Source organism: Hevea brasiliensis, chromosome 9 (assembly GCF_030052815.1).
Source record: "Hevea brasiliensis isolate MT/VB/25A 57/8 chromosome 9, ASM3005281v1, whole genome shotgun sequence".
In the NCBI taxonomy this organism is placed as follows: Eukaryota; Viridiplantae; Streptophyta; class Magnoliopsida; order Malpighiales; family Euphorbiaceae; genus Hevea; species Hevea brasiliensis.
Window position 1 is genome coordinate 91,551,525 of NC_079501.1, and position 72,089 is coordinate 91,623,613.

The 72,089-nt window shown below is 35.0% G+C and overlaps 1 protein-coding gene across 1 annotated transcript; it reads left to right on the forward strand.

The window, feature by feature from the left end:
• The first annotated feature begins 14,047 nt into the window (after positions 1 to 14,047).
• LOC110661318 (zinc finger protein CONSTANS-LIKE 1) lies at positions 14,048 to 16,309 on the forward strand. The gene is made up of 2 exons (XM_021819906.2): positions 14,048 to 14,978; positions 15,878 to 16,309. The coding sequence occupies exons 1-2, from the start codon at positions 14,235 to 14,237 to the stop codon at positions 16,214 to 16,216; spliced, it is 1,083 nt and encodes a 360-aa protein (XP_021675598.2). The 5' UTR covers positions 14,048 to 14,234; the 3' UTR covers positions 16,217 to 16,309.
• Positions 16,310 to 72,089: the final 55,780 nt, after the last annotated feature.

The window sequence follows — 72,089 nt, forward strand, 5'->3', positions numbered from 1 at the left end:
GATCTCCTATGTGATCGCCTTACCAGTACCTTTCGACAAGCAATATTTGCTCTATTTCATTTGCTAGTCTGAAATTCGATTTTACTTCGACTCCCCACCTTACCCGGTCACCTTCTTGAGCTAGTCTAGTGGCTCGTTTTTACAATTTTCTCTGATTTATTATCCAAACTTTTATTTTTAAGAAACTTTCATGTTAGGATATAGCTACCAACATTTCACTAAACTACCTATACGTTACTCGGAACCAAGATACCCTCGTTTGAAGGTAATAGAGGCTAAGAAAAAAAAGGTATATGACATGTACGGATGAAAAAAGGAAACTCCGGAAGATAACCACCTTCATGGGGTTTTTAACATAACATAAATTTAACGAAAATTACGAGTATGAAAACAAAGAAAATACATAAAATAAAAACGAACACTTGATAAAGCAGTGGTATAGACACTTACCTGCAGGGGGTCAATTCTATAGAACTAACTATGGAGTCACAAAATATAGTAGAGCTGTGCGCTGCTAGCCTGGGGACTAATGTTCGCCTTGGAATGAAGAGTACCAAGTTAAAATGCAGTCAAACAGAGATGACAACAACCGAGTTTGAATGAGGTTGAGCTTGGAAAATGAAAGTGGAAATGAAGGCAGAACTGAAACTAAGAGAGGGTATCACAAAGTAATGAACGAACTGAAAATGGAGAGTTTCAGTATTCAATACTTCTTCAAAGAAAATACTTTAGAAAACTGGTTTCTGAAGTTTTTCCTATTTTTGAGAGTTTGAAAATAGCAGAGTAGCAAAACTGAATTAAGTTTCAGAGCCTTTCCACTATAGTCACCACCCTTTTCTTCATTTTTTTTTTCAACAGTTTTCATGCAGGTATTTATAGGGACCGGGTGCTCCCAATGAAGGGTCAGGATTTTCTTTGAGGGAGACGGAAGGTTAGGATTTTAAAGGACATGATCTGATGCTTGGGAATTAAAGAGAATCAGAATGAACGGCTGAGATCATTTTCAGAATATTTGTCTTTTCTCTTTTCTAATCTGACGGCTCAAAATTTTCTTGTCAAGGGCGATCCGAGGGCTGAAAATAAAAAATGCTAGTCTTGTCATCTTCTTCTTTGATCCAAGGGCTCCGAGCTTATCCTTACAAGTAAGATCAACGGTGGAGATTGAGATGTACAGGACTGTCATGATATACTCTGGCACCTGTCAGTAATGTGGGCGATTCTGCAAATGAGGCGTGCGGTGGAGATTTGATCTCGTCTGCAATGCCATAACTACCTCGGCTCTGATTATGACGACAGTTATTGGAAGTTGTCTTATTCTCTTTGCTTTCCGATCTCCCCTCCCTTCCGATCTTTCTAATATGATCCTGTTCCAATCTCTCATGCCGAGCCTACCTCTCCCGATCTTTCTTGCTCCAGAGTCTTCTCCTTTGTCTGGGCTTATTCAGTCAAAGCATTTATTCTTTCAGTTTCCGAGGAGTCCGCTTTATTTTCTGCTAACAATAAATGCTCAGACCTTTCCTATATATATACCTTCAACGAGACATTCTTCTGCATTTCATTTTCTCCTCCCGCTTTTTACTTTCCTGTTTTAGCTGCTCCGGCAACAATCTCGGCCATGATAGCTGCTTTTGATCTTTTTCCGGTCGTTCGCCGACTGAAAATTTTCTACCCCGGTGATCAGAAAATCACTATAGCCATATTTGATGACAATGAGAGAACCGGACTATTTTACCGATTCAGATCGAGAATATCGATCGTGTCAATCTCGAGTCGGTCGACCGATATAATCGGCGAACTGATTTCGGGCGAGAAGACTGCTAATTTCCCTCCTATTATTGGTGACTGCCCTTCGAAGTTCATTTGGCTTCTCACCACATTGGGTGTCCCAACAGCAGCTCGGTTCGAAGGGATAACATTGACGATGACCTCTCTTATCCTCATGAGAGTCATAGTCCCCCCATCTGAGCTGTACATCTATCCGATGTCGATGGCCGATCTCCTGATCAAACACGTCTTTTGATTCAGCCATGAGACTAGGCTTTGACATAGGCCTTTACTAGATAGGATGTACTGCCGATCTCCAGAGATCGCCCAAATGATGTAATCTGACCTTTAATGTAATCCGATCTCTTGAGATCGCCCAAATGATGTAATCCGACCTTTTGTGTAATCCGATCTCTTGAGATCGCCCAAATGATATAATCCGACCTTTTGAAAATGAGATCTTATTTTGATAATTATCATTTTATTATTATTGCATTAATTACTTTCCGATCTCTAATGTGCATATCCGATCCGATTCCTAACTGAACATCCTTTAACCGATCTATAATTCTGAACATCTATTTTAATTCCCCGATCTTTAACTAGCCGATCTCCCCCTATTTATTTAATGAGTTTCTGGAATGTTCTTGCGACGTGTCAGAAAAGCTGGCGAATTTCACTGCCCGATGTGTCGCTTGGGATATCGTGAGCATTGAATGCTTAGACGGGTATAAATAGGGGAAGGGACAGCCAGTTGCTCCCTTATGTCATTTTCAGCACCTCGCGAGCGATTCCAAAATTCTCTCGTTTCTTCAAGTTGATCCAACACCGATCACACTTCGGTAAGGGTTTTGATCTTTTCTTTAGTTAAATTTCTCTCTTTTCCTTGAAAATGACCAATGCCGAGGGTTAGAGAGCGACGAGCCCCCCCTTCCATTCATGTTTTATGGTCGTCTGATGACGTTGAGGTGGTCGGACCAAGAGGGCGATCTGGACCTCCAACATCCTCCGTTCCATCCCGTGGTTAAGTGGGACCCTCGAGGCAAATGCATTCTTCAGGGAGAGAAAGCCTTCCTGTGGACGAGCTGCCGTCAATCCTTCAAGAAACCGATCTGCAGTCATTTAGCCAAGAATATAACCTTTGGCCTAATTCATACGAACTTATCAGATGCCATGGCGATCTCCGAGCTGATCACTTCTTCGAAGAAAATGATATGATCATGGTATACGAAGAACAATTAAAAGCAGGGCTGCGGTTCCCTTTTGATGACTTCTTCAAGGAAGTTCTGAAATTCCACCAAGTTTGCATTGCTCAAGTTCACCCGAACTCATGGCGGATCCTGGTAGCCTTCAGAGGTCTCTATCGAGCTAAGGGACTCAGTCCTACAGCGAAGGTATTCACCGAGCTACATAGGCTGACTCGTCGAAAGGACGATGAATACTAGTTCTTTCAGGCGAAGCCGCATTGCGGGCTTTTTACCGACCTACCTCCTCCCTGAAGAATTGGAAGAACCGCTTTTTTATTCTGAGGAGCAAGGTTCCGAGCGGTTTTGAGGGTTTCCCGCGTAGCTGGCTGCATTAGGGCCCATTACTTCTAAAGCGCATCACCCTGAATAGGGAAGAGGGCATAATGGTGATGGAATTGAAAGATCAGGTGGCTACTCAGAAATTCTCCTGTTTAGACGCAGTGACGGCCAAACTGCATCATTGGACAATGCAGCTGATTACCGGCGAAGAACGCGAGCTCCAGCTCTCTGACCTTGGCCTCGGTACTTTCTATATCTCTGACCTTTGGGCCTTAGCAAACTCACTGACTTATTCTTTGTGCAGGCATGGTGGGCAGCGAGGCTTCTAAAGAGAGCCGAAAGCGGAAGAGAGAGGTCTTCAGAAAGGTGCGGGAGATGAAACGCACTGAGGCTTCTCAGACGCCCAGGCATGACTCAGTAGAGATGCAGGGAGGCTCATCCCGGCCCTCGAAACTGCCGATCTCTGAAGTAGAAGTGGTTCGATTTCCTCCTCGTCAAGAAGAATGGCCACCACCCCCTCCAGTTGCTTCGAGTGCGGAAGGGGGTCCTTCCCAACCTACCTCGAGGACCCTCTCCCGCGGCGCTCAAGTACTGATCCATTCCCTGGAGAAGAACCGAACTGTTCGGGAGAATCCTGGTTTGGCTAAGGTTTTGGGGGCCTCCATCTGCCTTCGGGAGGATCGAGATAGGCTAACCTCAAACAGTCTTGATGATATCCTGACCCAGACTATGAGCCTGAGTGTGGAGAGCTTGGTGAACCAACACATTGTCCGGGAGAAGGCTCACCGCTTGAAGCAGGAGATCGAGAAGGTGGGTCAGGAAGCCGCTTCCCTCCGATCCCAACTTTCATCCGCCCAAAACTACATAGCTAAAATTGAGGGGCGGATGAAATTCTACGAAGATAAACTGGCTGAGCAAGCTCATGTTCTTGAAGAGGTTCGGGCGCTCCGAGCCGCTGATGTCACTCGCCTCACTGAGGAACTCAAAGCAAAAGAAGAAGAGGCAGTGACAAGGGAGGCCGGCGCTTATGTGAACGCCCATGGGGATCTCTTGGCCGAGCTCAGGAAGCATTATCTTGAGGAGGACTTTTCCTAGATGGTAGACCTGGCTCCCCAAGACGAAGAGGATAGCGAGGAGGAGGTTGAAGGTGAGAGAGGGGGTGAACAAAATGTAGAACAGGCTAGGGTTGATCCTCCAGCCGAATGACCTGTATATATTTTCAATTTGAAATGAAATGAAGTTTCTTTTTTTGTTCAATGACTGGATGAGATCGGAAAGTATCTAAGTTGCATAAGCGCCTGATTGTCTGAACATATTAGAATAACTTAAAAGCAATTATTAATCTGTATGAGAGATCGGCAAAACATTGTAAACATGAGATCAGCCTAAACCGAGAACGACACTGAACGGAACTTTAGATTATTAAAATTGGAAACCTGATCTGAACACTTAAGATCGGAAGCACCATTAAGCCGGATTAAAACCTTAACTTTATTAAACAACTATCTATAATATTTATAAAAAGGGGGATCGGATGGCATGAAGATCTAATGTTGGTTCAATTTCGTTTGACAAGAGGTCGGATGTGTGATTGACTGGCCAGGAAACTTGGTAATTGATTTGAGAGATCGGTAAGGAAGGAGATCTGGTACTGGTTTTGATTTCTTGCAAGGAGTGATCGAAAATGTGATTAGTTGGCAAAGAGACTTGACTTTGGTTTGATCCCAAGGAAGAGAGATCGGAAATGAATTGAATGACAAGGAGGCTCGGTGCTGGGGGTCGATTTCAAGGTCTATTGATTTCGGGGATCGGCCAAAATATGGTGTCGACAAGCAATTTCAAGAAGCTTTGGGATCTCGAGTAGATTTTTGTACTGCTTTTCACTATCAGATAGATGAACAGTAAAAAAAAACCATATAAACATTGGAGGATATGCTTCATGCATGTGTTTTGGATTTTGGTGGTAGTTCGGACCATCATTTGCCTTTGGTGGAGTTTGCCTATAATAACAGTTATCAGGCGAGTATTGAGATGGTTCCATATGAGGCATTATATGGTAAAAAGTGTCAATCACCGATTTGTTAGGATGAAGTTAGAGAGAGAAGGCTTACAAGACCAAAGTTGATACAGCTAACTTCAGAGAAGGTTCGCTTGATTTGTGATAGACTTTTAGCTGCTCAGAGTAGATAGAAAAGTTACATTGACCCTAAGCATAAAGATGTAGAGTTTATGACTAGTGATCATATATTTCTGAGAGTTTCTCCCATTAATGGAACCATGAGGTTTGGGAAGAAAGGAAAACTTAGTCTCCATTTTATTGGTCTGTTTGAGATTCTGGAGAAAATTGGAGTAGTTGCTTATTGCTTAGCTCTTCCACCTAAGTTTGCACTTGTGCATCCGGTATTTCATATTTCTATGCTTAGGAAGTATGTACCAAACCCATCGCATGTCTTGCAACCTCAGACAATACAGTTTAAAAAAGATTTGTCTTATGTGGAGCAACCGGTGGAAATTTTAGATCGTCAAGTTAGAAAACTTCGGTTTAAGGAAGTGGCTTTGGTCAAGGTTCTGTGGTGTAATCATTCAAGTAGTTAAGCCACCTGGGAGACAAAATCTGAAATGCAAGCTAAATATCCTCATTTATTTAATTCTTCATATTAGAATTCTGTCTATTTAAAATTTGGAGATCAAATTTTTTTAAGAAGGGAAGTATATATATATATATATATAATTATTAATTTAAATTATAAAAAAATTAGAATTAAAATTTTAAATATTTTATATATGGCCCACAATCAACAATCTCTTATTAATCCTATAATATCTCTCTCATCTCTTAGTTTTTATACCATCAAAACATAAAAAAAAATTAATTTAGTATAAAACCCTTTTTCATTCTCTCTCTCTATCTTTCAATAACCTTAAAATTATACCATTGTGCAGTGGACTCAGTTAGTTTTTCTATTCTTTTATTCATTCCTCTGTCATCTTTTCCTTTTGTTTCATCTACTCTTCTTTTCCTGATTCGTGGAAATATCATACACATAACCATTGATTAAATCTTTGTTTTCTTCATCCACCGTTGACTTTCCTTGTCTCCTAATGTAGGTAAATCATTCTTCCACAGATTTAAGTATTTTGGCATGATGGGTATTGTCCAGCAATTAATAATTTTGGTAATAGAATCATTATTATATATATATATATATATATATATATATATATTTGTGTTTTGCCTCACTTTTGGTCTGTTGCGGAACTCGGCAAATTGAAACAACAGATCTTTTCCACTTTTCAAGCAATTTATTGCACACCATTGTCCCTTAACCCATTTGGGGCTTGAAATTTGACCACTTTTTCTATTGCCCATCATCTCTCACATATTTAAAAAAAAAAAAAAAAAAATTCATTGCAGCAACTTTTCAGATGGGACGTGGGACTGCTAATCTCATTTTTTTAATGCTTTAGATGTTTTGTAATATAATTAATGCTGATAGACTATATATATATATATATATATATATATATATATATATATATTGAAAATCTGGTATTCATGTGTTCCACCTCTTCAAAGTGTTTTAATTTTTCTTTTATTTTTTTTTCAAATACATTTTATTTTCAGCAGTATTTTTCAACAGTATATATGTATATTTATATATGCAGTAATATATTAAATTTTTATTACATTACACTATTATTTATTTTTATTTTAATTATTTTTAAAATTTATTAAGACAATCATATTTTATATTATTGTATAGGAACTGTTAATACTTTTATAATTTGAGTCAAATCAATTTTTGTGCCTGAACTAAGCTTTGCTCTGAAATCTTTCAGATAAGTAATAATTATAATACATGACATTTATTTTATTTCCTTTTAAATTTTCCACCATTAAAATTATTATTGAATAAGTTTTGAATTAGCGCTTTTAAGAAATTTCTTTAAAGGTGATTTTCTCATGATTTATTTCTATTGCTGAATTTAGAATTATTCAAGTTTATAAAAATTAATTATGTCAATTATCCTTGTATTAGAGCTTTTAGGTTTCTAGGAACAGGCATTTATTGTCTTTTATAATATTTGATATCTATTTTAATTATTATGGAATTTACAGATTTGAGTAGATTGAATGTGTTATTTGATTTGAGATTAATTTGGAATTTAATATTCTGATCGATTGATACTGATTTGGCCTTGTTAAGCTCTCTAAATTTATTGAATTGGATTGATTTTTTAATGATTCAAAGAAATTGATTTTGGTTTTCGAATTGGTATTTGTGTCCAGTATCTATATTTGTTATCTGACCCCACCGTATGGACTATCACGGTATTAGGTTGTATTGTTGAGTTATGCATCATTGCAATTTATTATTTGCATTAGTATCATATGCATTGATATCTGTGAAGAATGAGGAATGTATCTGATATTTGGTAGCGCACTTACCATCTGACTTTTGGTGATATGGGGTATCATCATCCTTGTGTACTATACTATAAAATTTATTTGAATGATTTTTATATGTTTTATGTAATTGTTTTATTAATGATTTTGATAACATGAGCATGATTTTATTGAATAGAAAATTTATTGTGAAATTAATCAAGCGTCTGTCTGTTTCTGTTCTATTGTGTGCTATAATTATTATTCACTAAGTATTAGCTCAAATAATAATTTCTCTGTCTGTTATCTATTTCTCTGTCTGTTATCTCCTGGTCTAAGTGTTCAATTGGTTTCGGGAGAGCGACAATTTCTGGTCTTATTTTTATGGTATGCCCGAATTCATGCTTCCTTGGGCTAACATTTGGTTTAATTTATTAAACAGTTTCAATTTTATTTGAAATTCGTAAAGATTTCGCAGTTTATCTAGGGCATTTTGTTATTTATTTAGTATTTAGTTGTTTGGAGTTTGTATGGGCTTTCACTATTATTTTCTTTAGATCAATAAAGGATTTTTTTTTGTTATTTTTAATTTATGATAATCTGATAAGGCTTGCATGGATTAAAAAAAAAAAAATTATAATTCATGCACCAATCACGACTTGAGTTTTTGGGTCACGACAAAGGAAATGTAGGTCTTCTGTGTGTTGGGAAGAAGTAGGTGAAAGAGCCTTAGCGGGAATGCAGTTCGTGAAAATCACCAATCAAGCCATGCCTTTAATCAGGGCAAGGTTCAAGATAGCAACCAGTAGATAGAGGAGTTACACAGATCTCCGTAGGAGAGAAGTGATTTTCTAGGAAGGGGACATGGTGCTTCTAAATGTATCTCTAATGAAGGGTGTCATCCGGTTTGGAAAGAGAGGCAAATTAGCTCCGAGATATATTTGACCATATGAAGTGTTGCAAAGGGTCGAAATGTATCTTATAAGTTAGCTTTGTCATGGAGAGAATCCGTCCGGCGTTCCATATTTCTATGTTGAGGAAGTTCGTGCCAGATCCGAGCAAGGTTATAAGTGAACCAGACATGGAAATTTCCGAATGCTTTCTTATGTTGAACAACCTATTAAGATCGTGGATACTCAGATAAGGAAGTTGAGGAACAAGGAGATATCTATGATCAAAGTGCTATGGAATTGCCATAACATGGAATAATGCATGTGGGAAACTTGTGATCCATGATACAACAATATCCCCACATTTTCTACGTATGTTATGTTTTGTTTGATGTATTATGTTTTAACATTCGAGGACGAATGTTCTTAAGGGGGTAGAATGTAACCCCCACCATTTCCTAACATCGGAATTTCTGTCGTAGATGGAGTCTTTTGGCGAATTTGAAGACTCCATGGATAAGGGAATGATGGTATACATATATATGTTTATGTACGTGTGTGTGTTTGAGATGTTCAAAATGTATTTAAAAAATAAAAAATATTTATTTCTTAAAAGTTTTTAAGTGTTTGTTTTGGGCAAAAAAAACTTTAGTATCCGAAGGATGGACTTTCAGCAACCAAAGTCTTTTTTATAGTTCAAATGCCCATTTGGACAGAACAAACTTCGGCAGCTGAAAGCCCAGCTTTCTGCAATTGAAAGTCCCTCGACAATTAAAGGTATAAAAGGGACCAAGGCTTGTGTTTCTGCCCAAAACACTTGGATTTTTTCTCCTTCTCTCTCTCTCAATTATTGGAGCATACAAGGAGCTATTTGAAGAGATTTCTTTGGGTTTTTCAAGATCTAGAGGTAGATTCTTCCATTTATAAGTTTAGGATAGTAGATTCAAGCTTTAGGGCTTTGATTTTCTCACCTCTAATATCTAAGAAAAGAGGTAACATTCTTTTTTTCTTGATATATTAGATTGATCTAAGAAAGTTAATGAGGGATTAGGTTTCTACAACTTCTATTCATGTGATTTTGTGTTTAAGATGAGTTTTGGGAATTTATGCATGTTAGGGTTAGGGTTTTGTAATTTTTTGTTGAAATTGCATATTTTTATTGTTAGTTTAGGAAAGTTTAAGTGTTTGGGCCTTAAATGGCTAGTTTCCTTAATGGATTTGAAGAATTCCTTGAATATGTTGTGTTGAGTTTGGGGAAAACCTAGGATTCGAGTTTTTGATTAATGTATGTGAGTATTAGGCATGATTTCAAGTTGTTTTAGGCCCTAGAAACTTGTTTATATTGTTGGGTTGAGTTTTGGAACTTTGAAGTGAGTTTGAGTGTTGATAGGAGAAGGATTTTGTAGGTTTTCAACTTAGAAATTCTAGAAATTTTCAGGTTCTACTGTCAAAAACTAAAGGTTCGGCAGTCGAAGCATGTAATTTTTCAAAAAATCTGAAAATTTTTCAAGTTCTACAGTTGAAGTCTAAGACTTCGACAGCTGCAGTGGCTACTACCCAAAATGGACACATGATGTTCCAAGGTTTGGCAGTCGAAGCCCAAGACTCTGACAATCAAACTTGATTCTACCCACTTTATTTTTCCTTTGATTCCAAGGTTTCAAAACCTAATTTATGGTTTCTAAGGGTCTAGAATAAGATGTTTATTATGTATACAGAGTTTTAGAATCTTATATAACTCTCTAGGGTTTGATTTTATAGGATAAAGTTTGAGAGACTCGAAAGATTAAGGATCTAAGGATACTCACCATTCAAGTTAGGTGGATGATAGGCTATAAGTGGTGAGTAATTCTAACCTTAATAAATATACAACTCAACTCAACTAGGCCTTTATCCCAAAAATTTGGGGTCGGTTATATGGATTCGCTTTCTCCACTCTGAACGATTTTGGGTTAAATCCTCAGAAATGTGTAATGCTTCTAGGTCATGTTGTACTATTCTCCTCCAAGTCAATTTAGGTCTACCCCTTTTTTTCTTTCTATCCTCTAACCTAATGTGCTCTACTTGTCTAACTGGAGCCTCCGTATGTCTACGCTTCACATGACCAAACCACCTCAATCTCCCTTCTCTCAACTTATCTTCAATTGGCACCACTCCTACCTTTTCTCTAATACTCTCATTACGGACTTTATCTAGTCTAGTATGACCACTCATCCACCTTAACATTCTCATCTCTGCAACTCTTATCTTAGATGCACACGACTCTTTTAATGCCCAACACTCACTACCATATAACATAGCCGGTTGTATGGCTGTACGGTAAAATTTTCCTTTTAATTTATTGGGAATCTTATGATCACATAAAACTCCCGTGGCACGTCTCCACTTCAACCATCCGGCTTTAATCCTATGACTAACATCCTCCTCACATCCTCCATCTACTTGAATGACTGAGCCTAGATATTTAAAGTGATTACTTTGGGGCAGTATCACTCCATTCAAACTAACTCCTTCTCTATCATCAGTTTGGCCTTCACTGAACTTACAATGCATGTATTCTGTCTTCGTTCTACTTAACTTAAAACCCTTTGACTCTAGAGTACTTCTCCAAAGTTCTAGCTTTCTATTGACTCCTTCTCGTGTCTCATCTATCAGAACAATATCATCCGCAAACATCATGCACCAAGGAATACTCTCTTGTATATGTTTCGTCAGTTCATCTAAAACTAATGCAAAAAGGTAAGGGCTTATGGCTGATCCTTGGTGTAATCCAATTGAGATTGGAAAATCTCTTGTGTCCCCTCCCACTGTGCGCACAATAGTAGTTGCTCCTTCATACATATCTTTCAATACTTGTATGTACCTAATAGATACCCTCTTTTGTTCTAACACATTCCATAAGACCTCTCTTGGAACACTATCATAAGCCTTCTCCAAATCAATAAAAACCATGTGTAGATCTTTCTTCACATCTCTATATTTCTCTATCAAGCTTCTAATGAGAAAGATCGCTTCCATAGTTGAACGACCGGGCATGAAACCAAATTGATTGAGAGAGATAGAAGTATCATGACGTAGTCGATGCTCCACAACTCTCTCCCACAACTTCATAGTATGGCTCATGAGTTTAATTCCCCTATAGTTTGAGCAACTATGTATGTCTCCCTTATTTTTAAAAATAGGTACTAAAATACTCTTCCTCCATTCATCAGGCATTTTCTTTGAGTTTAGGATCTTATTAAATAATTTAGTTAACCATGCCACTCCCATATCTCCCAAATACTTCCACACTTCAATTGGTATTTCATCGGGTCCACAGGCTTTACCCACTTTCATTCTCTTAAGTGCTTCCTTTACTTCTAAAGATCTAATCCTTCTAGTATAATTCACATTCTTTTCTATTGTTCTATAATCTATATTCACACTATTACCATTTTGACTATTATTAAAGAGATCATTAAAATAATTTCTCTATCTTTCTTTAATATTCTCATCTTTCACCAACACTTTTCCTTCTTTATCCTTAATGCACCTAACTTGATTGAGATCTTGACATTTCCTTTCTCTCCTCCTTGCTAATCTATAAATATCTTTCTCCCCTTCTTTAGTTCCAAGTTTCTCATATAACTTTTCAAAGGCCTGTGCTCTTGCTTGACTAACTGCCTTTTTTGCCTCTTTCTTTGCTATCTTGTACTGTTCATATGCCTCATTATTATCACATTTAGGTAATTTCTTATACCATTCTCTTTTTCTCTTCACTGCCTTTTGTACTTCCTCATTCCACCACCATCTCTCTTTTGAGGGTGGTCCATGTCCTTTAGACTCTCCAAGTACTTTTCTAGCTACTTTTCTAATCTTTGATGCCATCTGTATCCACATATCATTGGCCTCCATATCCAGCTTCCATACTTCGGACTCGAGAAGCTCATTTTTGAACTTCACTTGCTTTACTCCTTTGAACTCCCACCACTTTGTTCGAGCTACACTATTTCTTCTGACCTTACTTGAATTGTTCCTAAACTTGACATCCAAGACCACCAACCGGTGTTGACTTGTTAAAGCCTCTCCTGGAATGACCTTGCAATCCTTGCATAGAGCTCTATTTGTTTTCCTAGTTAAGAGGAAGTCGATTTGACTTCTATGTTGCTCACTTTTGAAAGTCACTAAATGTGACTCTCTTTTTATAAAGTAGGTATTTGCTAGTGTTAGGTCGTATGCCATAGCAAAATTCAGGATGCTTTTTCCCTCCTCATTTCGACTGCCAAAACCAAAACCTCCATGAACATTCTCATAACCTTGTTTATCACTTCCTACATGCCCATTCAAATCTCCACCAATGAAAACATTCTCTTAATTCGGTATGCTTTGCATTAAATCATCCATATCTTCCCAAAACCTTTGTTTACTCTCACTGTCTAGTCCTATTTGTGGGGCATAAGCACTAACTATATTTATTGTTTCTCCTTCTAGTACTAGCTTTACTAGTATAATTCTATCTCCTACTATTTTCACAGCTATTACTGCGTCTTTCAATGTCCTGTCTATGATTATGCCCACTCCGTTTTTGTTTCTCTCCTTTCCGGTAAACCACAGTTTGTACCCTGAATTACCCACTTCCTTACTTTTCTCTCCTACCCATTTAGTCTCCTGAATGCAAACAATATTCAACCTTCTCCTTTCCAAGGTATCTACAAGCTCCATTAATTTTATTGTAAATGATCCAACATTCCAAGTACCAACCCTGATCCTCCTCCTATCCTGCTCCTTCCTAATTGGTCTCCTTCTATGATATCTTCTATTATTTTCTATGTTTATCTTGTGTTCTGTTCCACTATTTATTCTACTATCTGTCCTATGGACTAACTTCTTTACCCACACCCGTCCATGATGTGGGAACCCTTGCTTACTTAACACCACACGCGGGTGCCGGCATAGCGCGTCGCTTTCGGTGAACGCCCTACACTCTTGCATATTTCTCACTACACTCGGGCTCCGATGTAGCGCGTCGTTAGTAGAGGACGCCCCAACGTTTATATCATTTGAATCCATATCATAGGGTGTGACGAAATTTTTACGCTGATTGTTACCTACCGCAACCCTCCTCCTTTATCCGGGCTTGGGACCGGCTAAGCGCAAACTACTTAGGCGGAGTTTCTAACCTTAATAAATATAAACTATTAAAATTAATTTATGATCATCCTCATGCATCTCATATTTATTTAGGATGTATATCCCTAGAACACGAAAATATTATATAATTGTTGTTGGTGAAATTTAAAAATATCTAACTAAAATTTTTAAAGAGTCTCAAATAAGATCCGAATATCTAAAATATTCCTATTTCTATTTACTCGATTCTTATTAGATTCTATAATTAGGACAACAAAGAACACTCTCATTTCAGTGTATCAAAAGATAAAAGGGACAAGGAGTGAGCCCCACTAAGAACCTCTAGTCCCCATTCATGGCTCCATCTGAAGCACAGTAACCACAAGATTACGGACCACCCTCTTAAAGCCGCTTCAAGTACCAACACCAGTTCTTCGACTTCCTCTCTCTCTTTGTTCTTGCTTACTCACAGTAATCACTCTATCCTGTACTGCTTCTCCTACTGAAATGAACACATAGAATAGAATTCAGATAAGGCAAGTATTTTGTAAAACAAGTATGTGGAAGGTTTGTTCCGAAGGAGATGGGTATCCTAGCAACTGGGCTCGTTGTTGCGACACATGTCATGCAGCACCCTGCACACTCTACTGCCATGCTGACTCAGCCTACCTCTGTCACAGTTGTGATGCGTATATCCACGCCGCAGATCCCATGGCTTCGCAGCATAAGCGTGTCTGGGTTTGCACTGCATGTGAAAATGCTCCGGCTGCTTTTACCTGTCAGGCTGATGAAGCAAACCTATGCATCAACTGTGACATTGAAATACACTCGGCCAATCCATTGTCGCGCCGCCATAACAGGGTCCCAGTACTTCCTATCTCAACTACTTACGTGGAGGAGTTTCAAGGCTCCCTGTTAAAAACAGAAAATGAAGCCCAGGCGAACAAGAGTACAGTGGAATTAGAAGAAGATGAAACAGATTCTTGGTTGCTGCTTGATCTTGATGATAATGACAGCCAGACTAATAGTGGATTTACTAATGGTAAGGATGTTGATGAGTATTTGGATGTCATTGAATACAATTTGTGTACCGAGTATCAGTGCCAAGACCACAGTGATCAGCAGCAACTTTCTGGTGTTCATCAAGGAGATAGCGGCAGCGATAGCGTTGTACCAGTACAATCTTTTGAGCCAAAGGACCAACAAGACCATCAGCAGCAGCAACAGCAGAATATTTTAGTTGACAGCTGGTATGAATCCTCTAAAGCTGCTGTCATCAACACCACTGCAAGCAATCAGAAAGTAAGATTCTATAACAAAATTTCACTCTTTCTTGAATTTTCTCCGTGGGTATTCGTTAAAGTTGGTTTATCTTGACAATTATTGGATAATATGGTAAGTTTTGTGGATTTTCTGCTTGCTACTCTGAAAGTCATGACATTAATCTTCTCCTTTTTGTAGCTTTTCTCTATATTGAGTTCATAAGGTAGTTTCTCTGTGCGGGTGTGTCTTTGCATCTGCATGCATATGTTCATTTTCCTTCCTAGAGGAACACTTAATGACTTAGTGAAACATTTTTGTCTCTCTCTCTCTCTTGTATTTTTTTATTTTTTATTTTTTATTAACAAGTAGCATAATAATGTTTTTGACATAATTATATAACTACTGAAAAAAAAATGAAAGAACTCAAGAAGTACAAAGCATATATTTGATTAAAGATTAACAATTTGATAATTAATCTTGGGAATTAATTTAGATCTAGTTTATTCTACTACTACTAATTGTAATTGAAAATGATATGTGACATACAGATGTATTTTTTCATGAGTACATAAAATTAAAAGGGAGCAAAGCTGCCAGAGATTCTCTCCCTAATATTTGTCTCCTTACTTTACCCTTTATTCTATTCTAAATTTTAGTTTAGGTAGAGTAGGATGCCATAAAGATACATTTCTTCAATTCACATTGCTTTACATTGCTAAACTAAAAAATTTTAATGGGGCAGAGCTCTATCCTATTACATTAAAAATGGCTCAAGTGGCACTCAAGCTCAAGATTTTACAATTTTAAAGACGACTCAAAAACCATTAAGTTAAAGCCCATTGTTCATAATGCCAGTCTTATTATTCACATCATTCTATTTTCTGGTACAAGATTACAATTGTTTCTCATTTTCTGCTATATACTTTAAAAAACTGCAGGTCCCTGCGCCTTATATGAATGCTGGCTATTCACTGACAACAAGCAACATTCCAAATTCATATTCTAGATTTCCAAATGGCACAACTGACCTCCTTCCAAACACTTCACTATTGATGCCACTCCAATTTACTCCACCAAACAGAGAAGCAAGAGTCCAAAGATATAGAGAAAGAAGGAAAGCAAGAAAATTTGAGAAGAAAATAAGATATGCAACTAGGAAGGCTAATGCAGAGAATAGACCCCGAGTCAAGGGCCGATTTGCAAGGAAAACAGACATGGAGTTTGAAGTGACTGAAGATTATGGATATGGAATTGTTCCATCATACCAAGTAAAATAAGGGAAGGAAAATTGCTTCTGAGTGATGGAAAATGAGTTAATGATTTTAGTGCAACTCTAGCTAATGTTGCTGTTGTTGTTCTGTTTTTTTTTTTTTTTTTTTTTTTTTTTTTTTTTTTTTTTTAATCAGTTGGTTAAAGTAAAATAAAACTCATTGTTCTCTAAACATATCTGAAAATATGCATTCATTTTCTTTCCTGTTTACAGTTTCTATTCAATTGGTTTTGGGTGTATTTTGTCTATGAAATTCTGTTTTGTAGTTTTTTTCCTCCTACAATGAAATTCTTCTATGCACCCAGAAAGGGAGGAAAAAGGGATGACAAGATTGAATTCTGAATATGTTTTTTTATGGGCTCAAATTATCCCGAATGATGTGAAAACCATATACATTTATTATTTATTATTATTTTATTTTAATTAGTTAACAATAATTTAATATATTTATAAAAAATATATATATTTTATTAGATGGTCTGCTTATTTATTTTTAGATATATATATATATATATATATTATTTTTAAAATTAAATATATATCTGCAATATGAACAACCCAGTTCAATAATAACTCTATTTCCATTCTACACCTAATAGAACTCTTGAAATATATATATACCCTAATCATTTCTTCTGCTAAACTTTGCTCTCAAACCTGTTTGTCACCTCATTTTTCTATCAAATACTCTCAACAGGTATTTTCATTATCTTTTAAATTATTATTATATATGTGCATATATATACATATAAATATAAAAATTTACTATTTATAATCTGATGTGCGCAGAAAATCCCTAAATTTTTGCTTCTCTATTCATCACCTTCGATTCTGTTTTCAAGGTAAAACTTCTCATTCTTTATTCAATAATGGGTGAATTTGATTTTATTTTCTTTCCTCGATTTATTACAACTACTCTAGAAAATTTTTTTTCTTGACTATTGGTATTGAATTGGGTTGATCATGATTACTGTGAGATAGTATCCATCAATTTAGATTTTATATATATATATATATATATATATATATATATATATATATATATATATATATAAATCTTTGTACCTTCATCCACGTCCGTATATATATAAAACCCTTTATTCTTTGTTCGTCCCTTTATTCTCTGATCGTCCACATCTGTCCACTGAATTCGTCCCCCCTGTTCGTCTACCCAATATATATATATATATATATATATATATATATATATATATATATATATATATATATATATATATATATTATTTTATTTTATTATTATTTAATATTTTTCTTTTATATTTTGGGTATGTAGAAGATTCAAATATTCATTCTGTCAGCTGAAATTGTCTCTCTTTTATTGAATCTAGCTATTATTTTGGAGGTTCCAGGTGAGTGGTAATTATAGTACATGACACCGTTTTAATCCCTTTTAAAATTTCTTAGCATTAAGTTTGTTATTAAATGAAATTTTAAATCAATATTTTAACAATTATTTTATATGTGATTTTCTAGAGCTTTATTTTATTATTGATTTTTATTTCGATTTTGATTAAATAATTGATTTTGTAAACTATCTTTGCATTAGACCCATTAGGATTCCGGGAATAGGCCTTTAATGTATTTATATTGATTGATATTTGACTATAAAATTTATTGATGGGTTATACTGAATTGATTTGAGATTGATTTGATTTTATTGACTCTCTGAAACTATTGAAATACACTATTGGAATTGCACTATCAGTTATTATTTGCTATCTGAAATTTTTTATTGATTTTGATTAATTTGTACAAATTGATTTTCTATTTTGAATTGGTACCTGTGCCCAGTATCTGTTTCTGTTATCTGGCCCCGCCGTGTGAACTATCACGCTATTAGGTTGCATTGTCGAGTCATGCATCATTGCAGTTTATGGTTTGCATTAGTATCATATGCACTGATATCTGTGAAGGAGGAGGAATGTATCTACTATCTGGTAGCGCGCTTACCATCTGGCCTTTGATGATGTGGGGTATCATCACGCTGGTGCACTGTACCATAAAATTTTTATTGAATGAATTTATTTTATATATATATATGTTTTATGAAATTATTTTATTAATGATTTTGACAGCATGAGCATGATTTTATTGAATAGAAATTTATTGTGAAATTAATCAAGCGTCTGCCTGTTCCTATTCCGTTGTGTGCTATAATTATCATTCACTGAGCATCTAACTCAAACCACGTTTTCTCTGTCTGTTATCTGTTTCAGATCAGTAGAATTCTACAGCTGATCCAAATATTAAGTCCATTTTCTGGAGAGGGACAACTTTGATTTGTTCTCATGGTATGCTCGAATTTATATTTTCTCGGGCTAATAATTAGTTTAGTTTATTGAACAGTTTAAGTTTTTATTGAAATATGTAGAGACTCCGCAGTTTTCCTATGGGATATTTATGATGTTTATTCAGCATTTTGTTTATTTGGATTTTGTCTATTTTTGGGATTAGTAAGTGACAATATATTCATTCAAGATACTCTGATAAGGTTTGCATGATTTAAGAATACTTAAATTATGCGCCGGTCACGATTCAAAATTTTGGGTCGTGACAAAGTTGGTATCAGAGCCAGGTTGAGGTCTAGTAAACTTGCGGAGCATAGGATCCTTAACGTCTTTTCAGTTTATCATTGCTTTAGATGTCTGCGTACTTTGTACCTTTTCACCTGTCTTAATTTGGCTCACATTTTCAAATTTAATGCTTATTTATTAAAATGAATAGGTGCCTGGGTCTGTTAGACGTAAGAGGAGAACTAGGGCCAAGGGTCTTAATGGTGCAAACCTTGATCCAACAAGAGAGGTACCACCTCAAACTATTAATCAGACATCTGAACAGACGCCTATGGCTAAGACTGCGGCACAACCATTCATTTGTTTCTCCATACTTTTCCATGAGATTTAGTACACTACCTACTTTGTTAGATTATCCTTTATCTGTATCAACACCTATGAGGAATGCAATAGACACTGATATGGTGTATAGGGGATGTATAGTTCACATTGGAGATAGGAAATTAGCTGCAGATCTTGTTTCTTTGGATATGTTTGAGTTTGATGTGATTTTAGGCATGGATTGGTTAGCCACTTATCATGTTTCATTGGATTGTCATAATAAAGTTGTACTCTTTAAAATTCCTAGGGAGGCAGAATTTCAATTTCAGGGAGATCGCAGTATGGCCTATAGTAATCTTATCTCTGTAGTGAGTGCCAGACGATGATTGCGAAAGAGGTGTAAAGGGTATCTAGCTTATGTTAGAGATGTTCAGGTAGAAGGTGCAGGTTTGGAGAATGTTGCAGTGGTTAAGGAGTTTCCTGATGTGTTTCCAGAAGATTTATCAGGTTTACCCCCGGAGCGAGAGGTAGAGTTTGGTATAGACTTAGTTCCTGGAACTGAGCCCATATCTATGCCACCTTATCGTATGGCACCCGCAGAACTTAAGGAGTTGAAGGAGCAACTACAGGACCTACTAGATAAGGGGTTCATTCGCCCTAGTGTTTTTCCATGGGGTGCTCCTGTGTTATTTGTACGGAAGAAGGATGGGTCTTTGAGAATGTGCATTGATTATAGGCAATTGAATAAGGTAACTGTGCGTAATAAGTATCCTCTTCCACGCATAGATGACCTGTTTGACCAACTTCAAGGTGCAAAGTATTTTTCCAAGATTGATCTTCGATCTGGGTATCATCAATTGAGGGTCAAGAAAGAAGACATACTCAAGACAACCTTTAGAACTAGGTATGGACACTATGAATTTCTTGTAATGTCTTTTGGTCTTACCAATACTCCGGCCGCTTTTATGGATCTCATGAACAGAGTTTTCAAGCCTTTCTTAGATCAATTTGTTATAGTGTTCATCAATGACATTCTAGTGTACTCAAAGAGTAAGGAGGAGCATGAATAGCATTTGAGAATTGTCCTTCAGACCTTACGAGAACACAAGCTATATGCCAAGTTCTCAAAATGTGAGTTTTGGTTAGATAGTGTGGCTTTCCTAGGCCATACAGTATCTAAGGATTGGGTGTGCGTTGATAAGAAGAAAGTTGAGGCAGTGCTTCATTGGCCTAGACCCACAACTGTGTCAGAGATTCATAGTTTCTTGGGTTTAGCAGGGTATTATAGACGGTTTGTTCAAGACTTCTCTCGTATTGCAGCACCTTTAACTAAGTTGACACAGAAGAATGCAAAATTTCAGTGGTCTGAGGCTTGTGAAAAAAGTTTTCAGGAGTTTAAAACTCGTTTAACTACAGCACCAGTGTTAGCCCTTCCATCCGGATCAGGGGGTTATGTAGTATATTGTGATGCTTCTAGGATTGGTTTAGGATGTGTTTTGATGCAACATGGACGAGTTATTGCATATGCTTCTCGTCAGTTAAAAAGGCACGAGCAGAATTATCCAACTCATGATTTGGAAATGGCTGTAGTAATTTTTGCTTTGAAAATTTGGAGGCACTATCTGTATGGTAAGACTTGTGAAATCTTCACTGACCCCAAAAGTCTCAAATACATATTTGACCAACGTGATCTTAATCTTAGGCAAAGGAGATGGGTAGAATTGCTGAAGGATTATGATTGCACCATACAGTATCATCCTGGAAAAGCTAATGTAGTGGCTGATGCTCTAAGCAGGAAGTCTTCTGGTAGTTTAGCCCATATATCTACCAAGATGAGGCCTCTGATTGGTGAATTACATGAGTTGCTAAATTAGGGAGTAGAGTTTGAAATCATAGCTGGATCACTCTTAGCACATTTTCGAGTTAGGCCTATCTTGATTGATCGAATTAAGGCTGCTCAAAAGAGGGATTCTCAGCTGTGTGAGATTATAGATAATATTCATCAAGGCCAAGCTCAAGGATTCATGTTGAATGATGATGGAGTTCTTCGTTATGGCATTAGATTTTGTGTCCCCAATGTTGATGAGTTGAGAAGAGAAATCATGGAGGAGGCACACCATTCTGCTTACACAGTACACCCAGGTTCAACTAAGATGTACTGTGATTTAAGGGAGCATTATTGGTGGGGTGGCATGAAGAGGGATGTTGCAGACTTTGTTGCTAAATGTTTGACTTGTCAGCAGGTTAAGGCAGAACATCAGAGACCATCTGGGTTACTTCAACCGTTGCCTATCCCTGAGTGGAAGTGGGAGCATATTGCCATGGACTTTATTGTGGGTTTACCTAGTACACGAGGTGGTTACAATGCAATCTGGGTGATAGTGGATAGATTGACAAAATCTGCTCATTTCCTTCCGGTGAAGGCTACATATGACTTTGCTAAACTTGCACAGTTGTATATAAACAAGATTGTTAGTCTTCATGGAGTTCCAGTTTCCATTGTCTCTGATCGTGGTACTTAGTTTACTTCTCGATTTTAGAAGAAATTCCAAGAAGCTGTAGGAACACGAGTAGACTTTAGTACTGCTTTTTACCCTCAGACGGATGGACAGTCAGAAAGGACCATACAGACATTAGAGGGCATGCTTCGTGCATGCGTTATGGATTTTGGTGGCTGTTGGGATCATCATTTGCCTTTAGTGGAGTTTGCTTATAATAACAGTTATCAGGCAAGTATAGAGATGGCTCCATATGAGGCATTATATGGTCGAAAATGTAGGTCACCGGTTTGTTGGGATGAAGCTGGAGAAAGAAGGCTTACTACACTAGAGTTGATACAATTAACTTCAGAGAAGGTTCGACTAATTCGTGATCGACTTTTGATTGCTCAAAGACGACAGAGAAGTTATGCTGACCCTAAGCGTAAAGATGTAGAATTTATGATTGGTGATCATGTATTTCTGAAAATTTCCCCTATGAAAGGAATCATGAGGTTTGGGAAGAAAGGGAAGCTTAGCTGTAACACCCTAGGCAAATCCCACATCGACAAAACATGGGAGAGATGCTGGGTTTATAAGATGGAGGTTCCTAACCCCTATTGATGCGTTTTAAAACCGTGAGGGTTTCGGTCCAGAGCGGATAATATCACTAGTGGGCTGGGCCATTACATTTGTGGTATCAGAGCCGCTACGCGTGCAACCTTGAACGATGGTGGGGCAAACCTCAGCGAGGACGCTGAGTCCCATAAGGGGGGTGGATTGTAACACCCTAGGCAAATCCCACATCGACAAAACACGGGAGATGCTTGGGTTGAGTTGTAACTCATAGTAGCGCGTTTTAAACAGTGAGGCTTGGCCAGAGCGGACAATATCACTAGTGGGTCGGGCCGTTACCACAAATGTAACGGCCCGGCCCACTAGTGATATTGTCCGCTCTGGGCCGAAGCCCTCACGGTTTTAAAACGCGTCACTATGAGTTACGAACTGTCAACTTATGAACCCAGCATCTCTCCCGTGTTTTGTCGATGTGGGATTTGCCTAGGGTGTTACATTAGCCCTCGTTTTGTTGGTCCATTTGAAATTTTGGAGAGAATTGGAGCAGTTGCTTACCGTTTAGCCCTTCCACCTGGTTTTGCACATGTACATCCAGTTTTCCATATTTCGATGCTTAGGAAGTATGTACCAGATCCATCTCATATTTTACAACCTCAAACCATGCAATTTATGGATGATATGTCATATGAGGAGCAACCAGTAAAGATTTTAGATTGACAAATTAGGAAACTCCGGTCTAAGGAAGTGGCTTTGATCAAAGTCTTGTGGCATAATCACTCAAGTAGTAAGGCCACATGGGAGGCAGAATCTGAAATGCGAGCCAAATATCCTCACTTATTTGATTCTTCAGGTTAGAATTTTGTCTATTCAAATTCGGAGACCGAATTTTTTTTAAGGGGGGAAGTATGTGAAAACCCATATACATTTATTATTTATTATTATTTTATTTTAATTAGCTAACAATAATTTAATATATTTATAAAAAATATATATATTTTATTAGATGGTCTACTTATTTATATATATATATATATATATATATATATATATATATATATATATATATATATATTATTTTTGAAATTAAATATATATATTTGCAATCTGAACAACCCAGTTCAATAATAACTCTATTTTCATTCTACACCTAATAGAACTCTTGAAATATATATATACCCTAATCATCTCTTCTGCTAAACTTTGCTCTCAAAACCTGTTTGTCACCTCATTTTTCTATCAAATACTCTCAACAGGTATTTTCATTATCTTTTAAATTATTATTATATATGTACATATATATACATATAAATATAAAAATTTACTATTTATAATCTGATGTGCGCAGAAAATCCCTAAATTTTTTCTTCTCTATTCATCACCTTCGATTCTGTTTTCAAGGTAAAAATTCTCATTCTTTATTCAATAATTGGTGAATTTGATTTTATTTTCTTTCCTCGATTTGTTACAACTACTCTAGAAATTTTTTTTTCTTGACCATTGGTATTGAATTGGGTTGATCATGATTACTGTGAGATAGTATCCATCAATTTAGATTTTATATATATATATATATATATATAAATCTTTGTACCTTCGTCCACGTCCGTATATATATATAAACCCTTTATTCTTTGTTCGTCCCTTTATTCTCTGTTCGTCCACGTTCTTCCACCATATATATATATATATATATATATATATATATATATATATATTATTTAATAATTTTCTTTTATATTTTGGGTATGTAGGAGATTCAAATATTCATTCTGTCAGCTAAAATTGTCTCTCTTTTATTGAATCTAGCTATTATTTTGGAGGTTCCATATGAGTAGTAATTATAGTACATGGCACCGTTTTAATCCCTTTTAAAATTTCTTAGCATTAAGTTTGTTATTAAATGAAATTTTAAATCAATATTTTAACATTTATTTTATATGTGATTTTCTAGAGTTTTATTTTATTATTGATTTTTATTTCGATTTTGATTAAATAATTGATTTTGTAAACTATCTTTGCATTAGACCCATTAGGATTCCGGGAACAGGCCTTTAATGTATTTATATTGATTGATATTTGACTATAAAATTTATCGATGGGTTATACTGAATTGATTTGAGATTGATTTGATTTTATTGACTCTCTGAAACTATTGAAATACACTATTGGAATAGCACTATCAGTTATTATTTGCTATCTGAAATTTTTTATTGATTTTGATTGATTTGTACAAATTGATTTTCTATTTTGAATTGGTACCTGTGCCCAGTATCTGTTTCTGTTATCTGGCCCGCCGTGTGGACTATCACGGTATTAGGTTGCATTGTCGAGTCATGCATCATTTCAGTTTATGGTTTGCATTAGTATCATATGCATTGATATCTGTGAAGAAGGAGGAAGGTATCTACTATCTGGTAGCGCGCTTACCATCTGGCCTTTGGTGATATGGGGTATCATCACCCTGGTGCACTGTACTATAAAATTTTTATTGAATGAATTTATTTTATATATATGTTTTATGAAATTATTTTATTAATGATTTTGACAGCATGAGCATGATTTTATTGAATAGAAATTTATTGTGAAATTAATCAAGCGTCTACCTGTTCCTATTCTGTTGTGTGCTATAATTATCATTCACTGAGCATCTAGCTCAAACCACGTTTTCTCTGTCTGTTATCTGTTTCAGATCAGTAGAATTTTGTAGCTGATCCAAATATTCAGTCCATTTTCTAGAGAGGGACAACTTTGATTTGTTCGCCCGAATTTATGTTTTCCCGGGCTAATAATTAGTTTAGTTTATTGAACAGTTTAAGTTTTTATTTGAAATCTGTAGAGATTCCGCAGTTTACTTATGGGATATTTATGATGTTATTCAGCATTTTGTTTATTTGGATTTTGTCTATTTTTAGGATTAGTAAGTAACAATATATTCATTCAAGATACTCTTGATAAGGCTTGCATGATTTAAAAATACTTAAATTATGCGCCGGTCACGGTTCATAATTTCGGGTCGTGACAGGTTTAAAGAGCTCTGAGCTATATTAACTTTTTTTCTTTTCATTATAGTAGAACTTGTGTTTCCTTATATTCCTTTCTCTATTTTGTATTTATACAATTATATGCGCCTTAGATTCATGTGTCTGTTATAAGGGGGAATATAATCTCACTATTGATCTTGAAGAAAAGCTGGTTGCACTTTTGTACGTTTCTGATGGGAAAGGTGCACAAAGCAGAATAAATTTCAACCACTTCTAAAGCAACAAGACAGCATCTCTAACAGGAACTATCGTAGAAGTGTTGTAAAGCAGCAAAGTACAGCAACTGAGTAGCATGCAAGTGTCGTATTGAAATTATTAGAGTTATGAATGAGATTTCCACTTTTTGTTTTTAACACTTTTATTAAGCCTGAGTCCTGCACTAACTGTTTGACTCAAGGTTCCATCTCTGCAATTCCATATAATTGTTCTTCAAAAAGCTCAGCAAGGCAATTCAGAAAATTTTCCAATAAAAATCCTGAAGCTAATGTCTAAAAGCTCTAGAAACCCTAAAAAAATGTTTTGGTCATTTCTTAATTAATCTCCATATGATGAACTAATGAATGTCCTGAGCTGTGAGCTTTTTAAAAGATGATTGCACTTTGCACCTTTCTGGTGGTAAAGATATTCGCAAAGTTGAACAAAGCTCAACCACAAGGAAAGAAGTGGAAGGAGAGGCTTTACTGGAGGTAATGGGTGGATGTGTCCAAAACTTTCAGATACCTTTCTTATCCCAAAGGGACTATAATTCAGTTTTGGCATAGACCTTTGGCTTCTGTCAGCTTCACAAATGATCCCTGGACATCTTTCTTTCTACCTGAAGTATCTATTTCAGTACTATTATTGGCTAGCCTAAGTTCTTTTTCTCCACTCACAAAAGCACTGTCTCAGATTCTTATTTTTCTAGCTATTGCTCTCCATCAGTATTACCATATGATCAAGATTGTGGGGCAAATGTTATATTCTCCACTGAGAATTTCTAACCTCACATCTTGTGTTTGGCTTGGAAGCCTCCTAACTTTTTTTTTTTTAATTTAGTAAGCAAAGATAGGAGGAGGAGAAACAAGAAGATTGGAAATCAAAAAGAACAAAAGAATAGAGTGCAAAACAAAAGGGCAAGATGAAAAGAGAAGAAATCAGGCAAAACCAAAGAAGACTTGTGACTTGAATCCAAATAATATCCCTATAGAGTGACTGAGCTAGCAAATTTGAATGCTTCAAATTTATTATGAGATCAAATCTCCAACAAAAGAATATATTATAATATCCCTATGATGTGATTGTGAATTTCCTTGCACAAGGATTCCCTTTTATCCTTGACAGATTAGTTATCTATACGTACAAGTCATCCAAAAATCCAACTCAATAAACAAAGCTTTTATCCTATGTTAGGTGGGATAAATCATCTATCTCTGTATCATACAGATATCCAATGAAATGAATAACAACAAATTAGAGACGAGAACTTGAAATTGGAAGGAGTGCAGGATGCTGAATCTAACTAATATATAAAGCACCCTATCACCATGCAAGCAAAATTCTACCTCCTACAAAATGGGTTTCTTTCTCCCTACCCAAGGACTAGGCTAATGATTCCTTCATAGTATTCAAATCAAAGTACAATGTTTACTGTGATATTGGAAATAGAAACATGAAAAGAAAAAGAAAGACTGGTAGCTGAGAATGACTGAGAATCATTCACCTAATCAAACATACCAATCAATTGAAGCTTCACTAAATATTCAAGCCCAAAAAATTGCATGTTTTTCACAAGGACAACACTTTTCTCACCTAAATCTAGGTCTAGACAAGGACTCTTCTTTCTTTCAAAAAAATTTACTTTATTTTTATAAGTAAGAAAAATTTTGTTAATAGGAAACATAAATCTATTCTATTATGGATACAAAATATATATTGCCTTGAGATCTGCTGAAGAAGGCATAATATCTCAGGCTCTCATCAATAGGAGTCATTTACAGTGGTTATCTTGTTGGCAAAGAACTAAAGATCTAATTCAATCCTACACTTACACTCAATTTCTTCCCCTAAATAGCATCGAAAACTTGGAAAATTCTTATCTGTACCAGGATGCCAATACACTCAACCATTACTAAATTAATAAAAAAATTTTAATAAATATTTATATATGAGAATTACAGCGATTATCTACCATAATTTTAAATAATATAGCATTTTGTAGATTAGAAGGGTGTATACATATGGGTGCAATTAATTTTTTTTTTTAAATCTTTATGTAGTATTTAGTTCATGACTAAAAAGCAACTTTTATATTTATTGCTATTTAAAAGTAAAAATAAAAAGATATTTTTCTACATTTTGAAATTTAATTTTTTGAAGGCAAAGAAAAAAAAATGCACTTTCAAAATATGCATTAAGAATTTCCTTATAACAAATAGTATTTCGAATGTTATGTCGGTTGTGAATTAATGTATATGTGAGCTTATAAGAGTTAATTAGCTTTGATAAAATTATTGTAGTTTTACTAAAAAGCTTATCTTTTTTCTGAAAATATGTGTACGTATTTATTTTTTGTGAAAAAAAAGGCAAAATGCAGAGGTGCAGTGGCGAACCCAACTACATGCTGGGAAGGGCCCTGGCCCCTATTATTAATTTTTTTCCCCCTAAGACGTGTGTATATTGTAACCAGAAAATAAAACAATAAATAAATAGTGATTTTCGAAAATTGAATAGCTATCATTGGTTTACGGTTGCATGATTTTATTAGAATGTATTTGTTATTTGCATAGATAAATAACAATGAATTAGGATAATAATTAATTCATAATAGGATAAGTAAACTTCTTCAGTGAATGCTTTTAGGATTGTAAAACATTTTCTGAATGGGGTATGGTTCTCCATGCCTTAATTTATAAATTAAGTAATCTGTCGATATTGAATGGTTCAAAATACACAATTTTAAATAATTATGTTTAGCTTAATTTATGGAATGAACTAAAATAAAATTAATTTCATCCATAGTTTTTCTATTTATTGTTATCTTTTAATTTTAATTTAAGTAAAAAACATTACTCAACTTAATTATAAACAGAAAATCTTACTTTTTTGCTAATTCACTTTTTAATCCAAAAATTTCAATTTTGGTACAATAATTTATTTATTCAAAATTGATTAAAATTTTATTCAATTTTTAAATTAGTTTTGGGGAGAATGTTCTAGAGTTAACATGGCACTCCATTTTGAATATTTTAATTTTATTATGTGGGGCCCACATGCCACATAGTCAATAAAAAATTTGACCTTGTTAAACACTTTTAACTCAAAAGTAATAATGTAAACTATCAAATTATTGAACCCGAATTAAAAAAAATATATAAATTATATTGTTTGATAAATGTAATTTATAAATTTTTATTAATTATAATAAGTATATAACTCTTTAAATTTGGCCCCCTCCACATTTAACCCTACTTCCACCTCTGTCGAGGGTGAGCCGGTGTGCGTGTGCTCATAGCGAAAAAATCTAGGGTGGTGCCTTGGTAAAATTATCATTATTTTACTAAAAAGTGTGTCTTTTCCCTAAATTTAGGTGTGCATATTTATCTTCAATAAAAAAAAAAAAAAATCATTGTAACAATTTGTTATCGTCTATGAGGTGAGAAGTTATCACAATATCTTACACTAGCCAAATTCTGAACAACAAATCAAAATTGATGTGCCTATAAAGGGCTCAAGAATTTTCATTAATTTTAGAACTTTTAGGCATGTTTATTATAAATATGCAAGGTGGAAAGAACATGAGAAACACTTTCATTATGGTTGCATGGGCTTAACAAAGGTAAAAGAATTAAGCTTATTTGGAGTTAAAAAAATTAGGACCAAATAGAGTACATTATTGGGGCATATATTAAGCTGTCTTGTGATGAGCCTTTTAATGCATGAAAATTAGGCTTTTATTCTTCTAAATTCGTGGCTCCATAATATCCTATTATTTATTCACTTTTGAAAGCTCATATTGAGGAGATTTTAGTGTTTTTAATGCCTTTTATAATCCTATATGAGTTATGAGTTAATTTGGCATCTTTGAATACTAAATATTCTCCAAGATCTTCAAAGATTTTGGCTAGCAACAATATATGTAACACCCCCTTATTCTATCTACAGTGTAGTCGAGCAAAGGAATGTCACATTCTGTGACAAAGCACCTAGTCTTATCTTATTTAATTTATTGCTCGATTTCATTCATTTATAATTTAATTTAAGGAATTTTTAACGAAAAAACTGTAGTAGTTTCCCTGTATTATTAACGTTTGACCTATTAAATAATCAACCTATTTGAATATCTCAATTCAATAATCATTCAATATCACAAATCTCATTTCTAATCATTCACATAACCATTTTTATTCATGAATTACTTTCATTTCATTATTTACAAAATGTACATGATGTACATAAATTTTATACAACTCAAAATTTAAGTTACAAACTTGTGTTTAATTACAACATATAGTCATGCATAATTGTGGGCCAGTGAGCCCTACCAAAAGATAAGTAGAGGTGATAGTAACAACTCCTACAGATCAGATTAGAACTCCCCATCTTAAGAATTACAAAACTTTATCACATAAACTTGTGTGAGGAAAAATCATCATTCTAAGTAACTCTGCTTAGTGGTACACTAATAGAATGAAATTACAATATACAAATAAAGGAAATAATTTCATACTTCAAGTAATATAAGAAAATGCACATCTAATTTAATCATGAATCAATTAGAAGAATTAGGAAGTTTGTAATATTAACTTTCTATGTAGTCACTTCATTATATAATCACAAAATAATTTTAAGCACCTCTCACAATGTTTTTCTTGTTTCTTCATGTTTATACATTTTTGTTATCTTTAGGAGCATTTATTTCATTGGGATCTTTCTTTTATTTTTTTTTTCATGATATTCAACTTCTCTAATTCATTTCAATGTCCAAGTAACCTTTAATCAGCCTATTTGGACTGGATATGCGGGTTATACTAATGCTGGACACTCGGTGCCTCAGGCCATCATACCGTCGGACATATCGGTGCTTACTGGGTATGTTATGTAATTAGGCATAAAAACCATCAAAGTAAACATAAACAAAGGATAACCACATAGGACACTCGGTGCCTACCAATGGTATCCGAGCATAAAAGCCAAATGCAGTACTGCTAATCTTATCCCTTCTTGGCATGCCAATCTATCTAACTCTTACGCTACTATCTAGGCATGCTCTTGCTAATTTATCATTATTAGCAATTCAACATTCTCAATATTTCATCATCATGTCATCATTTCATTCATTGTGGGAGCATGGTCCCAAACACAATTTTACAAGTCATTCATACAAATCATGCCATTGGCATTAAGTACCATTTACAATTTAAGCCATTATGTTGACATTTCATAGTTTTTAGATTTATTACCTCAAATTCCTTAATAATTTTGATCAAGGTATAGCAGGAATTAGGCCATACCCTCTTCATGAGATTTGTAGATCTATGTTTTAGGTTTGTTTTGGCTTTGGAATTACTCAATTTTCATATGTGTAGCTCAAGTTATAACTATTTTACCAAAACTGGTCAAGTGACCAATTTCTAGTTTCAGGGCATTCTAGAATCCAGGCAGATTTTAGAACCATTTTGTCAAGCTATTTTGGTTAGGTTGCAGTCATAATTTAAGTTTATGTTTTTCATATGAATTGTTCCCTTCTGTCTTAGGATTACACAACTTCAAGAATTACTCAATTTGGGATTTGTAGAGTGAGTTATGGCTAAATTATCAGCCCTTGTTCACAGATGCAATTTCTTGCAGTTTTCAAGTTTCTAGGTTTTCAGGTCAGTTTTACACTCAATATTCAAGTGTCTTACACCAAAAATTTGAACAAAGTCTCTAAAACAAAGTTATAGGCCTATGTCTTAGGTTTCCAGATCATTTTGAATCACTTAAATTAGATTTATATAATGGGAGATATACGTTGTTTACTACATGGAGGTCAAAAGGAAATTTGCTGGAATTACAGGAATTCCATATTTAGAAATTCTATATTACTCTAGGAATTTGACCAATTTTCCCTAAGAATTTGGTCTGGACCAAAACACAAATGTTGTAGGTATGGGTTTCAACTTTAATGTGGCCTTTGTTTCATAACAATTGGAGTTGTGTAACTCAAGTTATGAGCAATTGAAGTCACCGTACTCAACCCAATGCACACTATCATATTCTTTCAATTGTTTTGCCATCTCTTTAACATATCCAAACATTTACACATCCAAAAGCCATAATATGTACACAATTGCATTAAATAGGATACAAATAAGGTAAACCCTAATTTATACAAAACCTTAATCAATTTTCCAAAACTTCAAAATTCAAGAGGTTCCATAGCGCTAACCTTGATTTCTAGCTTCAATTAACCCCAAGCAACTCTAATTTGCTTCCAACCCAACCAAGCTTTGATCTTCCTTCTTATTTTTACCCTTGACTGAATTCCCTTCTTCAATAACACCCAAGATTTAAATCAATTTCCATATAAAACTTCAAAATCTAACTTGAAGTCCATTAATTCATAGCTAATTAAGCTTAGAACATAACTCACCTCAATGATCACACTTTCTCTTCACAAAAACCTCCAAATTCTTTGAAATCCTTGTTGGCTTTCTTCAATTCAAGGCTTAATTTGAAGTTTTCACTCAATTTCCTATAAGAATTATGTCACACCTTACCCCTCTGTAAGGCATAACATGATCCCGTAGTATACCTAATGAATTACCAACTTCGTCTACCGATAACCCATTAAATATACTACAAGGGATTTTAAAACAATTTTCTTGCTTTTTGATAGTGGTGAGCTTTTCTAGCAGGAATTAAAAATGTTTAATTGAAGTTTAAAAACTATTTAAAATTTTTGTCCATTTTTATTTTTTCACAAATTTTGGAAAAATTTCAGCAAAGTGCCGATTGTATTTGAGAAAACCGAAAAATTTTACCTGTAGAAAACACTTTCAATATAACACTTCATCAAATCACAACCACCATTTCAACTCAAATCAACACAAATTAGCTCAACTCCCATAATTCAAATGAAAATTTCACAACTCAAGAATTTCAATTCAAATATTTCCGAAATAGAGATAATTAGTTTCATACACATTGCATTAAAAAAATTAAGTTACATTCATCAGTCCAAAAATTACATCTGAAAATCTAAAATAATAATATTACAAAATCTGTACAACTGCTCATGACCAATTTACAAATGTACATACAGTTAATTACATCAAAATAAAGATGTACAATCAAGGTATAAAATTATACCCGACAAAAGGTCTAGAAGTAGCTCTGAAATTCTCAGCAGCTCACTCCGCTGCTCTACTAGTCTCTCTATCTGCGACAGCAATGAAAAGCTATCGCTGAGTACAATGACTCAGTGGTGCACAACATAACAGAAATACAATTTTATGTGTAAATCAAATCACATTTATTCAATTATGTTACTGAAAAGGAAAAGCAGATACAAAACACAATTTATACTTTTAGTCAAACCTTCTCATTTCGGAAGTCATAAAATAATTTTATAAAAACACACAGTTATATCATGCCATCAATACAATGTTCATCTCAATAGCTAGAGGCTTATGAGGAATCTCAAGGCTAGCTAGCTCAAACTATGGGTACCCATTCAAATCTTCCTCTACTGGCATACACCTCAACACTTCAGCCAGAGAGGGAATTCAAAATTCAAAACTAATTCCTCCCACTAGGCATGCTAGTAAGGCATTCAGATATATGGTCAGGACACTATGGTTTCAAAACTATGTTAATATTTTACTAAACATTTATTGACAATTCAAATACATACAATCAAATTTTCAACAATTTAAGTCAAAAGCATAATATTCATTTTAGTCACAAATTTAAAATAAAGATAAATCATAATTTATTCATCAAAACAAATTGTCAACGAGAATTTACAGAAAAATTTTATGTTGTGCGCAAACCTTGTGCGAGTCCCCTCTAGACCTTGACTCGATGTCTCGGGTTCTTTCTCGGTATTCTTTTCAACTGAAACACACAATTTTATAGTGTTTCAGTATCATAACGTATAATAAATTCAATAATAAATTCACAATTACTTATGTCTAGCTCTAATATGCTTAATTTAATGTTCTTTGCATTTTGCATTCCGGGTTACTATTCACGATACTATTCAAGTCAAATTATTGACTTTCTTATATTTAATAGGTATGGGAATTTCAATTTCACCCACATATCATATTTTGATAGCTTAATTTGTTGATTTTGATTGTTTCTTCAAATTTTAAGTCTCCTAAGCACAATTTTAAATTTTCATTTTTGATGTCCTACTTTGCACTGTTCCGTTGGTTATGTTGCTGTGGGAATTTGACAAAGTGTTCTTCATAAAAGTTGTTCCTTATTGTCTTATCTTTAGTTCCCTTTTTGAATCACTCCATTTGAAGTTTTGTAGCCCAAGTTATGGCCATTTGAACATGGCTGGCCGGATTGGTCTAACCCAGATTTCTGGGCACCTCATTTGGTTCTGGCAGTTTTGGATCACTAACTTTAGGTGGCAAAATAACTAGGTTATGGGCAGAATTTGGGTTGGTGTTCTTCATGAAAGTTATAGTCCTATGTCATACCTTTTCAATGCCATAAAAATCAGGTCATTTTGGATCTGTATAGCTCAAGTTATGGCCAAATGAATACTGCTCATTTGGTCATTTTGGTACAGTGGCAGTGCACTACACCCGGATTTGACCTAATTGTTCACTATCCTAATGTCATTTTCTGGGCATGGTTCCTGAATAAAAAATGGGCCATTATGTGTCTATTTTCATTCCCAATTGGCCTCACACCAATTGGGTTGGTAAATTTTCAGTTTTAGTCCCTGAAATAGACCTAGGTCAAGCTACTAAAATAGTGACCCTAACCAATCAGAATTGCTTTTCAATTCTACCAATTCCAACACATCACAAATGGTCCCAATTGACCATTTCTAACCTCAATTAATGTCATTTGCATCATTTGACCATTTCCTCTAATTTTTCCCCCAATTCCAAGAACTCAATAACCCTAATTTCTTAAATTTATCCACTTAATGCAATTAAAGTAATTATTCCTCATCTACATACTTAATTCAACCCAATTACCCTTTTTAATTCATCAATTTCACTCAACCCTACTCCCTCTAAGTTGACCAAAATTCACAAAGAATGCCCCATGATTTTTTTGTTTAAATTTAACTTCAATTCTAGGTAATTTAAACTATAAACATAGGAATTTAACTAAAAATTTCAATTAAATCACTAACCTCAATTCTTTGGACTTCAATCACCCAATTTCTTCACTTTCTTCCTTTCCTTACTCCTTCAATATTCTTTTCTATTTGCCAAAGTGAGGTTTATGTGGAGAATTTAGGGGATTTATGGTTAATTTGAGGGTTTAGAAAGCTTAAAATCAAGCTTTCATGGAGGAACAAAAACATAGATAGATAGAGATGGAAGTGGACGACAGTTGAGGTAGGGAAGATGGAAAATTTTATTTTAATTTTTATGTATTTATTTGCTTTTTGACTTAGTAAAAAAAGTTGGGAAATTAAAATTAATTTTGACATCATAATTGATATCATCAAAGTGATGTAATAAATAAACTTTTTAATTCTTTTTTTTTTCCTTTAATTTTTCTATAGTTTTGTAATTTAATTCTATATTCCAAAATCTTCATTTCTCCGATTTTATTGGACAGTTAGGTTAGGAGTCATCTCTAGGGGTGAATTGACTAATTTGCCCCTCACCGGTCTGACCCGGTTTGTTAGTTATTCAATATTTCTTTCGGATCCCTGATCTAATTATTTGACCTGCTTAACAATTCTTTTCTGTGATTTTCTCTTTTCCACTAGGCTCGTAATAGTCCTAAGGATTACGACGTCACATTTTTCGGTTCAAAATTCAAGTTACGATGGCCTTCGCAGTCACTTCCCAGGAAGGTCACCCATCGCTATGACTCCCAGCTCATTTAACCTTTTATGTTCTGTTTTTGTTATTTATACTTAACTATCTGGCAATCACTAATTATTTGCATTCAGGGCTTATCTAGGTGTCTTAATTGTGGTTTTAATCCCTTTAATTATCCAGATCGATACCGATCATCGGAACAGTAAAATATACCAGGCTATGCATATAGGGGTATTACAAATTATTAGAGAAAACTAGGGTTTTAAAGCTTGGTAGTGAGTGTTAATGGTGGAAGATGAGAGAAAGTGAGAGAAAGAGAGAGAGAGAGCATGGGACGGCTTGGAAAAGATGGAAGAAGACATTTTTAATTGATAATTATCTCTTTATTTATTATTTATTGTGAAGTCACAATGGTCTCACTTAAGTACCACATTTTTAGACAACATTTCCTAGACATGCACTTCATACAATCCTAATAGAATCAAACCACTAATAAGTACCGTCTTCCCATAACACTACCACGGTACTAAGAATTTATGCTATGAAAGCAAAGATAGACAGGAGTTGCCACTCGGGTAATAACTGGGACATATTTAGTGTTTCTTCTGAGGGTCATAGACGGCAACTTATTCCTTGTAAAATTTCTACAACCATCATTACCATAGCCCAATGTTTAGGTTCGGGATAGTGGGTATGTAAGGGGAAGGTGTTAGGCACCCCTTACACCTGGTCTAACCTCGTTAATTCGAGTGCCAGTCCTCTACTAATATTTCTAAAATTCTTGTTTATTACATGTGGTAACCCTTAATCATATGTTCAGGTAATTGCCCCCTCTTTCAGGGACTTAGGAGGCTTTGGCTCTTCTTTCTCTTCAGTTGGCTCATAGCCTAAACCATAACTCATGATCTGCCCTTTCATCTCAAGAAAAGTCACCAGGCCATCTATACTTTTTCCTAGGCCCATGCCAGAAAAAAACTTTATCCCTTTCTTCACAGTAGCCACTTTTGGATCCATTAAGTTTTCATAGATCCCAACAACTTCAAAATTAGACACTAGTGGAACTGAACCATCTAGTTGTAATGCAACTATCTCCTTATCACAATTAGTCTTGACATCCAAATGACCCTCATTATAGCTAGAATTATCACAAATGTCAACAACCATTATAGACTGAGGTTCATTAGGCTTTTGGATGGGTTGGATAAAGTCAGTAATTTTGTTAGGGTTATTTGGGGTGATGGAGATCATGTAGAGATCTGGTGTAGGTTGAAATTTTGGTTAGGAATGGGGCTAGTGTGGGTTTTTTTTGTTGATTTTTTGGGTCAATTATCCTTTTGGCATCACTTAGGTCTTAGATATCATGCTTAAGTTGAAAGCATCAGTCGGTGTTATGACTGTGGGCTTGATAGAACCGGCAACATTGGTTGATATCATAGCTAGGTGGGAGTGGATTTAGTAGTGGTCTGGGTGCTAAGAGCTGTAGGAGGTCTTGAACTTTGACACACTCCAAAACTTCAGATACAGGTTGGCTAAATTGGAAAATTCTCCTTGGGGTGAGAGACACAATTTGAACCTCAATAACTTTAATGCTACTTAATTGGCCTACCTCGGGGCCTCTTTCTAAAGTTGACTACAATTTTCTCTTCTAGCTCAAACATCTTGGTATTTAATATTTCTTGCATGGCCATGGTTTCTTCCATCTTAAGTAGTGCAGGTGAAATCCTTACTAGTCTCTTCCCTTCCCTAACCCAAGTGACCTGATTGGAAGTCTCTTTGGTGTGTTTTGAGGCTATGTTTGCTAAAAAAAATTGGATTTAAGGGTTAACCTAAGTATGCTATGTACATGAATGCAATGCATGAATGGACCATTTTTTTTCTTTTTTTTCTTTTTTTTTTGCCTTTACTTTTACAAAACCAAAACCGAACCATACTAATAGAACCAAAACTGAACCAAGACCAGACCATATAAACTGAACTAAAATTGGACCAAAGACTGAATAAAAAAAAAAAAAACTCCAGAACTGAATCTTCGCCCCCTTATACCTTCAACTCTCACGTGCAGGGTAAGAAAAAAATTCTATCCTAGGCTATGGTACACTGGACACACCAATAGGGGGTGGTCCAGGACGATCCTTCCCTCACAAACAAAGGATTTATATCTTAAAGTTTAACCATAAGTAAGCATCTTCTTGCTTAACACGAGTTTTAAAATGGACTTGGGCCTATACACACATTGGGTTTATGCATTGGCCTAGGTTCATCTCAACTACCACTAGAACTTATGGTTTAAACAGTAAGGTTATAAATCCAGCACAACAAAAATCTACGGGGTACCTAGGGTTGAAATCTATGGCTCATGGGCTTCATTGGGTAGGAAAAGGGTCACCCATGTGAGAGCTTGTCCATTAAGCACAACGGCCGAAGCTGTGGCTCTTTTATATACTCGAAGGTATGGGCATAGGGTGCTAGCATTCACCAATTCGTCATAGCTCGAGTGAAACTATGTTATCCTTGGCAAGTACTAGCAGGGCTAAAAAAGGTAAAAGTGATCCGTGTGATAGTGTAGTGCAATGTAAAAAGTTTAACAGAGGAATAATATTAGACTAATAGAAAACATATTGGGGTAACTATCCATTTAATCCCCAGTGGAGTCGCCAAACTGTAGGAGGGGGGCATGAGGCGAAATATCATCCATTAAAATTATATAAAATGCACCAGGTAATGCCCAGAAAAGATGGTGGAATCACAATAGTCTCACTTAAGTACCACCTCTTTAGACAGTATTTCCTAGACATGCACTTCATACAATCCTAATAGAATCAAACCACTGGTAAGTACCGTTTTCCCATAACACTACCACAATATTAAGGATTTATGCCACAAAGGCATAGATAGACAGGAGCCGCCACCCAGGTAATAACCGGGATATATTTAGTGTTTCTTCCGAGGGTCATGGATGGCAACTTACTCCTTGCAGAGTTTTCACAACTGTCATTATCATAGCCCAATGTCTAGGTTCGGGATAGTGGGTACGTAAGGGGAAGGTGTTAGGCACCCCTTACGCCTGGTCTAACCTCGTTAATTCGAGTGCCAGTCCTCTACTAATGTTTCTAAAAGTCTTGTTTATTATTCCTTTATTAAACTTCATCCTAAAAAATGCAATTCTAATCCTACATACGTAAGTAATTTACAAAAGGGTTGTTGTTTACTGATGCATACATTTTGCATAGTCATTTAGGTCTAATTTTATAGCCATTTTATTCTATTATTAGTTATTTTTAGCTAATTTCATTGGTAAATTAGTTAGTTTTTCATAATTGTCGATTTTGGATTAATTTGTAATTTTTACTTTGTTTTGTAGGAAAAATGGTGTTTTTGAAGGACTGAAGAGAATTTTGCCATTGAGGAGTGTCTTCTACAGCCAAAGATGTCAAAAACAAGTTTTCAAGCTGAAATATGCATTGACCAAATTGTGCATAACTTGCCGCATAAGCTATGCAGATCTGCATAAGGAGAAAAATCACTGTTCCAGAACCAACCGAAATGTGCATAAGGAGACTGCATAGCTTATGCACATTCTCGCCTCCCTTATGCACCTTCACGGAATTGTGCATAACCTATGCACCAAGTCATGCAGTTTCGCATAAGTGACTCAGAACCAACCGAAAACTGCATAAGGGACTGCATAACTTATGCAGTCCACTTATGCAGTCCCATAAAGAGTTCATTAATGAGCTGGCAGAAGATTCCCTCAATTAATTCCTCCTAGAACATACCATTTTAGGGCTCCATGTCAGAAAAATGCTATAAATAGTCCCATTTTCCCATTTTAGAGGGGGAGAGAAAGGAGCAAAGAAGAAGAGGAGAAGAGAGGCAGAATTTGAGGAGTCACTTTCACCTTCCACACCATTCTCAACCAAGATTTGCAGATTTCTTTCTTCCCTTACATTTTTCTACATTTCTAGTGTTTAATTTCTTACTTCTTAGCTTAGATTAAAGCTTTATTTCCATTTAAACTCATCATATCTTGTAAGCATTATGGATAGTGAGTAGTTTACTTTTGATTCTGGAGTAAGGGTTGTAATATTTGAGATATTTTGTGGATTTTGATTGGGTAATCCATATTTTGTGGTCTTAATGAGTTTTATTCATTTCTTGTATGCTTAATGACATGCTTAGTGTAGGATCCCATTAAGTGATGTTCTTAATCCATGGTTGAAGCACCGAAAGGAGAAGACCTTGTGATAGATAATCAAGAAATTGGACTTAATTAACTTAGACCTAGAAATAGGCTAAGGATTAAAAGGATTCACAGATTAATTAAAGAACTTAATGGGTCTTAATTAATTATAACTCCACGAAAGTAGGATTAGTTTGATTAAGGCACTCTTTGTCTCACTCGAAAGGGAATTCAAAGGATTTAAGAATTAATCTCCTTAAAACCCATAAGTTTCATAAAATTGGATAACCGATTTAAATCCCAAAATAGCTCGAATATGAAATCCCGAACTCCGGAATCGCCTTTTTACCATTGTTAATTTTCAATTGAATTTAATTGATTGCCATTTTCAATATTGCCATATTTGAACTTGCCTATTTCAATTTGATGCAATTTTAGTTTAATGCAATACATTGTTAAATAGAATATTGATTTTGCACATATAGATTTTACGCTCCGTTACTCATAAATTCACTTCTTTAATTTCATAGATACTTCGATTTAGTCAACTTTTATATCAAAAATTCAATCATTAACACGACTCCTCGTGAGATCGATATTTTTCTATACTACTTGTACGACCCGTGCACTTGCGGTAGGGACGCATCATTTACAAATAATTTTCATGCACAAGTAATTCCTATCTATGGGGTTGCTAATTATTTAAATGATATTTACCAGATGACTAAAATTGATTTATTATTGAGAATTTAATTTACAAACAAATTCAATTTCAAATAACCCTAAGTTTCTATTTTACCTAATTAATTAATTTTTTACTAAGTTACCCTAAGGATAATTAAACTAAATTAATTATGTACATGTGTAATTTATTCTAATATCACATAAGGCCCAAACAATCACAACCTAATAAAGATTTCTAACATGTAAATTTATTTTACAATTACCAAGTATTAAATTAAATTTATTTTACAAACAAGATTAATTTTAATTTACAAAGTATTTATTTAAATTAATTATATGCAAAAGTTGGTTAAATTAAAAAAAAGTTAATTTTAATTTACCAAATAAAAATTCTATTATTACTACAATTTCATACCAATGGTTATTCGAGGAGTTCAGGGCTACTTACCTGTTGGTAAATGTAGTTGTCATTGGGGAAAGCTACCCTTACAAAAGGGTCTTCTCTTCTAGTATGACAATGATATCCATGGCTTACTCCCGTTTAGCTTCACACAAGCTCCACGTAAATGCCCTCTTTAGTACTTATCTTAGGGCTACTTATCAATTTTGTTTGTAATAAAAAAATAAAGAAACTAAAGAAAATAAAAAAAATAAAAAAAATAAGAAAATATTAATATCAATTTACATTGAATTCTAACTCTAGTCTCGTAAAAGGTTAAGATTCCTAATTAGTTACAACTACTTAAGGATCCAAGTCATCTAACATGATCTAAACACTTCATAACACTTCTTGAATTAAGATAACTTATAAAAATAAATCAAATATCAATTAGAACTCAAGAATACATAAGAACATACATAAAAATACAATTCTCAGATTCTGGCAGATTGGCAGTAGCAAGAAATTTTATTTTTGAAAAATATTTAGACAACCTAAAAATCATGGAAAAATTACAGAAGATAGCCAAAACATCATAGAACATTATAAAATTTATAAACCAAACAAAACCTAGTCAAATAGTCTACACAAATCGTAACTTTTTCTAGTAACAGAATCACACTACTTTTTTGTAAAATTCATAACTCACTAACCATAATAGATATGAATGCGAAACTAATTGGAAAAGATTAAAAAGATTCCAAACTTAATTTTAGACACCATATTTACACAAAAATATTAAGAAACAAGGAAGATTTGGGCTCCACAAATCGGGTATCCTGCAAATCAGATTTTACAGGAATCTTAACTTCAAACAGCTATAACTTATAAAATATTATAGCTTTTTTAGTGATTCTTGAGCCTAAAATTAATAGAATTTTGCGTCAAATATGAATATAATTTTTACAAATTTTTTACAGATTCAGAAAATAACAAAAAATAATAAAAATATGAGAGGCAAAAAACTAAACATGTGGAGAGTTGTATATCCCCTCAAATTAAACATGATTACATGATCTATATGAACATATAAAATAAATTAAAAATAAGAAACATAGAATTAAACATTACATGGCATAGATCTTGAAAAGAAAATAAAAGAACTAACCTTTAAGAAATATCGCTAGAAAGAAAGAAGAACTAAAAGAATTTTGGCTATTTCTCTCTTTAATTTTTTCCCTTTTTTTATTAATTTTTTTTTTGTCTTCTCCTCCACCTCTTTTTTTTTTTTCTTTTTTCCTCTTTTTTTTTCCAGTAGGATATTTATAGGGTTTTGAGAGAGAGGTGTGATAGGGTTTGGAGTCATAGGGTGATAAAGTTCAGATAATTTAAACAACTAGGATTGCAGAATTTGGATGAGACTGAGATATGGATGAGGTGTTTCAACCAACAGGAAGAGAGGGGAAGAGGAAGTCACCAATAGGGAGCGAGGAAGAGGTGTGGTAGGATTTGAAGTTCTAGTGTAATAAGGTTCAGATAACTTAAACAATTGGGATTGTGGAATTTGGGTGAGATTGGGATATGGGTGAGGTGTTCCAACCAATAGAAAGAGAGAGGAAGAGGGTGGCACCAATAGGGAGTGAAAAAGAGAGTGGGGCCAAAGGGGGAGAAAGAGTTTGTATAGGAGAGGAATAGAGAAAAAGATATTTTCTTATTTTAATTTTTAAAAAATAAATAAAATGGGTCCTATTTAAAATTCCTAACTAGGCTTTCTTAGGCCCATGGCACCCAATTAAACTCAATTAGGTCCATTTAAGAACTACCCATATTAAATTTAAACAAAATAAAATTTTATTTAAATTAAATTAATTTCCCAAAAAACATATTATTATTTTTTTTTAAGATCATGCCACGAAATTAATAATTCAGTTCCATGCCTTCAATTATATCTTACAGTCATATAATTTTTTATCATCGAGTTTCCCACGGCCTCAATGCACATACTCATCATAAAATAAGGGTCTACATTTATACTAATTTCACTTATAATGGCAAAGTTATAATTAAGAAGGATGGCAATATTGCAAATACTTTGAAATCCACAATCATTAGGTTTTGACTTTTTTAATAATTATGTTTAATTTTTATAATCTTAATTAATTAAATTAATCTTACTTTATTAATTTAATAACTCTCTTTTTTATCAATATTGGACCTTTAAATTTAATTGACCAAATTTTTCTCTTACAGGATTTTTGGCTCATCTTTTCCCAGTGAGTTACCAATTGCTGTGTCTTGTGCTCATTTAACCGATTTGTACTTCACCTCTTTTATTTTTCTTCAACCTTAATTAATCTTTGTTTAATTTAATTATGACTCTTTACTCTAGTTTAAGTATGGTTCCAGACATTCTATCTGTCTGAACAGACTTTAGTCGCCGGAACAGTAGAATATATGAAACTGCCTAAAGTGAGCATGTTACAATATGGATTAATTTTGACTTGTCAACTCCAAATACAATCTTGAGAGATATATTACTATCTTTGAAAATCTTGGCTAGTACTTTATTAATTGGAAATCTTTGACTTTTCTTTTCTTATTTCTATTAGAATTTATTTTAGACTTGTATTTCTTTTAATTCCTCATTAGTTTCTTTATAAATTTTTCTTTAGTTTCTTATCTCTACCTGTTAATAGGCTCACATACATAACATTTTACACAATTTAGAGAATGAAGAGAAATCATAGCAAAGTGCTATCAATTTTAATTTTTATCAATCAGATGTGATTGTGGTGAATTACTTGACTTATCAGAAGGTTTCTTGTGTGGCATTTGCCTTTGAAAATTGAGTTCTTTGTAGTGTTCTGAACTTATCAAAGAATTAAGAATTTATCTGTTCTACTTATCTTTTTTTGTTTTGATCTTAGTTCAGTTCATAAACATCAAAACCATAAAAAAATTTTATTTTATCTTTTCTTTTTACTTTGTTGCAAGTTAAACAAGAAAGTACCAAAAGAGTTACAACATGGAAAAATTCCATTCTTTTCAAGTGTTTTCGCTTGTTTTTTACTTATTTTCTAATTGTTTAATGTTAGTTTTCTTGTTTCTTTTTCTTAATTCGATTTTTTTTTTCAATTTGATTGAGTTATTTCTTCCCTCATCAAGACACATCAAAATTTCTCTGCCATTTACTACATTTTTGCTAAACCACCTAATCCATTCCACAGTAGCATGCACAAACACATTTTAATCAACATATCAACCTTAACTTAAAGCATACCAGCTCACAAATGGAAATGAGAGCTTGAAGATAATTGAACATGTCAACATTAAGGGTCCATCTACATGAGCAAAGTACAACATACATCTTATATGAGAAAAGAGAAAAAATATGGAAGCTTTAAGCAAAATAATTGGGGTAAAATACATAGTATCTCAACTTAGGAGCACATAACAATAATTTGTAACATAAAATCTCTTGATCTTTAATTTAAGTAACATAAAATCCTCTAGTCTTTAATTTAAGTAACAAAAAATGGGTAAATTTCAATAACTATCCCTGAACTTATATAGTTGTAACACTATTGTCCTTAAACTTTAAAACATAACATAAAACCCCATAAACTTTTAAATTTTGCACAGTAAAATCCCTCTAACTTTCAATTATTGATTTTTCAGTTGAAAACTGATGTGAACAGCTCCCGCATGGCTCTTAGTCAACATTTTTCTCTCATCTCTTATTTAAATTATAAAATTATTCTCTCTGTACCTGAAAAATCATTCTGTTTATAGTGAGAAAAATGATTCAATTTATACATAACTTGAGAGAGAAAAGAGAAATATTGACTAAGCTCTACGCTAAAACTGTTCAGGTCAGTGTCTAACTGAAAAACTGATAATTAAAGGTTAGAGGGATTTTACTGTGCAAAATTTGGAAGTTGAAGAGGTTTTATGTTACATTTTTAAGTTGAGGGACTATAATGTTATACTAGATAAGTTCAGAGACGATTGTCAAAATTTATCCAACAAAAAATCCCCTTATGACTTTTAGTAGCTAATTTTTTAGTTATTTTTTTATTATGTAACACTTGTTAAATTACCAAATTATATTTTGTCTATTAATTTCACACTTATCAGGGAAAAATTTAATTATTCTTTGCCTATCCACAGTTTTGACTATCTAATTTACACATATTATCATTTCAATAGCCTAGAACTTGTTTACCCGAAGCTAATAATTCATGAAAATGTATATATTTTTTTAATTTGATAAATGATATGCTAATATGAATAATCTAGAAACTGGCCACTAAAAGTTACAGGGGTTTTATATTACTTAAATTAAAAATTGAGGAGTTTTGTGTTACAAATTAAAGTTTAGGTACTTTATTATTACACACCCCTAAATTGAGGTACCATTTATATAATATATCCAAATACTTGTATCACAGTGGTGAAACAATAACTCTTTGTTTTGATATTACATTGGCATAAGTTTATACAATTAGGTGCTCATCTATTTGATGGTCAATCATCATGCTCTTTTTCATCTCCAGAGTATGTACAAATTAAGAGACATCAGCGTCTTTCATGCAAGTTTTTTTTTTTTTTTTTTTTTGATAAAAAAATGATAATGTTTTTTAAAAAAACACATGTATTAAACCTCAAAACTGGAAAAAAAATAAGAGGGAGTACCACCAATGAGTGCTAATGCAGTTGTCTCTAGGAGTGTGAGTCGAATTCAAGTCTCAGTCAGAAATATATATATATATATATATATATATATATATATATATATATATATATATATATATATATATATATATATGATACTTCTCCTTTACAACCATCAAGCTGTCATCACCACCAAAACCATAGGAACCCTATTGCCAAAAGAATCCCAACCACCAAAAAAGAGATTGTGATAGACTATGTAGACATGAAGGCCGTGCAAGTCTAGGTCAAGCAATCATATTGCATGCGTTTCAACATGACCCTGGAAATGGAGGAGTTCATGTATGGAGTTCATGAAGTATTGCACATTTGATCCAAGTCAATGAATCATGTGTTCAATTAGTTGTTAGCGGCATAGATAAATTCTTACATAAATTCAATCCATATATTCATCATGAGTCGAATTTATAATATATATATATATATATATATATATATATATATATATATATATATATATATATATATAAAATGAAATCCACATATCTTAAATAGGTGAAATTCATATATATGTGTGTGTAGTAGTAGTCCATAGTAAATATTTGATAACATAAAAGAAAATATTTCAACATTTTTTTTAAAAAAATTTGTTTAATAACTCTTATCTAAGCATTTCACTTAAAAGATTCAATTAAGGGGGTGTTTAGTATGAAATTAATAAGGAGTAATTATTATTATTATAACTTTTAATTTTTATTAATTGTGTTTGGATACTTTAAAAAAGTAAGTTAATTTTTTATCTCATAAATATTTAGTGTTAATCTTAGGAAATTAAGTTAATAATTAGCCTTCTTAAAAGTTAAAACTTACAATGACAACATTTAACTTTTAATTTTTTAACTTTTTACAAAACACATCCTAAATCAAAATTCTCTTTAAAATAGTAAGTTAAAAATTCAAACTTTATTAAATTTAACATTTATCTTATTGTTGCTTATTTGGAATCAACAATAATTCAATTTAATTAATTTTTTTATTCAAAATAAAAAATTAATTTTTTAATTTAAATTTAATTAGTTAACTGTGATATTTTCAAATTGAAAATTTATGTTGTTATAGATTGATAATTTCAGCCCAATAGGTTTTGGATCACTAAAGCATCGAGTAGATAGAGAATAAAAATAAACTTTTTTCCCACTAAATATTAAATTAATAAAGAGAAAATATAATTTTTATTCTGACAAGTATTATTTTAGTAAAAATAACCTATAAACCTAAACTTTCTGTTGAATATCATTTGAGATTTTATGTTACTTAAAATAAATAATAAAAATTTTATATTATAAATTAAAATTTAAGTAACGTATTATTATATACTTAAGTTGAGGTAGTGTTAATATAATTTACTTTGTTTTTTAGTGCAATTTTTTTATTATTATTTTAGAGAGATGATAGTAAGCCTAAATTTGCTCATTTAATTTCAATTATTGAATAAAACCATGCTATAGTTGTAGCTAGGAAGCTAATAACTTGATATAAGGGCATAGGGCTATCAAGTTGATCTCCTCACTAGTGTGGATAAGAGGAGTCTTGACTCTTGAGTTTTTTTTTTTTTTTTTATATATATATAATTTAATTCTTCCATTATTAATGATCGTTTAGCGCGCCTCGCAAGGTTGGAATCAAATTATCTTACGATTCAATATACATAGTTTGATTTAGACCGTGAATCTGAACTAAAATCAATTTTAACAGTTTGGATTAGTTTGACTTCCTAAACAGTTTAATTTTGATTTTATCTAAATAAAAAAAATTAATTTATAATTTATTTTGTTTTTATATATAAATGCACATACTATTGGAAAGGCAGTTGTTAGCTGCCACTTATTTTGCATTTATTTAGGGCATTTGTTTAGGAATTTTTGTATGCATATCTGTTCTTATCTTTTGTTGTATGATTCTGATACAATTTTGGTAGTTTAGCTTGATTAGGAACCTATTTGTTAGCTGTAATTTTTATATATATCTTTAATTTCTAGGGCAATAAACATCAGAATTCTTATTCCAAAATTTCTTAGTTCTTTTACATGGTATCAGAGCTATGGCTGATGAAAAGAAAAATGAGAGTTCTGAATTAGGGAAGAAAACTTCTAGTTCTTACACACTGAATTTGAATGACAACCCAGGTAACTTGATTACCCAAGTTCAGTTGAAGGGCGAGAATTACGAAGAATGGGCGCGAGCTATGCGGACTGTATTGCCGGCCAAAAAGAAATATGGTTTTATTGATGGATCTGTTAAGCAACCAGCAGATGACTCACTGGAACTCGAAGATTGGTGGACGTTTAACTCTATGCTGGTTTCTTGGGTGTTTAACACCATTGAACTGACGCTTCGCTCGACCATCTCTCACATGGAGAATGTAAAGGATCTGTGGGAGGATATTAAACAGATGTTCTCGATTGCGAATGGTCCACAAATGCAGCAACTGAGATCGGATCTGGCGAATTGTAGGCAAGAAGGTCAACCGATCATGTCCTATTTCGGAAGACTCAAAACGTTATAGGATAAAATAAACAACTATGATCATATACCAGTGTGTATCTGTGCAGGCTACAGATGCAATCTTACCATTGAATTGGAAAGAAAGCGTGAAGAAGAGAGAGTTCATCAGTTTTTGATGGGCTTGGATGAAGAAGGATACGGAATAGTGCGCTCTAATATTTTGAGCACTGAACCCTTGCCCAATTTGAATCGTGCCTACGCTATGGTTGTTCAGCAAGAGCGGGTGCGAACTATGACATGAACCAAGGAAGAAAGAGGCAGTCCTATAAGTTTTGCAATTCGAGCAGAAAGTCAAAATTCAGGGGGGGATAAAGACAAATCCTCAATTTGTTCTAATTGCAACCGAGAGGGACATGATGCTGAAAGTTATTTCCAGCTGATAGGTTATCCAGAATGGTGGGGTAATAAACCACGTGGAACTTCTGCTGGACGAGAAGGTGGTCAAAAGCGTGGCAATGGAGCAGGACGTAGCAAGGGAGGAGTTGCTCGTGCCAACGCCACACAAGCAACTGGAGTTGATGGTGGGCGTGGAATTGTGACAGATTCAGATCGAAAGGGTCTTAGTGGATTAAATGAAGAGCAAGGTCATTTTTTGTTGGCATGTTGAATTCTTGTCAGAATGGTGGCAATGAGAGGCTGACAGGTACGCAGATGATATTTCTTTGGATTATTGACACAGGAGCTTCCCATCATATGACAAGAACATTGACATTTTTGAGTGAATTGCGTGACATTGTGCCATGCTCAGTCGGGTTACCTAATGGAGAAAAGACCTTGGCGGTGAAAGAAGGAATTGTGTTGCTTGGAGGAGATTGAAATTGCAACGAGTCCTTTATGTGCCAAATTTGAATTGCAACCTAATCTCTGTATCACAACTACTTAATGATTCAAATTTAGTTATTCAACTCACTAACAAAATTTGTGCTATACAGGACCTAAATTCGAGGAACCTGATTGGAGCGGGTGAGCAACGGGAGGGGCTGTACTTTCTCAAGGGAGTGACATCGGTACATGCTTGCAAGGTAATTGTTGTGGGGTCTTTTGAGCTTTGGCATAAGAGAATGGGTCATCCTTCTTATAAGGTGGTAGAGTTAATTCCAGAAGTTGGTAGCATAGTTAGGAAAACTAATAAAACTTGTGAAGTTTGTTTTAGAGCAAAGCAAACAAGAGAGATTTTCTTTTCCAAGTGATAATAAAGCTGATGGTTGTTTTGAATTGATACATTGTGATTTGTGGGGACCTTACAGAGTCCCAACTTCTTATGGAGCAATTTACTTCTTAACAATTGTTGATGATTACTCTCGCGCTATTTGGATATATTTGCTGAATGGAAAATAAGAAGTAGCTTGTGTTCTTAAGAAATTCATTGTGATGGTTAAACGCCAATTTGAAAAAAATGTGAAAATTGTCAGAAGTGATAACGGAAGTGAATTTATGTGCTTGAAAGAATATTTTGATGAACAAGGGATGTTGCATCAGACTTCCTGTGTAGGAACACCTCAACAAAATGGCCGAGTGGAAAGAAAACATCGCTATATTCTTAATGTGGCAAGAGCCTTGCGTTTCCAAGCAAATTTACCCATAGAATTTTGGGGAGAATGTGTACTTGTAGTCGGGTATTTGATTAATAGGGCTCCATCTATGTTATTAAATGGTAAAACCCCATATGAGATGCTCTTTGAGAAAGTACCTTCTTACAAATACATTCGGGTTTTCGGTTGTTTGTGCTATGCGCATAATCTGAATCGGGATAAAAATAAATTTGGTAGCAGAAGTCATAAGTGTGTTTTTGTTGGGTATCCATTTGAAAAGAAGGGATGGAGATTGTATGATTTGGAAACTAAAGAATACTTTGTATCAAGAGACATGGTATTCGCTAAAACAGAATTTCCCTATGCAAATGAGATAACAATGGGCGATGAACTCATTAAAAATGGAGTTGAGGAGTTGGGTGATGAAGTTGATGGTTTAGAGAACAACTTGGGAAAGGAGCATGATGAAAGTGTGGGTAGAGAAAGTGAGGTGAATCCTGAAACGGAAGAATTGATGCATGAAAATAGTGAGGGAGTGGATAGAGGTGAAGATGATGAAGAGCAACTAGGTAGGGGACAAAAGGCCAAGCAACCTAGTGTTTGTTTGAAGGATTATGTGACAAACGCCATCAAAACAAGCCCCTCGGTATGCTCACCTTCCCAATCTGATTCTTCAGGTACGCCTTACTCTATAGCACATTATGTGGGTTATGATAAATTCTCTGCACAACACTGATGTTTTTTGGCAGCCATTACTATAAGACATGAACCAAGATCTTATGCAGAAGCAGTTAAAGATGAGCGGTGGAGAGCGGCTATGAGAAAAGAAATACAAGCTTTAGAGGATAATGGTACATGGACAGTTGAAAATCTGCCATTTGGGAAGAAAGCAATAGGAAGTAAGTGGGTATACAAAATTAAATACAATTTTGATGGAAGTGTTGAACGATGCAAGGCGCGGTTAGTGATATTGGGAAATAATCAAGTTGAAGGCATAGATTATCAGGAGACTTTTGCTCCTACAGTAAAAATGGTTACTGTGCGCACCTTTCTTGCCGTTGCGGCTACAAAGAATTGGGAACTCCATCAGATGGATGTCCAAAATGCTTTCTTACACGATGATTTGGAGGAAGAGGTTTACATGAAGATGCCGCCTGGATTTTCTTCTCAATCACCAGGGAAGGTTTGTAAACTCTAGAAATCTCTATACGGTTTGCGGCAAGCACCTAGATGTTGGTTTGCGAAATTGGCTGCATCTCTGAAAGCTTATGGATTTCAGCAATCATATTCAGATTACTCTTTGTTCACTTTACGAGCTAGGACTGTTCAATTGAATGTGCTTATTTATGTGGATAACCTTATTATCTCCAGTAATGATGTTTCCGATGTACAAAAATTCAAGAACTATTTGAGTCGTTGCTTTCATATGAAAGACTTGGGGAAGCTGAAATTTTTCTTAGGGATTGAAGTAGCCAGAAACTCGAATGGTATTTTCTTGTGTCAACGTAAGTATGCGTTGGATGTAATTTCAGAAGTTGGATTAATAGGTTGCAAGCCGGCTAAAACTCCTCTTGAACAAAATCATAAGCTGGCCCTTACCGAGAGTGATGATATGGATGACCCCGCTCAGTATAGGCGTCTGGTGGGATGGCTTATTTATCTAACAATAACTCGGCCCGAGTTGTCTTATTGTGTGCATATTCTTGCTCAGTTCATGAAACAATCGAAGAAAGTTCATTAGGAGGCAGCTGTTAGAGTTGTGCATTATTTGAAAGGAAATCCAGGTCAGGGTGCATGCCAATTGTGATCTCAAATTGTCTACTTACTGTGATTCTGATTGGGCTAGCTGTCCTTTGAAGAGACAGTCTTTGACCGGTTACTTTATTCTTTTGGGTGAATCCCCTATCTCGTGGAAGACTAAAAAGCAACAGACAGTGTCTCGCTCATCCGCTAAAGCTGAATATCTGTCTATGAGTACTACAACTTGTGAACTTAAATGGTTGAAAGGATTATTGAATTCTCTTGGTGTGGCGCATACTGAACCTATGAATTTGTATTGTGATAGTCAAGCAGCTCTGCATATAGCTGCTAATTCGGTCTATCATGAACGTACCAAGCATATTGAAGTGGACTGTCATTTTATCCGTGATGAGATATTAAATGGTAACATTCGAACAGATTATGTACGTAGTTCAATACAACCTGCGGATATCTTCACAAAGGCGTTAGGAAAGGATCAGTTTGACTTTCTTCTTCGCAAATTGGGCATTCGAGATCTCCATGCTCTAACTTGAGGGGCGTATTGGAAAGGCAGCTGTTAGCTGCCACTTATTTTGCATTTATTTAGGGCATTTGTTTAGGAATTTTTGTGTGCATATCTGTTCTTACCTTTTGTTGTATGATTCTGATACAATTTTGGTAGTTTAGCTTGATTAGGAACCTATTTGTTAGCTGTAATTTTTTATATATATCTTTGATTTCTAGGGCAATAAACATCAAAATTCTTATTCCAAAATTTCTTAGTTCTTTTACACATACCTATTTTATTTATATAAATAGTAAGTTACTTATATATTTTTATCTATAATTGTTAGCTCTAAAATTACAAGATCTAGTATTTTGATGGTAACAAAATTTTATATTTATGACTCAAAATTCTAATGGATTTTGAAGAAATCTTTTTCTAAATTAAGGGAAATTTCTATTTGGATTAAAATTGAGGGGATAACACTGTAAATATGAGTATTGTAGAGAAATTAATTTAGTTTTGCCTATTGTAGAGAGAGCTTTAGCATGGAGTGAGGGGCTTTACCCACTACTAAGGAGTAGTTTTTGCCCTAAGGAAGAAGAGGTTTTACTCATGGAGAAGGATTCTGCCCATTATAGAGAGGGGCTCTAGCTTGCCCATTGAGAAAAATAACTTTGCCAATTGCTGAAGAGTGATTTTGTCTATTGATCAGAGGTTCCTTCCCATTGCAGTCACATGAAGGGAGAGAGGCTTTGGTTTAAGGTAGAGAAGGACATAGTCCAAGAGAAAGCAACTATTTTTCATTGTAATTGAAGACACCTATTGTGGTGTATAATGTAGTTAAACTGGTTAATATATTTGGTTTATCTAGAGGAGAATGATAGGGACTAATTAATACTATGAGTAGTTTGATATGAGAGTTATATTGGGTGTAATTAGATGATGAGTAGTTAGCTTTAAATTTGTAATTGATGATTTATTATTAATGTTAATAGAAAATGGCATGTTCGTAGTGGAGCTCAATTTTGGGTTAGCCACATAAATATTAGTATTTTTGTGTGTTTACTTTATTTTTTTTTTGTAGATTACATGCTTCTACAATTGTCGATCTCTATTTTTGTGACCTTGTAAGCATGCACATTTAGGTTGTGAGGAACTCGATGCTAAAAAATTATATGACTATAAAATATATTTAAAGGCATTAAAAATGGATAATTATATGTATGGTATGTTTCTTATTGAAAATAATTTGGAAGAGTAAAAAATGTGTAATTAAATTTAAACGAAATTTATTTTTTGTTTAAAATAATTTTAGGAATTTATTTTATTAAAAAACCTAATTTGACCTAATTAAGCTCTCTAAGGCCAATAAGGCCCCGTAGGGTATTTTGATTAAATAAATAAAAGCTCACAAGTCTTTTTTTATTTATTTATTTTTAAAGGAAAATAAAATCAAATAGGAAGTTTTCTCTTTAAGATTTCTTAAATCTTCCTATTTATGGATTACATAAACTTCCTATATATTGTTTTGGCCTAAATTCTATAAATACCTCATAAAAAGGAAGGAAAAAGGGAGAGAGAGGGAGGAGAGGAGTAGGGGTGTAAATGAACCAAGTCGCTCATGAGCTACTCAAGGCTCGGTTCTATAAAAGCTAGGCTTGGTTCAGTTCATTTTCTAAACGAGCCGAGCTCGAGTTCGAATTTTAGGCTCGTTTAATAAACGAGCTAAGCTCAAACTTAACAATATTTGGCTCAAGCTCGAGTTTGAGCTCAGCTCGTTTACAGGATGACGAGTTGGCTCGTTGAACAAACTCATGAGTTGGCTCATTGAACAGGCTCGCAATTTAACTCGTTAAATAGACTCATGAACTAATTCGTAAAAAGGCTCGTTTATAAGTTCGCGAACTAGCTTATTTATAAAAATATTTATATTAATAATTATAATTTATAATATTGTAAATATATTTATTTTATTTATGATTGTTTTAAAAATAATATATAAAAATATATTATTTAAAAGTCATTATATAAAAAATAGTTATTTGTAATTTATTTTTTTAAATAAAGTTAATTTGCATAAAAATAAAATCAGAATATTAAATATATGATCTCAATATGATAAAATAATATATTATTAAATATTATATTATTATATAAGATTATAATATAATCAAAATAAAAAGTGTATTTATAAAATATAATTATTTGTACTTTAAATATAATTTTTATAAAAAATGAAGTTAATTTTATTTGAGAAATAAATTTAAAATATTATATATACACACACACACAAACACACACATAAAAATTATTTTGAACTATTTTATATGTACTAAAGTACTAAATAAATCAGAACTTAGTTATGCAATTTTGGTAGTGGTCATACGATTTAAAACATGAATTCATCTCTCTCTCTCTCTCTCTCTCTCTCTCTCTCTCTCTCTCTCTCTCTCTCTCTATATATATATATATATATATATTTTGAACTTTTTAAAGATTAAGCTCTAAGTTTAATAACTAACCATTATTATTACTTTCTCTCTCTTTACAGTTACTTACATTTTTTTTTCTATTAAAACTAATTAATCTATCTATATGTTTTTTTGTTGGATTTTTACTCTCTATATTATTCTTTTCCTAATATCTATTTTTATAATATCTCTCTCTTTAAATTGTAAACCTTTAAAAGGTTAAAGTTTAAGTTTAGCGCTAGTCCATCTTCCATATATATAACTTAAATATGTACTTTTATAATAACTATTATACTTAATATTAATTATCTACTTATTTAATACAAATTAATTTGTTTATATCTTAAGTATTAGTAAAAGGTATAAAGCACCAAATATAATTTGACAAATTAAATAATCTATTATATTTAATATTTTTAAACTTATTTAAATAAATTAAATATAAAAATAGTAAAAAAACTCAAATTATAATATATTTATATAAAAAATTAATAACAGTTATTAACTCTATGAATTAATTAATAATACAAAAAGTAATATATTTTATCAAAATAACATTAGAAAAATAAAATAACAATTTAATTATAATTACATAAAATTTATTATTTTAAAACTAATTTAATTATAATTACATAAAATTTATAATTTTAAAACTATGTAGTTTTGATTTAAAACTATATAGTTTTCATTGAATTGAAAGAATAAAAACTAATTAATTTCATTTGAATTATGATGGTGTGCTATTTTAAAATAAATTGCAATATGTTTTAAACTGTTTTTCTTGTTATTTTCTATTATTATGACTATAGATTTATGTAATAATTTATTATGAAAATAATTGTGAGTTAAAATAGGTATAATAACAGTCGAGCTCAAGCTTATCGAATTTGAGATCGAGTTTATCGAACTCGAATCGAGCTTGACCTTATCGAGTTTGCGTTCGAATTTATTTTAATAGTTTATCGAACTTAATATGAGCCGAGCTCGAGTTTGACTTTTAATATAATAAACGAACTTAAAATGAACCAGGCTTGAATCGAGCTCAAACTTAATATATTTTAAATAGGCCGAGCTTGGGCCTCCAATATTAATGAACCAAGCTTGAACAAGTCAAATTTGACTCGGCTCGGTTCATTTACAACTCTTAGGGAGGAGAGAACAATACAACATAAATTTGAGGGTAATAACAACTCTGCACGTGTTCTTATTTCTATCACTTTGTTTTTAATTAATTTTTGTGTACTTCTGTTCCTGTAAAAATTATATAAAAATTATATTTGTAATCTTAATGAAATTTTAATAATTTTAGCCTCAAGAATTATGAAAAAAACTATTAAATTAAGTAAGTTATGACTGTCCAAAATTAGGGTGTTTGCAAATCATGATTTGTAGTGCAACCAACTTTCAAGGTTCATATCTCCCTCAATTCTTCATCTTTTTTTTGTAATTGTTATTAAATTCAAGATATTTCCTAACTTTTCCCATTGATTTCATGAAAACATATTTTGTAGTTAGAGAGATATTGTAGTTTTAAAAAAGTAATACAAATCTATCACTGTTAAAAGTTCTAATTTTTATAAATTATTTGGTGGTAATTAATTTTATAATTTAATATGATATTTGATCTTACTCCTGTCATTTTTATACTTGTTTAGATATTTTTAAAAATTCAAATACAAAGATACAGTGAGTCTGTGAGATTTAGAAATTTTCTTTTTTTTTTTTTTGTTCAAGTTTTAAATTATATCTTGATCTAATTTTAATTATGCATATAATGTGATATGGTGTCATGAAAAATTAGAATTACGTTAGATGGACCCATGGCCATTGTATAGTTTTGACCCATTAAAAGTCCATATTATACGCAATTAAATTTTTTAATTATAGTATTTATTTTATTTTAAAAAATAAATTGGTAAATAGTCATAGGGTAAGTATCAAAAAAGGCAATAATTACATGAAGCTTAATGAAAGTACGACAAAAATTAACTTACCATACTAAAAGAGAATGCCCCTTTTTAAGAGTAACTTGCCCCAATAACAACCACAATAATGAAAAGATAAGTATTCCTTAAACTTTCTTAAAATAATAATTTTATATGTAATATGTAGTAATAATAGGACTTACTTGGTAAATAATAAAATTAATTTTATTTGCATCTTTAACCTATTTGTGCATGAAATTTAATTAAATAAATATTAGGTAAATTAAAATTAAATCTTGTTTGTATAAAAAAAACTAACTTTGGTATGTAAATTAAATGTAATTAAACATTTGTTAAGAAATAAAATAAATTAATATGTTAGAAACAAATATTTTTAGGATGTAATGGCTTGAGCCTTTATGTGTTTATTGGAATGAATTACATGTCATGACCCAAACTATAGGTCAGACTGGCACTAGGACTTGGGTCAGTATAAAGCCCCCAAAGCCCGTAGCAAGCCTAACTATTTCTTAGCACTTTTAAGCCTATATTTTGAATCGATTTTCAAGAAACCAACAGGACAGAGTCCCACCATAAACTGGACTACCCAATGACAAGTTTTTAGCTCACCCAACCTGTGATCACAATATATATATATATATATATACATATGGAGAGCTCAGCACACCTTCACAATCATCAAAAAATCAATATGATCACTAGGAGCTCAGCTCTCTCATCCACATAACCAATTCAATCCATAAATCTACACATACATGATCAATAAGTTTACAATTCTACAAACTGTGTCCATGTTAACCCCTCAATGTGAGGAAGCACAAAATCTGACATCTACTGTCTAAGCACGGGCTCCATTACATATTACACACATTTTATTAATCTCCTATCAGTTAACTGCAGCTCCATCCCTGCCTATCTGTAGGAGTCTAGAAATAGGTAGGCATCATCCATAGGGTCATAATTACCTAGCACCAATTTCTTGAAATTTACAATATGCTTATATGGTTCCACTCTTTGTACTGTACGCTTCTACTATTGTGGAGGATGGACCATGTACTGTGCCATCATATCAATGGTCCTTTGCAGACTAGCTAAAGGAGTTGCCATTGGATCCATAGGACCCTAAGCCATGAAAGACTGTTCCTGAACGGGTAGCTGCTAATCTTCTATTTGAGCAGCTCTAGGTCTCCTGCCCCATCTCCTTAGGGTAGGCACCTCATCTTATGTTGATAATTCACCTGGCACTTCCTATTCTGGGGTTGTGGCAGCTCTTTTACTTCTATGAATTTTCCTAAAATTCAGTAGTATTAGCCCACAAAAAACCAAAATAGCATGCTAAGCATCTTTTCAATCTCATAATCACACATAGGTACATGAAGTAGAAACTAGACGCAAGGATGATAGTCCAAGGATGAATATGGATCCTATACTCCGCATGTGACTTCTAAATAGACCCTTTTTAAGGCTTTAGACATGTATTTTCAATGAATCTCGATCCTAACTTTGATACCAATTTTGTCATGACCCAAACTATGGGCCAAACCGACACTAGGACTTGGGTCAGCATAAGGCCCCCAAAGCCTGTAGCAAGCCTAACTATTTCCTAGCCTAACTTTTAAGCCTATATTTTGAGCCCATTTTCAAGAAACCAATTGGACAAAGTCCAACCATAAACTGGACTATCCAACAGCAAGTTTTTAGCTTACTTGACCTATGATCACAATATATATATACATATGTGGCGCTTAGCTCACTCTCATATTCATCAACAAATCAATATGATCACTAGGAGCTCAGCTCCCTCATCTACATAACCAATTCAATCCATAATTCCACACATTCATGATCAGTAAGTTTACAAATTCAATATATATATATATATATATATATTATAGTCTCAAATCAAATGTAATATTTTCTAACACATGTGGAGTTCTAGATTTCATCTAACATCATAAATTATATGGGTAAAGCATGAATGGACTTGCGAGGAAGGAAACAGGTTAATCATTAGAAAAGCTCTCCTGTAACCTAGAAAAATAGGGTGAACAGGAGTGAGCTTTTGACTCATAGTGTAAGATATTGATTTTACATACAATTTCTATGACTATCTAGTACTAATGCATCCCTAAGGATGAAATGCAACATAATTTAGCAATTTCAAATAATTTCAAATAATACTCGCACAAAGAATAATTTGGAGCACTCACACTCCCGTGTGTCACATCAATATAAATACAATATGGGAGTTGATCCCCTATACAGCTCTCTTAATCCAAGGCCTGCTAGTGAGATCAACTTGAGTCGGACTTTCTCTTATAATCTAAATGCAAGGGTCAATGAGGTCAACTCAAGCCATACTCGCCCTGACTTATCACAAAAAGGATCGAGCCCCAAGCGAGAGTAGCTCAAGCTGATTTGCCCATCCTACCCATATCCATTACTAATATACTGCACGCACGCCGACACACGTACACAGCTCTAAATTACCTTAAGGCAACACCCACATTAAATCATCAAGTAATAATGCAATACAAAGCGTGCCTATAATAGCTTATACATATAACTATAAGTGATACATGGGCATGTTGTAAACATATAATAATAGTATTGAAATTATAAATAAAATTAATATCTACTCATAAATTAACTGAAAGTCACTGCGGCGGCTGGGCAGAAGAGGAAGGCTAACCCGGCTCACCTAAATAATTACATTACAAAATGATCAATATTTACTTAAACAAAACTTTGAAGAATCAAAGGACATCCTAAGTTTTGCTGAAAATCCAACAAAGTTCCCTATACCTAGGACCTACCCAACCTGCAAAATGATCTAAATAACACTTCTAAAATACATCTCTCATATCCACATCTCATTAAAATTATATGGCCCCTCCTAGGCCCTCTAAAATGGTCAACACTCACAAACTTAAAAAATTACATTTTAGTTTTTGAAACTAACATTCTGTAACAATCATTTAAACGAGCTCTAAAAATTCTAAAATTTTGCCCCGCAGTCCTTAACAATATTATAAAGGTAATGCAAAAGGAAGTATAATTTTCTAGCTATCTAGAATATTTTATAGATTTTTATTCTAAACTCGATACTATAAAATTAAAGAAACTTGGAGTTCGAATTTACTGTCGCAATGGGATTTTTGCGGTCGCCCGGACGATCACTCACCGAAGTGGGAAAGAGTGAGGAGTCGCCACCTTAGTTTTGAGGAGAACTAAAGAAAACCATTTGAGAAGATAAATAAAGAATGAAACCACTTCAAGACAGAGATTCTAGGTTCGGGGTCCGTAAACGGGTGGGGAAGGTGTTAGGCACCCCACCTCGTCCCTTAATAAGGGTAGGTAGATTTAATTTTGCGTCCTTTATAAACTAGTTAGAAGGGCTCGGATGGGAATGTTAGTCCTTTTGGTAAAAGGAATGTTTGATTTTTCACTGATTAGGATCACCCAGATACATAAGTAAATGAGACAACCTTAGTGAATTACTTTTGCATGTTAATTTTACTTGAAAAGGAATGTTTTATTTAAAATTTAATTTAGAAGATCGGATAAGAACTCTCTTCCGATCCCTATTAAATATTTATTAGAGATTTTAATTTGGGATCGGATAAGAACTCTCCTCCGACCTCTTTTAAGTATTTATTAAAATTTTAAGCTGAGACCGGATAAGAACTCTCCTCCAATCTCTATTAAGCATTTATTAAAATTTAAGTCGAGACCGGATAAGAACTCTCCTCCGATCTCTTTTAAATATTTATTAGAGATTTTGAATTGAGGTCGGATAAGAACTCTCCTCCGACCTCTTTTAAGTATTTATTAAAATTTTAAGCTGAGACCGGATAAGAACTCTCCTCCGATCTCTTTCGGATTAGCAGGAGCCTGGAAGGGGCTTTGCCGATCTCCCGAATTTCAATTTCGGCTACATGTCACAAGAACCTAAAACTAAGGTTTCTGGCATTCAAAAATGCTTGAGATAAGGTTTCTTGATACCCTATGACTAAATGGGTAATACTAAACTTGATTTACCGACCTTCCATGTAGTCATTTCACGCATACCTATTAATGTCCGATCTGCTCGCCTAGTTTATTTTGGTTTTATTCCTCTTCATGGTATCTTGCCGAATTCCCGCTCACGCCACCTAATAGTTTGGCTATTTTCCGACGTGTTATTCAAGCTTTCTTTAAAAGAGGCCCTTAAGTTGCAGATACCTATATTTTGCCTGACCACTTACACGCTACTAGGAGCTAAAAGCTCGTATTCAGAAATGACGAAAATTGACGAAATGATGGACCGATCACTAAAGAGATAATTCGAGAGTAACGTTCTTTGAGATTTTTTGCTTAGAATAAACTTAAAGAAAACCGCGTACGTAAAGAGAACAAAGAAAGTGCGAAAAGTAAACGCAAATACTTAATAAAACAGTAATATGAACTCTTACCTGTGAGGAGCCAAATATATTGAAATAACTGTGAGGTGGTAAATAGTGATGAAGATGGCGGATTGATCAGCCTGAGAGTTGATGTCTGTGAGGAGCCAAATGTATTGAAATAACTATGAGGTGGTAAATAGTGATGAAGATGGCGGATTAACCAGCCTGAGAGTTGATGTCTGTCGTGAAACCGAGAGATGCTTTAGCTAAAAGGTAACCGGGTAAGAACCAGGTGGAAGGAAGTTGAGCTTGAACAGAGGAAAAGAAAGCAAAGATGACGAGAGTATGACCAGATAATGAACAAACTGGAAATGTAGAGTTCCAGTATTCAAAATCTTTTCCAAGAAAACACTCCTGAAAACTAGTTTCAAAAGTCTTTTTGATCACTACAAAACAGCAGAGTAACAAACTGAATGAAGTTTCAGAGTTCCTCCACGATAATAGCAGCCTCTTGTCTATATTTTTTTTTTTGTCCGTCCCTTGAACAGTTTTTATGCCGGTATTTATAGGAATCGGGTGCTCTTCGTGAAGGGTCAGGATTTATTTGAGGGAGATGGAGGGTCGAGATCTCGAAGGACATGATCGGAGGTTCAGGAATTAAAGAGAATCAAAATGAATGGTTGAGATCACTCTTCATAATATTTGTCCTTTTCTTCTTTCCATCTGACGGTCCCAAATTTCCTTGTCCGGAATGATCCGAGGGCTAAGAGTGAAAGACGCTGGTATTGTCGTCTTCTCTCTTGATCTAAGGGTTCCGGGTTTGTCCTTACAAGTGGGATCAACGGTGGAGATTGGGATGTACAGGACTGTCATGACATACCCCGCACTGCACAAGATTATGGCGATTCTTAGGCGCGGTGGAGATCTCGTCTGCAACGCCTTAACTACCTCGGCTCTGATTCCGACGACGGTTATTGGAATTTGTCTTATTCCTTTTGCCTACCGATCCCTCCTCTTTCTGATTTCTTTCACATGTTCTTTCCGACCTTTCATGCTGGTCTCCCACCTTCCGATCTACTATTCCGATCTTTTCCCTTCTTCAGGTCCGGTCTGGTCAAAGTATTAATTGTCCCTCGATTCTCGAAGCGTTTGCTTCGTTTTCTGCTCAGCAATAAATGCTCATTTTCCCCTATATATACTCCTGTCGACAGAGACATTTCTTTCATCTGATTTTCCTCTCTTCCTTTCTTACTTTCCCTATTCTAGCTGCTCAAAGGGAAGTTCGCTATAATCGTGGCTTTGATCTTTTCCGATGGACTTCTTTACTCACCGATCGAAAATTTACGATCCTTGATCGAATGACCTTAACTGACGATGGTGAGAGGACTGGATTTGGCCGATCTGTATTGCGGACTTTGGTTGTACCGATCTCGAGTCGCTCAACTGAGTTCATTCGGCTTCTCATTGCATTGGGTGTTCCGACAGCGTCTTTCCTCCACATTGGGTGTTCCGACTGGTCGGTTTCAGTGGTAACATCGGTGACGATGTCTCTCATCTTCATGGGAGTCATAATCACCCCATCCGAGCCGCACATCTATCTCGATGCCAACAATGGTCTCTGGTCAAACACATCTTTTGATTCACCACAAGACTAGGTTTTGAAATAGGCCTTTTTGATTGGTTGTTCCTACGGTCTCTAGAGATCGCCCAAATGATGTAATCCTAAAATGTAATCAGATCTCTAGAGATTGCCCAAATGATGTAGTTAGACCTTTATTGTAGTCCGATCCCTAGAGATCGCCCAAATGATGTATTTTATTTTCAATGCAGTCCGATCTCTTAGAGATCACAGAAATGATGTGATCCAATGTTAGTGTAATCCGATCCCTAGAGATCGCCCAAATGTTGTAATCCGAACTTTTGAAAATAAAGACTTTATTTGGTCGGTTATCATCTTATTATTTTTGCATTGATTATTTTCCGATCCCTAATGTTATTATCCAATCTGATTCTTTACCTGAATGACACTTAGCTGATCCTTCATTCAAAATTTTTTACTTATTATGCCGATCTCTAATAAACCGATCTCAGAACATTCGGATATTTGAGAAAAGTGTCAGAACAGCTGTCGAGTCCCACCAATCGATGCGCTGCCTAGAACCTCGCGAGCATTAAATGCTCGGACTAGTATAAATAGGGGTGGGTGGGTTAGCCAGTTGTTCTCTCATTCCATTTTCAATCCCCTGCTCACAACTTCAAAGTTCTCTCCTTTTCTCCAGTTCTTCCGACGCCGATCAGACTCCTGTAAGGGCTTTAATCCTCTTTTTAGTTTAAGTTCTTTTTTACTTTTGAAAATGAGCGGTGCAGAAGGTCGAGAGCGAGCCCTCCTTCCATTCAGTTCTCATGGTCATCGTCCGATGAAGAAGAGGCGATGGGCCCAGTGCAACCTAAACCCCCTAGGGTCTCTGCTCCAGGTCGGGGTCGGGTCATACCATCAAGGCTTGCACCACCTTCAAGGAGAGAGACCCTTCCTATAGACGAGCTTCCGTCGGTTCTTCGGGAATCCGATCTGCAATCGTTTGTTCAAGAATACAATATTTGTCCTGATTCATATGAGCTGATCAAGTGCCATGGCGATCTTCGTGTCGATCACTCTTTTGAAGAGAATGACATGGTCATGGTGTACGAGGAACAGTTAAAGGCCGGTCTGAGGTTCCCTCTAGCCGATTTCTATAAGGAGGTCCTAAAACTTCACCGAGCATCCATTGTTCAAATCCACCCTAACTCGTGGCGGATCTTGGTAGCTTTCCGAGGTCTATGCCGAGCTAAGGAATCGGACCTACGGCTAAGGTGTTCGCCGAAGCATGCACTAACTCACGAAAGTATGACGAACACTGTTTCTTTCAGCCTCACCATCGTTGCGGACTCTTTTCCGATATGCCCACATCCCTTAAGAATTGGAAGAACCGGTTCTTCTTTCTGAGGAGTAATGTTCCGAGATGGTTTGAGGACTTTCCTCTTAGCTGGTGGTACCAGGCCCTCGCTCAAGCACTTTACCCCGAGTCAAGAGGAAAGCTTGATAGTGATGGAGTGAAAAGTCGTGCCACCACTCTGAAATATTCCTGTCCAAATGCGGATCGCCGAATCGCACCATTGGACCATGCAATCGATCACGGCCGAGATCGCGAACTTCCGCTCTCGACCTCGGCATTGGTATTTTCTATATCTCGATTCGGGACCTTAGCGATCTCACTAACCTCTTTTACTGCGGTATGGTGGGTGGTGAGGTTCTAGGAAGCGGAAGAAGGAAAGAGAGATCTCGGAAGGTAAAGGAGATGAAGCGTTGAACGTCTTCAAACACCGATCCACGAACACAGGGAGATACAAAGAGACCGCCTCAACCTTCGGTCCGCCGACCATTGAGGTCGGATCTCCTCCTAGATCGGAAGAGCACCCGCCTCTCTCGATTATTCCAAGCACGGAAAGGGAGCCTTCTCAATCTTCTGGGAGGACCTCTTCTCGTGGCGCTCAGATACTGATCGACTACTTGAAGAACAACCGGACTGTTAGGGAGAACTCCGATTTTGCCAAAGTCATTGGATCTACCATCTTCTTTCAAGAGGATCGGACAGCTATCCCTGAATGGTCTCGATGATATCTTAACTCGAACCATGAGCCTAAGCGTGGAGTGTGCAGTGAACGGACCATGATTCGAGAAAAGATTCAGCGTGCAGGTAAGGAGGTTGGGAAGAAAAATCAGGAATTGACTTCCCTCGATCCCAACTCTCATCGCTCGGGATTATATATCTCAAGTCGAGGGACAGGCGAAGTACCATGAAGACCAGTGGCCGAAGGTCTCGTGACTTGGCTGAAAGTGAACGGGCTCTCGAGAAATCCGCACTTCAGCCAACGGCCGCTCAGTCGCTCAACTTGTAGAGGAGCTTAACGCGAAGGATAAGGAGCTTTCGGAGAAAGACAAAGAGCTTAAGGAAAGGATGAAGAGATGGTGTCGGGAATAGCCGAGCCTATGTGAATGCTCATAAGGATCTCTTGGCCGAACTCCAAAGCGCTATCTGAAGAGGACTTCTCTTGGATGGACGACTGCTCCGGGGCGATGGTGGAGATAGTGAGGAGGAGGCGAGGAAGAGAGAGAGTGAGCGAGAATGTAAATCAGTGAGGTGATCCCCCAGCCGAATAACTTGTACAAATTATGAAATGAAATGGAATATCTCTTTTGTTCAATGAATGGATGTGATTGGAAAATCTTTGAATTGCTTAAGTATTTGATTGTATGAGCATAGCGAAACATGAACTAAATGCCATTATTAATCTAAGTATAAAAGATCGGAAAGCACAATAAGCATGAGATCGGTGGGGGAGAAATGCTGAACGGGACTTGATTAAAATTGAAAATTTTAACTTGAACACTTAAGATCGGAACCCTCGTTAAACCGAACCAAAACTTTAGTTCTTAATCTTCCGAAAAGGAGGTCGGCAATAAAGCGGTAGGAAAAGATCTAGTGCCGGTTCATTTTATTTATCAACAGAGATCAGAATATACTTGATGTGTCAGGAAATTCGACAACGGGTTTGAGAGGTCGGTAAATGATTTGAGAGATCGGCGAGGCTTAATGAATATGAGGACTCAGCATTAATTCAATTCTTTGTGAGGAGAGATCGGAAATGTGACCGCCTATCAAAGAGGGATCGGAAACGTGATTAGCTGTTCAAAGAAGAATTTTTATTGATTCTAGGGATCGGCCAAAATATGGTGTCGACAGCTGCCCCTCTTTACATAATTTCTATTAAAGGAAAAATTTCCATATAGGAATTATGTAAAGATTCAGACTCATATTTTGGACGATTAGGTGTTCGAAATTAGGGAACTAAAGCACACCTAAGTTAATGACCTAGAAAATTAAAATCAACTTGGATCTAGAAACCAGAGGTTGATAACAGGAATGTAAATTGCATGAAATTAAAATCAACTTAGATCAAGGAACCAGAGGTTGATAACAGAAATGTAAATTGCAGAAAATTAAAATCAACTTAGATCAAGGAACCAGAGGTTGATAACAGAAATGTAAATTGCAGGCATTTAAAATCAACTTAGATCAAGGAACCAGAGGTTGATAACAGAAATTAAAATTGCATGAAATTAAAATCAACTTAGATCAAGGAACCAGAGGTTGATAACAGAAATTAAAATCAACTTAGATCAAGGAACCAGAGGTTGATGGTGGAATTGCAGGAAATTAAAATCAACTTAGATCAAGGAACCAGAGGTTGATAACAGAAATTAAAATCAACTTAGATCAAGGAACCAGAGGTTGATAACAGAAATGTAAATTGCATGAAATTAAAATCAACTTAGATCAAGGAACCAGAGGTTGATAACAGAAATTAAAATTGCATGAAATTAAAATCAACTTAGATCAAGGAACCAGAGGTTGATAACAGGAAATGTAAATTGCATGAAATTAAAATCAACTTAGATCAAGGAACCAGAGGTTGATGACAGGAAATGTAAATTGCATGAAATTAAAATCAACTTAGATCAAGGAACCAGAGGTTGATGACATAAAATGTAAATTGCATAAAATTAAAATCAACTTAGATCAAGGAACCAGAGGTTGATGACAGGAAATGTAAATTGCATAAAATTAAAATCAACTTAGATCAAGGAACCAGAGGTTGATGACAGGAAATGTAAATTGCATGAAATTAAAATCAACTTAGATCAAGGAACCAGAGGTTGATGGTGGAATTGCAGGAAATTAAAATCAACTTAGATCAAGGAACCAGAGGTTGATAACAGAAATTAAAATCAACTTAGATCAAGGAACCAGAGGTTGATAACAGAAATGTAAATTGCATGAAATTAAAATCAACTTAGATCAAGGAACCAGAGGTTGATAACAGAAATTAAAATTGCATGAAATTAAAATCAACTTAGATCAAGGAACCAGAGGTTGATAACAGAAATGTAAATTGCATGAAATTAAAATCAACTTAGATCAAGGAACCAGAGGTTGATAACAGAAATGTAAATTGCATGAAATTAAAATCAACTTAGATCAAGGAATCAGAGGTTGATGGTGGAATTGCAGGAAATTAAAATCAACTTAGATCAAGGAACCAGAGGTTGATAACAGAAATGTAAATTGCATGAAATTAAAATCAACTTAGATCAAGGAACAAGAGTTTGATGTTTGAATTGCATGAAATTAAAATCTACTTATATCAAGGAACCAGAGGTTGATAACAGAAATGTAAATTGCATGAAATTAAAATCAACTTAGATCAAGGAACCAGAGGTTGATAACAGAAATGTAAATTGCATGAAATTAAAATCAACTTAGATCAAGGAACCAGAGGTTGATGGTGGAATTGCAGGAAATTAAAATCAACTTAGATCAAGGAACCAGAGGTTGATAACAGAAATGTAAATTGCATGAAATTAAAATCAACTTAGATCAAGGAACCAGAGGTTGATAACAGGAAATGTAAATTGCATGAAATTAAAATCAACTTAGATCAAGGAACCAGAGGTTGATGACAGGAAATGTAAATTGCATGAAATTAAAATCAACTTAGATCAAGGAACCAGAGGTTGATGACATAAAATGTAAATTGCATAAAATTAAAATCAACTTAGATCAAGGAACCAGAGGTTGATGACAGGAAATGTAAATTGCATGAAATTAAAATCAACTTAGATCAAGGAACCAGAGGTTGATGGTGGAAACGTAAATTGCAAGAAATTAAAATCAACTTAGAAGGCAAGTCTAACCCTGACACATGAAGTTCTTTCCTTGACGAAGTGTACTTAACAGGATCCCGAAAACCGATGATTAATGGAGGACGAGTTACAAGACTTGGCCTACGACCTCATTTCTTCGGATGCCCCTTTTCTGTTCTTGACTTTCCTCAAAAAGCGCCCTTGCGGGTTTTCACTTTCCTTTTTCCCTTTTGACTAGAAGCGCCCTTTCGGGTTTTCACCCCTAGTTTTTTTTTTTTTTTTTTTTTGATAGCTCACTTTTTCAGGATGCCCTTTCGGGTTTTCATCCTTCACTCATTTTGCAGAAGGCGCCCTCTCGGGTTTTCACCCTCTTTCACACATTTTACTAGGAGCGCCCTTTCGGGTTTTCATTCCTACATTTTCTTCTTCTTCTTCTTCTTCTTCTTCTTCTTCTTTTTTGTTCAAGTCCCAACTTCCCATATCAATAGGTTGTGTGTTCACTGCTTAGTCATTCCCTATAATTCTCAATGCAATGTATATAAAGTTACCTGTGTTTAAATTCTTAACTCATAATAAAGCATTAACAAGTTAACAGCGCATGTTCCAAGGTAAATGGGCTGATGGAATATGAGAAAAATATGGTTTTTAATAACAAAGAATAAGGATATGAATTTGGAAGAAAGAGAAATCTCACGAATTCCTTTATTAACTTTTCTAGACCCTTTATTGCCCCAAATACTAATAGTCTGAGAAGAATCCTTGTGCCATGGTCCCTTGCTACCTTTTGACTCCGTTTTACATTCTCAATAAGGCTTCATGTTACTAGGCGCATCCTTTGAGGTTTTCAATCCCGATAACTCACTTTTTCAGGATGCTCTCTCGAGTTTTCATCCTTCACTCATTTGCGTAGCGCCCTCTCGGGTTTTCACCCTATTTCCCTCATTTTACTTGGTTCGCCCTTAAAAATTTTCACCCTTTTTTTTTTTTTTTTTTTTTTTGTTCAAGTCCCACATTTTGTAGTATTTTCCTTCGATATAAGATCTCTTGGTTGGAGCTCCCGAGATTGTTCATTCTTATTCAAGCACCAGCCTTTCTTCTTTGGTATAACCGTCCATGGTAGATTTCGAATCTTGTTTTGACCTATTCGATTTCATCTAGCTCTGTTCTCCATTAAGATTCACAGAGAAGGAATTTCCATCTTTATTGGCAAAACTGTTTCCATGCCATAGACTAACGAATATGGAGTTGCTTTAATCAATCATCTTTTCGATCATTCATTTGAGATTCTTGTTTACAGTTTCCATGGCGTTGTTCATTTGGGGCCGATAAGGTGATGAATTAAGATGAATCACCCCGGAGGCTTCCGATGACATCGATGCCCCGCATTGCAATCGATCATGGGACGTTTTTCCAGCCAACATATGTACAGCACTTGTGACATTTTCAAACATACTCGATACAGTTTTTCTTAGCCATCGTGTTCGTTAGCTTGCGTGGCATAGTTTCCCTTCATCAGAATCACTAGTATTCAGGGCAATTATTGGTCCTTCAAAGTTAACTTCATGAATATCATAGTTGATTGAATCATTATGTATTGGTTGGAAATGGGGCGGTTACAAGAGGAGAATTAAGTGGTTTTATTAGGCAAAGAAAAGGCTAAACAAAAGAAGTAATCGGATATGAAAGTTTGGAAAAATGCGCGATTAACTTACTAATACTTAATCATGAGAGAAGGTCCATTCACAATCCACTTAACACCATGGACAAAGTGGTCAAGTGTAGGTAACCAAATATTCATTATTCAGAGAAAAGTATAAGGATTTCCTTGGCCCCCAAGTATCAAGCTCTTGATTTCTTTTTATTTGCACAATCAGCATTTACGGTTCTAACGCATCTCCTATGCATTCTATTATGTGCACATTGCCTCTTTTACCGTTCGTAGTTAGGCAATGGATTAATTTCAACATTAGGAATTGCACTTTCACTTTCCATCTCCAACCACCCATTTCTGATAAGGGACTGTACCTTACCTTTGAAAGCTCCACAATTGTATGTTGAGTGACCAATTGCCCCCCCCCCTATAGTATTCACAATGAGCATTTGGATCACACCTCATTGGATATAGGGATTGTAAAAGGTCGAGTGGTATGGGGACTATCTGGTTTATGCTCAAAAGGTAACAATAAATCTCGCTTAAGGGCATAGGCAGTGGTGGGTCGGGATTGGGAAGTGGGTGATTTAGATGAACTAATTTGTTTGAGTCGGCAGACGTGAAGTGTAAGCAATTGGTTATGGGACCTATTGTGGTTGGGATAAGAAGAAATTTTGGTGGAAAATTGGCTACCATTAGGTTTTGGGAAGAAAATCGAGAACGGTAGGTGTTTTGTGGGGGGGCATGGTTGATAGGCTTGTTACATCACATTGTGCACCTCCCCTTCCATTTTCTTCTCAGAATTTATCGTACTTTTCACTGAATTTTCTCTTACCACTTCCTGTAACCTCCCCTAGTCTCAAATTTGCCTCAATTCTCTCACCGGCTTGGATGATATCTAAGAAGCTGCTGGAGGTATTTCCGATCATCAGGTTGAAGTAGGGAGCCTTCAATGTTTCAATGAATAGGGAGCAGAGTTCATTGTCAGTCACCGGAGGATATACTTCTGCAGCCTTCTCCCTCCATCGTTGGGCGTACTGCTTAAAACCTTCCCGGTCTTTCTGTGCAGTTACGGAGGTCCCTCCTTGTGGGTGCTGCATCACAATTGAATTTGTACTGCTTAAGAAAGGTATCGGCCAAATCTTTCCAGGAGTGCAGCTTGCTCCTGTCCAATTGTATACACCATCTCAGAGCTGCTCCGGAGAGGCTCTCGTGAAAGAAGTGAATGAGGAGTCTATCGTCTTCTGTTAAGGCAGACATTTTGGCAATGTAGGTTGCCAGGTGGATGCGGGGGTCTGAGTTTCCGCTGTATTTGTCGAAATCAGGAACCTTGAATTTGGGTGGTACCACCACATCTGGCACCAATCTCAGTGACGACACATCGACTGAGCCATACATGTTCAACCCTTCTATTGCTCTCAATCTTTCTTCTAGGGCAGATAGTTTCTCGTTTTCTCTCGCCCTATGTTCTCCTTCCACCGCATGATACACTCCTCCAACCGGGAGCTGAGGGGTGGAGTAAACTGGAGGGATCGGGATTGAATGGTGAGGCTCGGCATTTGAGGCAGTAGGGTAATAGGAAAAAGGTGGGTCATTATTTATGGTCACCGGATTGATGATTGTCGGTCCGAATGGGAGACCGAAAGGTAAAAGAGGTTGAAGCTTGCGAGGATCATTTGTTGTAGGAGGCGGAGGAGGTAATGGTGGGCTAGGTTACGAGTTTGCTCTGAGACATTTCCTTCATTAGTCTCATAATTTGAAAAGTCGATCCTTCAACTCGGAGACCTGTCCCTGTAGGTTCTGTACTTGCTCCTGATTTTCCATTATCTTCCTCGTTCGAGATCTTGTTAAGTACACTCGCTTGGGTTGGATCGTGTGCTTGGTCAGACTTGCCTTGTTTGAATCAATATTGATTTCCTGTGAGGATAAAAAAATTTAAATGAATTTGAGTTTTGCAAAGAAACTAAAAGTCCCTGATGCAGACGAAGGATACGATGGCATTTGAGAGCCAGGTTGGAATCTGCAAAAGGATAATCGCCTCAGCTTTATCATGGCATCGTTCGATAGTCTGACCGTGAATGACGGGATTGAATGCGCATTTATGATACCTGTCCATATAGCGCATTTCAATTTTCACATAACCCTAGCGAGGGAGTTCCTACGGGAGTCATATTATTCATTCACAAATCTGATTAGACAATGGTCCAAAAATAATTTCATTAACTCAATAATTTGTACAGCATATTCTTTACATCGGACTAGTTTCTGGTAGGTTCTTTATAATGAGATCACATTTTCTGAGATACTCATATAAACTTTCCTCTTGTTTGGCAGATCGAACACTTTGAGCATACTCGGATTCGTAATAGTTCCTTTTTCCTGTGCTATCATTTTCTCCAATGGTCCACATTTTCTTTCAGTCCTTGATAGAGGCGACTTGTTTCTCTTTCTCTTTCCTTTCTTTAGCACACTCTTTCAAGATGTCGTTGATGAGGAGTGCTGTTCTTTTAATTCAAGCTTCTTCTTCTTGTTTTCCTGTTTATACTCTTCGAGTACCTCTTGGTACTTCATCCTTTCTGAAGCTTACTATTACGCCCTTTCATCTCTTTGACCTCTGCTTGAAGAGAGTTTCTTTCTTTTTCCCACTGTACCTCTTGCTCTTCGAACCCTATCCTTTCGGCCCTTGCCTCTTCCTTGAGCTTTCTTACCCTTCTCTTAAGTTTCTGCTGTTGGTCCTCCAATTGTTTCATTCGTTCTTGCAGCTGTGAGTTCTCGGTATTTGCCTTTTGTAGCGAGTCAACCAGGCGATTATCAGCTTCCTCTAATAGGGCGTCTTGGCGAGGGTTGTCGTCCTTGAATTCTATGGTAGAGCGTTCTTGGTCCCTATCAGCTCTCCATTTAAGGTGTCGCCCAGAGGCACTTGGGCCTTTGGGTGATCTCTCCATTAGAGTGATGTTTTCCCAGGACTTGCGAGCCCTTTTCAACCCTTCTTCTTCCTTGAGCTCAGGGTAGAAGTGACCTTGGTGGTATTCTTTAATGTTGATCATGGACTGTGTTGAGCCAAACTGCCTCATTACCGGTCTTTGGAGTGTAACTTGTATGCGGTTATTCAAATCAGGGACACCGACTATATACCTCCTGTACCAATCAAGACGGGTTGGCTTGACGTCCACAGCTTCCTCCAACAGTAATCATGGCTATTGAAACTCAAAATCCGTTCCCGCCACTGTTTTTCATTCTTCGAGCTGATCACTAACCGGATCATCTTCTCAATGGGAGGCTGGTCAAGGTACCAAGTCAATCCTTTTGTCTCCACAGGACACATGTGACTGATAGTCCAGAGGTATAATAACTGAGAGCAACACTTAATGGACCCTTTCCCCTGTTGTCTGCAGTAAGTTAGGGTTAACAAGGTTTCGGCAAGAATTGCCGGTATCGGATTGATCCCCTGCCTTTCTACTGTCCAAAATACCTCCACTGCACTGCTA

What these genes read in the sequence shown, in the direction of transcription:
- LOC110661318 (XM_021819906.2), top strand. Translation starts at nt 14,235, where the DNA reads ATGTGGAAGGTTTGTTCCGAAGGAGATGGGTATCCTAGCAACTGGGCT. An exon ending in CCACTGCAAGCAATCAGAAA is followed by an intron (nt 14,979 to 15,877) that starts GTAAGATTCTAT and finishes AAAAAACTGCAG; the next exon opens with GTCCCTGCGCCTTATATGAA.